The sequence below is a fragment of the Osmerus mordax genome, chromosome 19 (assembly GCF_038355195.1).
Source record: "Osmerus mordax isolate fOsmMor3 chromosome 19, fOsmMor3.pri, whole genome shotgun sequence".
Taxonomy (NCBI): domain Eukaryota; kingdom Metazoa; phylum Chordata; class Actinopteri; order Osmeriformes; family Osmeridae; genus Osmerus; species Osmerus mordax.
In genome coordinates this window covers 13,686,517-13,758,605 of record NC_090068.1, presented here as the reverse complement: position 1 = coordinate 13,758,605, position 72,089 = coordinate 13,686,517, and the positions used below count along the sequence as shown (strand labels likewise).

The 72,089-nt window shown below is 44.1% G+C and overlaps 1 protein-coding gene across 1 annotated transcript; it reads left to right on the top strand.

Moving 5' to 3' along the window:
- Window positions 1-29,902: 29,902 nt before the first annotated feature.
- On the top strand, window positions 29,903-71,029 carry efnb1 (ephrin-B1). The gene is made up of 5 exons (XM_067257473.1): window positions 29,903-30,899; window positions 49,841-50,118; window positions 64,746-64,838; window positions 67,941-68,069; window positions 70,432-71,029. Exons 1-5 carry the CDS (start codon window positions 30,781-30,783, stop codon window positions 70,806-70,808), a joined length of 996 nt encoding a protein of 331 aa, XP_067113574.1. The 5' UTR covers window positions 29,903-30,780; the 3' UTR covers window positions 70,809-71,029.
- Window positions 71,030-72,089: the final 1,060 nt, after the last annotated feature.

The window sequence follows — 72,089 nt, the reverse complement described above, 5'->3', positions numbered from 1 at the left end:
ACATCTCAGCGCCTGACTTGTGGTCCTCTTTGTTCTGCGCCTCCTAAGTCTTTATTAATGAGAGCTTTTATCACACACTCCATGTTGTCTGGTGGTGGGTGGAAGTAGCATAATGATTTGATAATGACAGTGGTCTTCCTGCCAACCACAGCGTTGGCAAGCATTGTGAGGTCGTATTTGCAGTGCTGCCCCTCCCAGTACCACATTGTTAGAGGGAAATTACACTGAGACAACACAGCCACTCTCTTTCATGGCTGTGGTAGAAGACCAGGAAAAATACACACATATGCCCTTACAACAATATATATATACAGTATATATATATGCACACACACATATACACACACATTATATAAATATTTGTCATCATGTTTTGGAAAATTGAAACGCCCTTTGGAACTTTTAAAGTACTTACTGCATCATCTCCTCTGCTTTCCATGTACACCATGAATACACTGTTTGTCCTGACTGGTGGTAACATGTTGACCTGTCCTGGTCTCTGGACACAGGCCACAACTCAACACATTCCCTGCGACAGGACCCAGGATAAGAAAGGTGAAGGGTGAAGGGGTAACAATGACTAATGCGTTTCAGCTTCGGGGAGTTTTGGTGAATTACATCACAGGAGAAACCACTCCTCTGGCCCTGACTGTAATTCATGACCCCCTTCTCCTAAGTGCTATCAGCCCCCAGTGTCTGGGAAGGACTGGCGACTTCAGACAGAAGAACGCACAATTCCTCTGCCTTCAAACGCCCTCAGATAACCCCTCCTAAATACACCCCCCCCTCACTCCTATCTCTCTAAACCTCTTCAGCGGTGGAATTCCAGGATCTGCACCCTGATAGAGACTCTTCCACATGTGCAACCGACAGCACTAGCACAGAGAGAGGTTTTGTTTTATTTTCAAGAACGTGTGGATCTCTTTACTGTGATCAATTCTAATTTTTAGACCTCAGTAACTGAAAACCAAATCTTCTTCCTCCTGATTCAAAAAGAGATTAGAAGAGAATTTGCCGATGTTAAATACCCACGTACCAGATTGGTACACCCAAACACTGAATATACTTTTTTTCACAACTGCCACAGAGCGAATTGTGGTGTTTTTTGTGCCATTAGATGGCAGTAACAATCTTCCCTAGCTGACCCTCTCCTTCTCTCTCTGACAGGGCAGTTTCCACGTCACGGTGGTTTGTGGGTTCTGGACAGGATGTCGGCATAAATCAATCTTTTTCTGAGCTCTGCTTCACTCTGTGAAAAAGCACGAACATGTGACACGTCAACAGAATGAGCAACTGCATTTCCTGTCTCGTATGACCAATGTGCCAGCACAAAATGCAGTGTCTCACCACTGCTCTGCCAGCACGGAATAATGACACAGTGCTTGTTTGGATGAAAGAATACTGTGTTTAGCGGCATAAGGCCGGGGTAAATGGCCAAAGCAACCTAGAAAACAATGCGAACAAAAGTTTGAAAATACCCTTTTGCCTCTGTCACACAACAGTTACAGTACCGGAACATGAATTTGATAATAGTAGGGAAGGTTTGGTTCACCTGTTCACATACAAACACATAAAACAAACAAAAACTAGTAGTTATCTTCTCTATAGGGTCAGAGTACAGCGTCTCTTTTAGCTGTCAGGTCCGTCTACATCCCACTGCTCTGATCCACAGCTTCATGGCGGAGGGGCTGAACATGAAAACCTTCTGTCTCTGAGCTCGTTATAACTGATGGCTGTTAGACTGGGGCCTTTTCTCTGGGTCTTCATCAGCTGCACGCGCTCACACCCTCTCCAAGCTGAGGGCCAGGAAGCAGAGGGGAAATGCTAACGAGGTACATACACACAAGCCCGGCCAGCCAGACGCCACACACACACACACAGGCGTGTACTTTGCCAGATCCTCTCTGGCATTGCTTCCTCTCATTGTGTTTAAGGAGGCTTGCTCAGAAGCACACTTTCCTATTCAAGTATTCATCCACATACGGCGTTTATGTGAGATGTAAAATATGATTTCACCCCTGTGACAAACTAGTTTCAGTCGTTTAAGGTCATGTAGTTAAAAGTGTGATTGCCAAGGGACATGAGCATTTCATTAAATTAAAGTTGGCCCTTAAACACGAAATATGTTGAAGGGCGAATTGTGTTGCTTTTCAATAAAAATTTAAGTGAACTGTCTTAACTGTTATTTTCTGCTGGAGGGCCAAGCTAAGCTCCTCATTTTAAAAGCTGAGATTCAAGATATGCCTAGAGGAAACTTGTGCATTATTCATTAACACTGTTTCCCAGGTGTTTCCATGTATAAGCACGTAAATGTCAGAGGAAGATTAAAGGCTAAATGATAAGACCAAACACCACCTTTCTTACAAATTGGCAATTCAGCCATCGTCCAAGAGAAGGTAATGGAAATTTACAACCAAGGGTTTAGGTGCAAATGTGGAAAAAAAACACCACATGTTTAACTACTCTGAAAAGGATACAGTGGAGCTAGAAAACTGCTGCAGCCCGGCAGATTTCCCTCAGGACATTTTCCAAATGGCTGATTTTTTTCAGGTTGATATTATCCCTGATCTCAGAGCAACCACAAGGCCAACGAGGAACGCTCTCTGGTGACCGTTCTGATCTCAGACCTGCTTGCCTTCAGGAGGGCAGGTCTTTGCAAATGGCCGGGTCGGTGGCTGATTCCTTGGGATTTGGAGGCAGCGGTCTGTACTACAGCCCTGTCTTTGTAATTACAGCAGCTCATGCAGAACTGGCTTGGTTGGACTCTACATCAGCCATTATGAGTCATTATGCTGCCACCCTACATTTCATTAAGGCCTCATTATTGCTCAGGGTGCATGTTAGACATCACTGCATCTTGTTGATTTCAGCTTCCTCTCAAGGTACAATATAGTCTGGAAGGAATGTGTTCAGCTGGTGGAACATGACGCCATTGTCCATGTTAGTTTACATCAATTGCCCACTGTGGACAAACTAACAGAACAAAAAAATATAGCTGTAATTCTAGTGAATACCGTTAAAAAATAAATAAAAGATTAAGTCAGTTAAAAAAACCAGTTGGTGATTTAGTTTGGAGGGCACGAGTGGCCCCTAATTCTTGGCAGAGTATTTGAAACACTGTTTCAACGTTTTCACACATTTCCACGGCCGTAGAGAGAACACCCCCCCCTCAGGCTCTGACACCAACTCTGACAAAGTTCCTTTTCATCCCCCTTCTGTTTTCTGACATCCACGTCCGTGAATAGATTTGTCTTTAGACATCTTGTCAGCAGCCACGTCAGGCGATCCCTGTGAGCAGTGAGAGCTGCAGCCATCCCTCATCTCCATCCCTGCTGGCTGGGACGGCCTGTGTTCTGTGTTCAGGACCTCCAGGACTCGTCCCTTACCCCGGGTGCTGGTCTGGCTCCAGATGGAGACATGCGGGGGTCAGGTTGTCGGGTCAGGGTTGTTCTGGCCCGCTCGCTGCTGCAGATGTTGCCGTGGGAGACAGCTCCCCCTCTCGCCCCCCTCCCCGACCATCCACAGCCAAGGACACACCTGCAGCATCATCACAGTCACCACCTTTCTCAGCCAATGGGGGGCTGGCTGAGGACAGTATGATGTTGCTCCGCCCCTAAACGTCATAATGTCCTTCCTGTCACCTTCATGCTGGAACACAGTCAAATGCACGCACACACACACACACACGCACACACACACAGACACGTATGCTTTCACACAAACACACACACACAGGCACATGCGCGCACACACACACACCCACACACAGACAAGTATGCTTTCACACAAGCACACACACACATCTCTTACCTCTGGTGCTGGAGTTGGATGACTTCAGCTGACCTCGGTTGCACGGCTGGGAGGACTCTGGGACTGTCAGACTTCTCCTCAACTTCAGCCTCTTTGTCTGAAGACGATTGTAATCCCCTCTGGGCCTTCAAAGCGTGTGTGGTCGTGGCAGGTTTCAAGAGCTCTCAACAGTTACAGACAATTTGTTCCTGTTTGCCAGGTTCGATCTGTCCCAGTGGCAGCTTTGTGAACTCGACTCCCCTCATACTCTCAGTTAAAAAAACCAGCACTCGGAAAAATCAGGAGCTTTCAGTCTTGCCAAGACCGAACCCTGAACACGACCATGCTGCCACAGCTAGCCTCACTGTGAAACCGCGGCACCTTGGAGACCTGTAACCCAACCCAACATGTTCAGTATGAGTGCATTTCACTTCAACAGGGCCTGTTAGCTGTGTAAAAGAGAAGTCTGGGGGAATAGGTAATCTTCTGAAAGCCAGTCGAATATTTCATTTGAACCGATTCTGATGAGTGATTCATAGCAAGTGCTTCCTCCCCGAAATCTTTTAACACCTTTTGTTTTTACAGATGTGGACTGTGAAAACACAGGCAATTGATTGTCTATTTATAATTCTCTCGTATGCGCCATATTGATAGTAAAGTCAAAAAGAGGGTCGGAATTTTATGAAACAACGGTCCAAAAATGAAACTTTCACGGTTCGTTTTCAGAGTTATGTGTGCACGTTGGCTCCAACGTCAAACCTCGTGACATATTGCCGGGACCGTTAAATTCAGTGGAGCAGAGTCGGTATGGAGCCACCAGCTGGAATAGCGGCATCACCAAGGCCAATAAACACATATTGGCTTTCAGAGCGGGTACTCTTGATTTGCTTTGATTGTTGAGGCCAAACTAATAACTCTGTGTAATGTAAGCAGCGAAAAACCTGAGGATGTTTTCAAAGTGTCTGCTTCTGCCGTTCAATTTCCAGCACCTTGCTTGAAGCGCTTTCTTAGTCTTAACGGTTACCTTCTACGTAGGCTATATGTCCATAGAAGGATAGAATCGGCACTGCAGTTCAGTCTGAATCTCCGAACTAACTTGATTTTATCATGAATGTTTGTTTAATTGCCTGAGGGGTGGTAACGTTGTTTATTTAAACTCAGGCTACAATTCTTGCCGTACTCTTGCACAATGAAACTCTCATCCGGCCAGGGGAGATGTGTGCATAGAAATCCTTGCTGAGTGTTGGACGGAAAGCCAAAGGCACTGTGATACAAAGGCATCATTATGGTTAGGATTGCTACATGGCCACCCAGTGCTAAGCACCTCGGTGTTTCTACTCAGCAACAGGCTTTGTGCAGGAAGTTGTTTTTAAATCTGCAGAGGTCTCAACGCCAACGTTCATAAATGATTCACAAAACAACTTGTTGTCATTAACATAAGTTGCTTTATCACATTGTTGGTTAAAAATACAACCTTTACTTATGGAGTATATCATCTAACCTTTCCAAGCATATTACCTTGAAAACCTGGATACTTCAACACTTCAATTTAAAAAAAATGAGAATGGAGATTGAAAAACCATGGTATGTTTGTCTTTTAATGTTGATCAGGAGAGTCATCCACAAAACGGTTAGACAATGGTCTAATAAAATATTTTACTTTGATTATGATTGTGGGACAACTGGGAGATTGAGGATGGAGCTCAACTGAAGATGTATGCTTCCTTTTAATAGTCTTTAAAAGGTAATTTACTGATAAAATAAAAAGCAATTTTCCTTCTGGGAAGTACATTGAGAGAGATATGAGGGTGGTAAGGAGCTGCCTGATGCAGCCTCTCTGACAAAACCTTGATAAGATGAAGACCGATTTTAAGCAGACACTGTCTAGCGAAAGTGACACATTCTCCCGATTCCTGAAATAAAAATCATATTTAATGCAAGACACTCTCAAACACTCTTTCTTCCAGCCAAGCCCTGGTGTATTATTGCAGTTAAACTTGAAAACACATTTAATGACTTTTTTGACAGGCTTTCTTTTGCCTCATCTTAAAATAATGATTTTAGCAGCTCTGCATGGCTAAACCCCAGGCTCTCTGGTGGACCTGGGGTTGAGAGCAGTTCAGCTGGATACGAGCTGACAGGACAGAGAGAGACTGGTGTTGGGAGCCTTCCACTCCTGTTGCCCATCCCAAACATAAACATCCTCTAGTGTGAGACGGAAAACAGGAAAACATTTTTCCCCACCAGGATCTTGTATTTATTTCAATCCTGAGGTCACAGCTAGACTGTTAAAATGTACAGGCCTCACTGACATCTGCATGTACCTATAACGGGATCCATTTTTTTCCACACAAACGTGCCAGTAGCTAAGGCACTGTAGCACTTCTAAAACATGTTGACGATGCTTCTTTAAATCAACAGGGTTTATTGATATAGAACACAGATATAAGAAGTTAAAAAAAAGGCGTCGAGCAGAACAGTTAAAGTTACAATAAAACTGGTCATCACATTCAGGTTCCTCGTTCCTCAGTAAAGCTGTTTATAGGAGGCATTTACTCTTATGATCGTCAAAGTGGCCAATTATTTAAAAGGCTCATTTTAACAAGACATAAGGCACCAGCCAGTTGTTGTTGAAACGAGCACTTACTGTCGAATTTAAGCAATTACTTTGTTGTTAAAACTTGTTCAAATATTCCTCACAAATACACTATTAGAAGTTGGTGTTTACTGATGAAAGACAAGTGAAATACTCACCAAGTTAATAAAATATATATTTTTTATAGTTTCTGAAAAGAAGTTTGCATCATTGATGAGTACTGAGAAGGAGTCTAATATACTGTACTGTACTCTGTTGTGCTCTGCTTTGACATACTCTGTTTTAGGCTTCTCTGTTCTCCTCTCCTTTAACTATGTGAAAAAAGTATTGAAAACATTTTCGAAAAAAAGTTTCTGAAATATCTGTTTCTGAAAAAACGTTTCGAAAGGTTTTAAAAACATTTTGTGAAAAAAACTTTCAAATGGTTGAAAAAAAGAAGTTTCCCAAAAAAGTGTCGAAGATGTATTTATTTAATTTGATTGTGGTGGTTTTTCTCCTTTCTGTAATTTGCTGTCTCAAGAATTTATGAGAGACTGATGGCAACTTTCACAACAAAGATCGAGTGTGTTTTTCCCTCAGTGTGGACAAGCCACACAGTGTAAAATAGTCCTATTGTATCTCTAAACCCCTCGTATTACCTCATCCAGGACATTATTTCCTCCTCCATGTATTCTTTGGCAATAAAAAGCAACTCTACATGATAACTTCAGTCTTGCATCCGCCTGCAAGAGGTGTGGTTGTTAGCACAGCTGACGTGTAATATCTTAAGCACCCCAGGTTTAGATCAAGCCAGGGTGCAGCTGGCTGGAGTTTAACAGGAGATAGTGAGTGGACTGTATATTTTTCTGGAGAGATCTTCAGCCACACTGCATCCATCACAGGCCGTCGTACTGTAGGGCCAGCATGTGGAGTGAGAGACCCTGTCCCACAGGTTAACTCTTGTTTACTCTGGAGAGAGTTTCAAAAGCATTCTCAGGAGAGGGGTAGAGAAGGGCCTCTTCTCTCCTTCTGATGCCCCCCTCACCCCGCCCCCCTCACCCCGCCCCCCCACCCCCTCAAAACACAAGAGGAGGGCCTGTGGCTCTGACGCAGCCACTGTTAGTGTCATGAGGAACCGCAGGAAACTGAGGTTTATCTGTGTGGACGATGAAATGTTAGTCTCCAGATATAGACACACATGCCTGTATTTACACCCATGTCCACTACAGGTCAAAACAAAGAGCTGTTTATACGAACGACCTCGGTCTCGCTGCTGGAGATACACCAGCACGACTATGGCAGCGATGTTGGACAAGACATCGCTCAGTATAAAGTCAACAAGCAGTGTTTGGCTCAGAAAAACAGATGATAAAATCAGGAGGTATGTCTACCGATGACAGACAGACGGTGAGAATTGAAGACGTTGATTGATTGAATTAGGGGTAGGTTGTTACTGTACCTACAGATCGGTTCAGAGCAGGATATGGTCGAAGAGGAACTTCAGCCTCCTTTAGTCTCTTAGACTAATCCCACTCCCAGGAGAGCTTGAGGAAACAGCCCACATGGAGAGCCTTTGGGGTAAGGCCTTTGGGAACACATGGAGGTACAGGTATTTGGTAACACATACTTGAAACATGTGTTTTCCTACCACATAGAGTGGCTGTGTTTTTTTCCGTAAGACATACACAGAAGCAATACACGACCCTAAGACGATTAAAACCATTCCTATTTATTTTGTTTTGTTCCAATTCTCTACGGAAAAAAGAAGAGACGATCTTAGATTTCTTCGGTTGTAAGTACCGAATGCTTACAGTCCAAACAGTCACATGTGAACACTGCTGTAACAATGTTGTGGAGCCACTGCAAAAAGATGAAACTAGGTTCTCTCAACTAAGATTTAATGAAGAATCAATGAATTTTGAATATTTTCTAGCAATAAAAACTGCAGAAGGCTCAAATTCCAAAGGTGTTTATTTGCAGAACATCGAAGGCGTAGAAGTCCAGAGTTGTGGAGTGTAACTGAACATGCAGGTTCAGATGACCATCACAATGTTTACGCTGAGATTATGCTTGGGTTCTCTCTCACGATCCATAAAGATTAGAGCGAAATACCTTAATGACAAGCTCTCTGCTCTGTAGGCATGTGGAAATACCCCAAAAACCTTTACATCAGTTACATGTGTCACGGACGGAGAGTGAATGTTGGAGCCCTTAATGATGAAAGTAATACTAGCCATAAAGAAACCTCGAAATTAAGAAAACATTCACAGGCTGTTTTCTTTCTAAATGAGCTATTTCAGCTCCATCCGTACGAACATTTGAGAGCAACAGGACAAAAAGTAATTCCTCCCTTTGGTCATTTAAAACATGTACAGTAATTACAAATTGATTTATGTAAGAGGCAACTTAATACCAAGAGTCAGGTAATGTCAATGCTTAATTAACTGCAGTCTGAGCTGTAAACAAAACAAAATATCTTGATTAATATTCTTCATGTTCTTGAAAGTGAATATTCAACAGATTAATCTAAAAATAACAATATTTCCTTTGTAAAAATCCTCCACATCTCACCATATTTACCAAATGAAGTGTGAAAACTCCCTTCTAGCTCAGAAAACCAAACTTTGATTAATTAATTCCTGAAGGGTTGCTCGGTTCAAAGCAATGGCCTCGCAATGCATCAATCTCAATACACCAAAGACATAATCTACGTCCAAAATGTCTTGTTTTCTTTTTAAGGGACTAGTTTGAGGTCAGGGGAGTATTTAGACTCAATCACTGGGCCTTGATTATGAGTGTAAAGGGGTGCTGATGACCCTGTGACCTGCAGCATTCCTGGGCCTAGCCTGGTCCTTCTGCCCTGGGACATCCGCCTCAGTGGACAGAGCTGAAGTGGACCACTCCTGGCCTCAGCCTGGCTGGAGAGTGGCAGGGCTAATCCCTTCCCCCGGCCCTGCAGTGTAAATCTGCTCAAGGCTTCACCCTGGGTCCTTATTTATATCCTCGACAAGACTTTGTTCTCCTTTTAGAGGCTGTGACTTAATATAAAGCAGATATTTAGAGAAATCCTGCTGTTTCAGGGTTCAGATAAGCAGAGATTGATGTCTGAGTGGAGCACAGGAGAGTGGATCTCCGAGTCTTTGATGACCTGGAGAGGTGGGTGCGGGCTGTGTTCCTTAGTCCGCTGTACACTAAAGTGTACTTACTACTTGTTGACAAGTCATTTACTGTAGGTCGTACGATAGATCACATGGCTGTCTGCCCGCGGAGGCTGTTTCTAAACAATTCACTTCATAAAAGTCAGAGGACAGTCAACTTAACATTCAATACAACCATGAAAACTTCAACACAACTTTCATGTACTCCAAACATATATTTCATGTGTCCAATTACTCTAATACAAACTTGCATACTGACATGTAAACCTTGATAAGGGGTTATTAAAGAAATTGTTTAGATTACTGAAATAGTTTGATGTAATCAGTTTCCACAAAAGTTACAAGTATTCAAAATGTATTGGCTTTACGGTGTGTATACAAAGACCCTCACAAAGACTTTGGCAAAGGCATGCAATGTCTTTATGATGCACAATACACAGACAAAAGACAAACAGCGTGCTAGTTAAAGGTTGTAGATGTTGAATCATTAACCACAGGAAATCCCAATGTGCACGCATGCGAAATGGCACAGTCAACACTAGGACACAGCATGGGGTCGTTTCCTATTAAAATCATCCATTGTTCCAAGAACAGCGGTTGAAGTTGTCGTAGCGACGCCATCCTTGAGTTGTTGCCGGCCTCCTTCCTTGAGCTCAGGTAAGATTGTAAATAAAACTGCTGACGTATCACAGCCTGATCCTGTCCTTGTTGCCGTTAAACGGCTGTAACTTCGCCACTTATAATTACCAGTGATATAGTGTTTTTCTAACCCTGTTTGCTCTCCAATTACACGCTCAGGGATTTTTGAAATGCTTACAGAAACGCTTACGTAAAACAGCTATAGATCATGCTTGTTTGTCTTTATGTTTAGGTTGCGTATCCTGTTTGGAGAGAAGTTTTGTGGGAAAATTCTGTGTCTACATATTTATGAACAACATGCTCCTTTAATTATTCTCAGATAGAGAGCAGGGTTTAATCATTGAATAAATGGTCTGAGAGCCTGTCTGTTTGTCTAAGGGATGGCCTGCAGCAGCCAGGGGATCCGTGTTTTATGGAGTGTTGAGGGAAGTTGTATTTCCAGCGGCGTGGTAATTCTGTGGTATCCTTCATACTTTAACAACGGGATTTCTATAGGTGTCTTGGGATAACAAAAGCTATTACGTTGTAGAAACTGCAGACATTTAACTGTTTGACGCTACTCATACGATGCAATAATAACAACCCCGAAAAACTGATGTCAGTGTTGTTCATTATATTTATTAGATTTGCTTCCATAACAGACTTTTAAGTGAACCCCTGATGGTCCCAAAGGTTGAGAAGGCTAGTTTCCAGTCAACACAGACATAATCACTGTTAAGTCTCAGCTGAGAGAGTCCGTCAATAAATCCATCGTCAGCATTCCAGGCAAAACGGGTCGGTTCCCCTTGCTCAGTCACAGTACAGAACTCTCTGATGGTGGGTCCCGTCTCAGGAAACTAAACAGTTGGTGCCTAGATTCAATACGAAATTAAATAAGGCGAAGATTAGTTAATTGTTCGCAAAGTTAGACTTGAATTTCTGACACACAAAATGTCCTAAAACTCCCTCGAGCCAAAGAAATCTGACTGCTACTGTAAGCTTGTTCCAGAGACTTGATCATTGAAAGCAGGGATGAACATTTATTACACATGAGTATTATCATCTGTTGCTTATGGGTTAGGGTTCATGAACTAAGGTTAAAGGATTATAAAGTCAAATTATGGGTCCAAGTCCAAGAAACACAACAACAATCATTCTCATCTAGTAAGTTTTTAAAAGGCCTCAAGTCACATGTTGTTCTGACAGAAGTAATGTGCAATAACCACCGTTTCCACAACACAAAAGTGCACCCCTTTAGTGTCACCTCACACAACTAACCTATTCACAATCAAAGTAATCCGATTTGGGAGTCCAAAACGGCACTAGATCACAACCCAGTCACTGCTTTATTAAATACAATTAAGTACAAATAGCAGTGTGACCAGAGCTATCAGATGTAACAACCATCTTCTTTAAGAAGGAAAAAGTACATAAACGTCATGTAACGTTAGGTTCTGATTTAATTACAAGTCCAGCTTCAGTGTCCTGTGCTGAAAGGTCTCCGTGTTTTAGCTAGCTAAATGTGTGTAGTTTGTTCTAGCCACACCGAAAGGCTGCGTCTATTATTAGCGCGTGCTCTTGACGTACCGCTGCACAGCCAAGATGAGCTCTGGGTGAAACCGCCCAACGGCACAGTCTGGGTAATACGATAGTACACGTTTACATTACAGCATGCTTTGTTTGTGCCACAGGGCACGCAAAGGCTTCCTGTCTTTCACAGGGAATCACTCGTCAGCTGACCTGTAAACAACAACAGTTTTTAAAGATTTCTCCCGGAGTAAGAAGACACTTTTGTAAAGATCCATCATGTTTTTTACGCAGGACTAAACACTGTAAAGAGATGTGATGAACTCGAAATACCTTGGCCAGCTTCTGCTTTCCCCTTTGAAAATCCTTGGACATAAATGATGTGAAACACTGTGAGACGTCGATCCAACAAAAGTATTGAGCACAAGCAACATTTATTTCAAGACGAGTCCACAAGAGAACATCATATCTGGTTCTGGTTTTGAATGATGACATCATGCACTGAGCCATTCAGATATGAAATATATAGGTTTTTATCATCAATCATATTTACTGCAGGTGAGAAGGAGGAGCAGGAATACTGACACGTCTGTTTTTACAGTGTTCACGAAGAAGAGATATGCGGCCTTGCCTAGCCATAAATACTCACTGTTTTTTTCTCCGGACAGACATTCTTAGCTGTAAATCTGTGGTGGGTTAAAGAGATGATGTTACAAACGGAAGTTAATTAACAACAGTTGAGTATTTTAGTCATTTGTGTAATTCCAAAAGTTTAATGAGTTACATGGATTTAGTTTTTACATTGATCTTTTTCAAATTTATTTTAATTGTTTCCCTCATCAGGTGTAGAAAGTGGATTAGTCCTTGACTTGAGAGGTCTGGCATTCTAGAAAACAGACATTTGGTCATGTGGTTTCTGTCATTCCAACAATGTACCAGGCTATAGGCCCAGGAATAGATACACAAACCTCTCAATGTTAGCGATGTTTAAAAGCACGGTTCCCCGAGAACTGTCTGAAATACAGTCATTGTATTTTTAGAGGGGGTCATTTGTTGAGGCATCTTCACAACTCACTGTGTGTAGTTTATATCCTTGATCCTTGACTTGGCAAACAGCTCTAGTCAAATTAACTTCTTAAGAAACAGACAGTTGAAAGCGCTAGCAGTCCCTGACTTTTAAGTCTGAATTTAATTTGATGTCAAGCAACCTTTTCTGGCCTCTCAGATAACCACTTAAACAAGAAAATAAGTTGTGTAAGCAGCCGGTCTACTTCAATACATATGAACATCAATTAATCTACCAGCACATCCCAGGTGGAGTCTAATGATGTTATTCATTCACATTTTCTCATTGAGTACGATACATTTTCTAATTAAAATCTACAGATTTTAATTATGATGACACTTACGGATCTACATTATTTGACGAGTGCTGTCGTCTCAGTGAGCCAAGTGAGGCTTGAGTGACTGAATCTTTTATTCAATACAACACCATGTATCGTACCCTAATTATGCTACTGCAACAGGGCCTTGTGTAAACATACAGTCACATAGAATATAACCAAATAATGTTTCAAATTACTCCAACAGTCACAAAATCCATCCATCACAATATGTTGGCATTACAGAAAAAGACAACAGTGTTTGGATTTAGACGTGTATGAAGTCGTCTCCTAGGTGATAGCGATTCTATACGGCCTTGTCTGGGCCTCCGGGGCCTCGTTTCAGGGGGGATTTTCCTGCTTTCAAGAGTCATGGTGCTATTCTGGCTGGCACAGGAATATTGAGTCTTACAGCTTTTGACAGCCGGTCTCAGTTTAAAGATTTAAGGATCAGTCACATGTCCACCAAGGGAGAGGGTGGCGGGAGGGAGGAATCTCATCGGGGAAAAGCACATCTCTTTTGGCATTCCTGTCAGGAAGAGCAAAGACTTGGTTACCCTACCAAGGGTTTCGTTTAGCTTGAAATAATGAGAGAGGGATTCTCGCTAGCGGGAAACATGTGTGCCCAAGGGGGGGTGGGGGTTCAGGCGGGATTCAAGGAGGAATTGGCTGCAGCTTTTACAGAATATTTTTTTCCGGAGCTGTGGCTTGGTGGGGGATGGCTTCTGATTGATTGCATCTCTGTCCGGCTCTGTGAAATATGGTCTGGCACCAGGTGGTAGGGAGAGGAGACGGCACAGCAGCCAGGTATGGCAGAGGACACAGCGTGAGCCGTAACATCTCGGTAAACAACCCTGGCGGGGGAGGAGGATGAGAGCTCTCACCAGAGATCTAGGAAGGAACGAGACTTCCTAAAATTGATTCAACATAAACAAAACGCTTATTGGATCTATTTATATTCTCAAAGTTTAACCACAGATATATGGGTGGGTAGCGGGTCGCCTACGTTACTATACAGCACTGATTGGGCCTCCATGTGACCTCCACTATGACCACTATTTTGTTTAGGAGAATGCTGCATTAAGGAACTAGAATAGTGAAGCTTCAGCAAGGGGGGGGGGGGGGGGGGGGGGTACTCATTCTGCAGATTATCAGTTTTAACCAAGCCCAATGTTTATGCTAAACAAACACTGTTTAGGTAGCACTCAGCCCACACCTACATGCCTGTAAGGATAGCTAGTGTTTCTACACCCTTATCAGTTTCACACTCACCAGGAAGATGTCAGTAAACACGTTTAAACAAAGGTAGGTAGGTAGTCCACCTTTTAAAAACGTTTGCCAGACAAGAAGTTGGGATTCCATGATGCGAGCATGTGCAGACCTATTTAATGAATAAGCAGGAGTATGAGACTTAAAAACACAAAAATTGTCTGCAAATCATTCCTGCAAAGCCATTTCTTTTAGTTTGGACACACTGTTTGAATTTCGCCTCCACAAAGACATATTATAACCCACATTCACATTCAGGGACTCCTTTCATCAGCATCCAAGTTTTCATTATGATTTTTATAACCTTATATAAATCAATACTGCTTCTCAGGAAGTTAATGAGGCATGACCTCCATTGAAGCAGGAACTAGCCAGCGGTAGAATCAGAGAGGTGGGGTAAGGTAAGCCCATTGAGGATTGGATGACAGTTGAGAGATGGGACACAGATGCAGACATAAGTAACCTGCACAGTAAAGAAGAGAAGGTGTGCGTTCCCAGTTCTTCCCAGAGTTGGAAGAAGTAACTAGCTATCTACTGAGATGTGGCCTGGCCAGGCCAGAGGAATTTCGGCGGCCAGATGGAGATAGTCTTGGGTGGCAGGAGCCTGGCACAATTAGCTTGCCTGACTAATGCACTGAGGCTGTGTCAAGTGCCCATTCCTCTCTCTGCCCATTTGTTAACTGGTGAGCACCCTGCACACCCCTACCCCCCCCCCCCCACACACACCCACAGCAGAGATGAGTCATAAATCTGCTTGGCTGAGAGGCCTGTTTGGTTCTGCAGAGGAGAGCTGAGTGGAGATAGCCTGCTGATATATGAAAACTCCCAACTCTGTTCTGCCGAGAGGCTCTCTCCACAGGAAGGTGATAAGCCCCAGATGTTTGTCCGCTCACAGATCCCACTAAAGGAGGCAGTCTATTGACAACCCTCTACTTTATTAAAACGGTTGTGGCTTAAAAGGCTTTGGGGAGTGGGTCTTGGTTGGAGGTGGGGTGGAGAGAGCTGTTAGCGGTAGAGGGGAGTGTGTGGTGACTGATAAAGGGGAAAGTGAGGCCGGAAGGTTGGGTGTCTGAGGGTTCACAACGTGGAATGCCAGTCAGGGAGTTTAATGATGGCGGGGCACATGCTCTCTCTCCTTCCCTGCCTCTCCTGCCCTCTCTCCAGATACCGCTATACGACGGGGTTTCCTGCTGAAACGGTGTCAGATTAGTTTCCCTCGGCTCTCTGTTCTCTCTCTAAACATTTTACAGAAAGAATTTGAAAATAGCTTGATAATCTGGATCCATTTAGAGAGCTGTTACTGAAAAAACAGACTTATTCTTTTCACCTTTTAGGGATAGCCATTAACTTCACATCCACTGCATGCTTTACAGCTCATTATCACGTATCGTACTGTGATGGTGAAACAAAAGCTGACAGAGACTCCGGCAGGACTGTGGATTAAAGAATATCACATTTGGATTACAGGGTATAAAGGCTATGGACCTTGGCCGTCTTAAACCAAGTCGAAAATACTTTCCAACGAAATGCCAACCGTAATCAGTTGACTGGCTTTTTGTGGATGAATAAAAACCTGTGTCCTCGACATCGTGTGACGTTCTAGAATCAGAATATAGAACCATAGAACCCTGAACAACATCAAGTGTTCTGTGGATAATCCCGGATTTCTTTTACTTTGTGTGTTCCAGCGGTGTCGCTGAACCCCATTAAGCAGAGCTCTGATATTTTTCCACTGACCTCATGCCTTCGGGAGGCATGTCTGAGAGTTCATTAAAGCCAGTCTCTCTTTGTTACCCCTCAAGTAAAGATCAGTCAGCCACTCGGAACCCAGTCAGAGGAAGCGACCTCTGGTCAAGGCAGCTGACGACAGCCACTCAGTCAGAGAAGGCCCACCATTCACACGCCCAGCGCCAGCTCCTCCCCAGCTCTACGGGGTGTGAAAAACGAGCAGGGGATGAAACCAGCCTGATGTACTACATGGGGGGAGAGGAGGAAGTCCAACTCAAGCCCTCAGACAGTGATGGATGTGGGGGTAGGCACCCAGGGACAGGTCTGTCCTCTACCCCTCCTCCACCCTGCTCTCTCTCTTCCCCTCCTCCTCCTCTCTCTACCCCTCCTCCTCTCTCCACCCCTCCTCTGCTCTCCACCCCTCCTCTGCTCTCCACCCCTCCTCTGCTCTCCACCCCTCCTCTGCCCTCCACCCCTCCTCTCCTTCCACCCCTCCTCTGCCCTCCACCCCTCCTCTGCCCTCCATCCCTCCTCTCCTTCCACCCCTCCTCTACCCTCCACCCCATCTCCTCTCCTTCCACCCCTCCTCTCCCTCCTCCTCTCCTCACGGGGGGCCCTGGGAACAGGAGCTGGCAGGTGCTCCTCCAGAACAACAGGTCATCCGAGTCTTCCTCCAAACAGACGTGATAAAGACCATCCCAGCTCACGCGAGTTCAGGACGCAACAACAACAAGAGCACAAACCTGCAGCTCTCCCCAGTATGCTGCTAGGAGTCCAGCCCCCCACCAGGGGACGAGGGTGACAGGAGGAGGTGACAGAGGCACTGATCTCTGTGGTGACGGATGGTTTGTCACTGGAGTGGAGCTGCTGACTGTCTTGAGCAGCAGCCTTAACCCTGCAGCACGTGAACCAGCGCTGACCTCCACAGCAGGACAATGCATGGATCAGGTCAGGAATTGTACTTGACCTCTGTACAGTATGTCTGAGGGTTCGTCGTATTGCTTCCGTGAAGGAATCGCAGAGGTCGGGTTCATGTCGACAGGTGCGTCGACGAACATGGTGGTACCTGTTTCCCAACATCACTGAGAGTGTGTCTTTGACAATACGCATTTGTGTTTGGTTGGTACTCGGTGGTGTGATTGATTTACATTCATGTGGGAATGGGACATACAGGGTATCAGGTTGTGGTACAAGGGGATGCAGGGAGTAAGGGAGACCATACCCTAGAATGACATGGGCCCCTGTGTGGACAGCTGCTTGGTAAATAGAGTTCAGTCTTGTCACACACAGTGTCCCCGGATCCAGCAGGGACTGTCAGTCACGGTGACATCAATGACCACCGCCACGCTATAAGGTGCTAAAGATGTCATAGCGGGATTAAGAAACCTACTTTCTGACACCTACCCTCTGGTTGTGAAAAGTCATCCACCTCTGCTGAATGTGCAGCTCAGCTCCTCAAGTGAACTTTGTGTCGTAGAACTTTACACCTGCTGTTTCTGTGACCCACCTGAAAACCTCTGTCAGGAGGGTTAGGAAACCAGGCAGTACGAGCATGTCAGCCAATAATCTATCGTTGGACAAAGGCCCTGGGAAGCTCTTTTTCCAAGTAGCAATAACTGAGACCAAAGGTTAGATTTTCTTATAGAAATATACAGGATTTTCCAAACTATTTCTGTGTTTTCAGTTGTATTTCTTGTCCGGAGCCAAAATATAAATCCCCGGCTGATCATGGAGATAACCTCTGTGTATCCTGTAATTCTCACTGTCTGAGAAGCCTCAGTCTTCGCAGACGCAGGAAACTGGACGAGCCTTAAGAAGGGTGCTCCGAGGATTGTTTTTTCCTGCGGGTTTGCTTTGAACTGCATTGTTTGGAGATAAAACTTCCAAGATAAATGGGAAGGGTTCTAAGCTAAGCCGGTTTCAGCTGTGTTTCTGAGAGGGCTCCCTCAGTCATAAATCAGCTCTGAACCAGGTGGAAGACACAACTGAGAGGCCGAACCAGAATCCCACTAATGAGGTCTTAAAAATAACACTGGGAGTCTGGTCTGTCACACCACATACAGGTCTATTGTTGAAGGGAAAAGAGCACAGCTGTTTTTTGGTGCTAAACGACCTTCATAACTGTCATCTGCACTTGACTGTCACGAACACACAAGATTGCTGACATTGTTCTGAGGAAACAAATGATTTAAAGCTTTTGTTAGGACATCAACTATTTTTTATTGTGTTATTGTCAGTAAAGCTGGTCGACCAGAATAACATTTATATTTCTCACTAACGGCTAAAGTTGTGGTTCCCTTCCTCTACCATTACTTATCTGTTATTACTGGAGCTGAACTTTTCATGTTGCTTTACAAAAACAAAACAATGAATGCTCCCCACCTTGGCGTGGCAGTCAAGACAAACAGTTTAGTGTGAGGTTATACCACATAAATTATACCAGTCTGATCTGTACACAGAAAAATGTCAAGCCTGTACAATATTTAGTCTATTCTATCATCAGCTATATAAATAAATATTAGAACAAATGAAGGATCTGCCATTGCAGATGGTAGACGTGATTAGACTGCCAACCCAAGCCAGCATAAACAGCCTGGACACAGTCATCACAGTTTGGATCAGGCATTAGCATGATGACGCAATATATGCTTCAGACTCTGAGAGAAGCTAAGATTTTATCTTGCATTATATACAGTCTGCATCATCTGCTAACTTTCCGGAGATGCTGCACAGCCATGGTGACTAAGGGGAGCTAACATTAGCATCGTCACTGATGGCTTTTCCAGAAGCAGGAAATGGGATGCTGAGAATCTAGAGTCATCACTTCCACCTTTTCATAGCTGGCCTTTTCATTGTTTTTGTGACAAAGGTGGAGCTCTTAACAAGGAGCTCTTGTTATTTTTCTAAACAAATCCACTTGCACTCTTTTTAAGGAAAAGACTCTCAAATTATTATTAAAAATGTAAAATAAGAGAGTATATTGTAAAAATATATATATATCACAGATACAGACTACAGGTGTATTTTATGTTTTCATAGCCAAACATAGTAAACACCGTCCCATTCCTTCCCATTTGGAACTGAACGGTCCAACAAATTTTCACCTGGACCTGATTAATTTTTTAACCGGCTCATTAGTGACACAGCTAGTGAGTTTAGTCGTGGCCCCCCCTGCGGTGTTGGGGGAGGGAGGGGCGGGGTGGGAATGCTCTCAGTGGCTATTGAAGGCCATCATTCACAACCCTCACCCCCCCCCCCCCCCCTACACTTCACCCTGCCCCCTCCCTTCCCCTGTCTCTCTCTCTCTCACCCACCCACACACTCTGGGACTGTACCTCGCCTCTCAAGAAGTGTGAAGACATTCTTTTCCTCTTCACCCTGGCGTTTTTGTGCTTTCAGCAGACACAGGAGGGCTTTTGCTCTTAAATGCAGCTCTAGTTAGCATTCACACAAAGGTCTGTCGAGTAAGCAGGAGAGCCTGTATTTGCACGGACCCTGTCAATCACCCATTAAACAAATGGACCTGTAATTAAACAGGATTAAGGGTTGAACTCCTGTTTGGTTTTAATCCCTCTTTTCAGATGGTCCTTGTCCGTGTTTGAAAGGCGAGGAGACCTGTTGCTTGTGGAGAGAGAGGACGGTCGAACTGCACGTTTCACAGACAAGCTGACCGCGTGTTTGATCGAGGAGTCGACCACACTTTTCATAGACATGGTTGTGTGTTCTGCAAAACGTGAACAGCAGAACAGCAGGTCATAGGAGTTGATGGGGCAGAACCTTTAGTAAGCTCAACAACAGACCTCCACACTCCTCACCCTACAATCATCACTGCTCCCTCTGGTAGCTTTACGTGCACTGTTACACTGTTATCCCACAGACACCCTCCCAAGTGTTGCAGGCGAAAGACAAATCTGCCTGAAGAAGTCAGACAAACAACTGAATACTGAGGTCCAGTTCGCCTAGCTCTCTCAGCACAGAGCCCTCCATAATAACACACCAGTGTGAGGCGAGCTGGCAGCTGCGATGTGGGCTGGTAACAGAAGTTCTTAGCAGCTGCATCAGATCACAGCTTAACAAAGTTTATTTGGTTATAAATGTTTCCCCTTAAGTGATTCAGGACCTGTAGTCACAAGGGTGTACCCAAAGCAGGGTCAGTGTACCCTGGGCAATTCCAGCCATGCAGATCTGATTAAGTGAATTCACAGTGACTAGAAAGGAACATAGTGTCACTGTGCAGGAAGCTTCACCTCTGCACAGTGTCTCTTATTCATGTCCGACAGATGAAGTTCCCCTTCCACACCTCAGCTGTCAGCTGTCAGCTCGGACCGTCCCTTACCTGCATGTCAGACACTTATTACCACAGAAACTCATTTCAACAGGACGCTAGTGTTGGATTTCTCAAAAGTACAAGCAACGTTTTCTGTTTACTTATCAGTGTACTAATCTTGCACACTCATAACTCACATATCTAGGGAGATGTACCATGGAACCAGCTGCTCATGGAGATTATTGCATACTATGACTTATTGTAAATAAGTTGTTAGTCAAAAGTTAATAAATTTCATGCAGCAAAATCAATGTAATATATATGTCTACTCCCTTAAAATTGAAAAAATAACAAGTTTCACAGTGTAAATTAATTGTAAATCCATCGCACACACAGTAAAGTGTTCTTTCAGCTCAGATTCTTTCAGCAGTGATGCTTGAAAATAAATATCATGTTATCAGTCATGGGACATACCAGAGAAACAAGTTTACCTCCAAACTGCAGGGGGACAATTTGAGATAGAGGAACAACAAATGCGAAGATAATTATAAAAATTCCTTAATTTACTGAACTATTCCTAACTTTCCAACACTGATTACATAAACTGCCAGAGTGGCTGTACATCACCGACAGTTATTATACTTCATGCTTTACTTACATACTTTTAGTACTACCACAGTTACATTGAACCTGTTTCACAGTTGAGTTGGTGATCATCCTTAAACGATTTTATCTAAATTACAGGAACATTAAGTACTTTACAAGACAGTGTTGAAAGTGTACTATATCACTTACAAAGAACCAGGCATTGAAAGCTTTGATTTCGAAGGTCACAAAATGTTCATTGCATGAAATTACTTTTGCTATCCTGAAGGCAATAATTTCTGCATGAGCACCCTGTCCTCCCCTCTCCTCGCCCCAGACCCGCAGCACCAACACAAACCCGTCCTTGGTGTGTTCTGAAGCATACCAATGTCACAGCCCTGCTGAGAAACACTATCTCCATTTCAAAAGTCAAGGACCGTTCACTCCCAAACATTCTCCAGCGTTTCCCCCTCCAAGACGGAACTGTTGTTGGACAATATTTTTGTGTTTGGAGAATTATGAGGTCAACGCTTTAAGTTGTAAAAGCTGATACACCCCAGCACTGTGCAGCCTCACAGAAGGGCTGTTTGGCTCGTGGGGCTGGTGTCAGAGATACAAGAGGGAGAGAGTGAAGTGGACTTGGTTCTCACTGAAGAGCTGGGACTCTTCTACCCAGAAGGGTGTAATACTAATTGAACAGAGCAGCAGATCACTTATGCTGTCGTTGGCCATATGCTGTTGCACTCCAGTGCACTCAAGTGTAGGGGAGGCCTGGGAAAGCAGTCCCTGCGTTGATGATAAAGGCAGGGTAATTACACCGTCCTCAAAGAGGCCGAAGCGTCCATCCCCTGGAGCAGGAACACTCCTCCGCTGGGCTTTGTCCATTTGTCAGTATAATGTCTCATCCATTTAATATTTACAGAAAACAACATGGGTGTCGTTTTGTCTGAGTATTCTGTCGTGTCATTATGTCTGAACATGCTGCTGTTAATGTGTAGACAATGCTTCAGTTGTCTTTTTCAGAGACTCATGTTTGTGAAGGCGGTGCGGTGTAAATGTGAGGTGCGTCTCTTGAAAACGCTTGTGAGCCGATGAAGATAACAGACCCAGGACATTAACCTGGAATGCAGGCCGAGGAACCCTGAAACAAATGTGTAGTCGTCTTATAAATTATGCAAAGGGGCCAGGGGAGAATGAACAGAACAGATATAGAAATGTTGAAAACGTAGTGTAATGGCTCTGATAAAAACTTTGCAGGGTCTGAATAATTGATGCCCTCCCCTCCCCCTCCCCTGGACGTGCTAGGCTAGATAAGAGTGTCTTTATCCGTACAATGGTCTAACTATGTCTAGGCAGTGATATTACAAGCACAGACAATGGAGGCTCCGCCTTCTCGTGTCACTTCCCCCTCTCCCGGGTGATTGATGGGCGCTCAGACGCTCCCTGGTCATTGATAACGGAGGCTGGCGGGGGGGGGGGGGGGGGGGGGGAGGGGGGTTCGCTCCAGTCTGCATATATACCCTGCAGTAACTCTGAAGCAAGAGCAACGCGTCATCATTAGTGTTCATTCTATGGATTTCACTTAACATACCAGGCCAGGTTGAATTTTAGGGCACCCCCCCTCCAACAACTCCCAGACGATGATTCACTGGGAATCTAGTGGGAGAATCTAGAATCCTCGTGGGAGGATTGTGTTACTCTGGTTATTCCAAACCATCACTATCTGCCAAGCACTATCAATTAACTGCAATCTATGATGCACTCTTGCTATAAAAAATTGCACTAACATGTGGGTATGCAATTATGAAACCAGTAAAGTGCTCACTTTACTGAGTACCTCACCCGTCTGCTACACACATTCATAATGTGATGTACAAAGAAACAAGAATAGTTCAAACATAAATGTACATTTTCTTTCTTCACTGTTTAAAAACTCTTATTTGGATACCTTCTAATAGTATCATCTTTTATTTTGGTGTTAGGGTCTGTGCAACGTCGATGGTCACAACTAATCAGATCTTGTTCTTGATCTTATGAGGCCTTCAGCTTGGCCCAGGTGTCTGCTGGGACAGTGTGGTCGATGTGTGTGTGGGGGTCAGAAGGCGGCTGTCAATGGCAGACCTGACCTAACAGAGGAACACACTTTCACCCAGGGGGCGCTGTGAGAGGATGGGGGAAGGAGGGGACGTTTTGGGGCATCTGATCACATCAACATCAATGGGAACTAGGTCAGCTCCTGGCAAATGCTCTGCTTATAACAGAGCCCACACTTTTACCAGAGTCTTTTTAAACATGAGTATCTGTACTTCTACTTGAAGGAAGGATGTGTGGACTTTTTCCATCTCTAGCTGTATATGTGAAAAAAATCTATGCCTGGATATTTCTCCATATATAACAGCCACCAAATTCAAAGAAGAAATAATTACTTGACAAATACTTTTTGTTCTGCTCTATTCACCCCTTAAAACCAAATAAAGAGTTGCTGAAATACAACTGTGTGTCTTGCAAAGGTGATGATGGAGAGCTGGGCGAGGAATGCGACCATGCTTTTACAGGCTACGGTGACATTTATGCTGTCTTGTAAGTCACCAGTGTTTGGACAGTTGAAATAAGGGCTGGGAGGCCTGACAGCCTCACGTTACTCACCGAGGGCTGGTGTGTTTGAATGACAGCTGCAGAAGAAGAGGGACTGTTGGTCAGTTCAGGTTTCAGGCCAGGGCCATTTCAGAGGCCCATGCTCTGTATAAGTGATGATTCAGAGGTATGACTGAGTCGAGGGAGGCAGGCTAAACACATGGGGAAATGCTGCAGGTACAGTCTCTTTTTTAATGGTTTTTCACAAAGCTGCATAGTGTTACATCATCAGCATGATAATAACTCAAGCTTTCATAATGTCAGTGAAATGCATGTCTAGGACATGGACAGTAAACGCACTGCAGACAAGACTTAGATTACGTGACTGAGATCATACGACAGAGAGAGAGACCACGTGACTGAGATCATACGACAGAGAGAGAGACCACGGGGAAAACACCAACTCACACGTAAAGCAAAATGTCACCATGTCATCTCTATGAACTGTCTTGTTTGTGATAAACATCATCAACCCAGACTGATCTTCTCTCATCTTTTCTTCCGAGAGAGAAGAGGTGTCTAGAGAGTTGCAGCCTCAGCCCAGAAACAGCCTCGCTGGAGGCTTTTGACTTCTCTGATTGGCTGCTATTCAGACAGGAGACAGTCAGTTGGGATTGTCTGGCCAGACTCTACCTGATGGCTTTGTCCCAGCACTTTCACTGACATCACAGCCCAGAGAGGATCATGTGACCTGGACACTCTCTGTGGACAGGTTGTATCTCACAGAACTGAAAGAGCTTGTTTCAGGGAAACCTACAGTATATCCTCACATAGGGAATCTTCAGCTACTTTGCCTTTAAAGCTGCAGTTTATTCTAAAATTAGTTCAGCATTTCCATAATGGAAAGAAGGCAATTTAAAAAACAGTCAGAGTATGTTTCCGCTAACTATCGTTAAGGTGATGCTTTTCCTAAGTCTCTGCAACTGGGTCAGTATGACAAAGAGCAGAGCTGAACAACTTGCGATTCATAGAAATGTGTTGAACTTCTCTGTTAGCGCATTTTTCATCCAGTCATTTTTTTCCTGTTCTCAGCACAGGGAGAAACCAGTTTCCACACACTGAAATTATCACATTCCTTTCATTTTCTATGTTGTTTGTTTTGGTTTTGGCCCTATATTCATCAGACAATACAGTCTGTTAATGTTTTTATTCAAAATATTCCTTAACTGCTTCAAACAAATCTCTCGACTGCTGCTGAGACATAATGATGAACCCTTAAAATGTTTGTATCCAAAGTAAATTAAAAGTTATTAATAGCCCTAAGCTGTAATTCAAATAAAGCACAAAAGGCATGTCTGCACTTCAAAAAAAGTTAGTTGGTCCAAAAAATACACCGAAAGTCCAGTGATTGTAATTACAGCACACATGCTTTGTGTCAGTGCTAATGAACATTTTAAACTTTTGCCCTGAATACAACTCTGATACTGATCATGAACATGCAGTCCCTCTATTGTAGCTTCACAGCAATAAATATAGAGGAATATTGAGATATTTAGAAGAAGCTGAAGTATACCTGGACATTTACTGTACCAGTGAGGCCTAATCTTTCAGCATATGGGCTGGGCTCTGTCACGGTCTCTCCCTGCTAACTCCCTCCCTCCCTCTCTCCCTCCCCTCCATCCTCCTCCAGCTTCCACCCCTTGGGGTGAGAACAAAGATCCTAATCTCATCGCATTCCTTCGTGCCCCCCTCCCCTCTCTTCCATTAGTGTCCCCAGTGGAAATGATGGATCTGTCACAGTCCTCTACAATTTCATGGCTTGTTTACCGAATCTCCAGGGTCCCCTTTTTCTCGCTGGAAAAGCACGATTATCTTGTGCGGCCCTGCTGCCGTTGGTGACGGAGAAAGATGCGTGCGTCTCTTCAGAGAGGAGAGAAGATCCTGGGACACCAGAGGACGAACAGTTTGTCTGAGGAAGGAGACTTGTGGAGTGGAAAAGGGAGTCCCTCTGGTGTGAGTTGACGTGATTGATGCTTGAGCTGAACAAATTCTTTACATCAGAGTCTAGCTCAGATCTTCATAGTGTGACAGAGATCCATGGGCCTATTAGTGGACATGGTTTCGTTTATATTCAACGCTTTTTCATACTTGCTCTCTCACACAGTTTCAACTGTGGAAAACCCCCAGGAGGAGTGGAAGCCTCCTCCGTAGAAGACACCGACGATGTGTCTATGTGTCTTCATGTGAAACAGGAGGGGGCTGAGAGAAGCAGAGGTGGAGGGAGGCAGAGTCCTTACTGTGGAGTGGAGCTAAGGAGCTCAGCACTTTGCTCTCAATGAGGCGTTTCCAGGCTTTCACTGCTGGGGCTTTGGGGATTCATATTCATGTTCCCGACAACAATAAAAAAAAAACTCTCAGAGGAAAGAGGTTAAGCTCTAAATGGGTCTTCGAGGTGGAGGTGTGAAATTAGTCCATTAACCATGAATACCCCTGTGTCAGCCGCCATCCAAATGCTGTCCTCCTTGCGTCTTTAAAAGAACTTTTTTTATTAACTTCCTGTTAATACTAGAAAGACTAGTTGTACTTTAAGCACAGTTTTCTGAAAGGAGGCTTTGAATCATTAATTCAACAATGTTCAAGTACTCAAATAGACGCTTTCAAGTCAATTAACCTTTTTTATTTTTTAAGAGGACTGTTTAATCAGATGAAATAGTTTAAGATAACCTGGATATTCTGTAAAACCAGTTTGCTCCAGAAAACACACAAAGGCTTGGGTGCTTTGAAGTTTTTTTCCACTTCACAAACTATGAATAAGTCATTCTTCATCAGCTCCATTTCCCTGACAATGCTCTGAATGAACTGCAAACTCCCAAGGATAATCACTGGGTAGCAAATCAAATAAACAACATCACAGAAGATAAACATGTCAATTCTACCATCTCTTAGATGTTAAGAATCTTTTTGTTTTGTTTTTTTTGCTCAAGGTTTTTAGCCTCACTAAGAGTTCCCTGTTACACCACTTCCTCCATTAGTTTCCCACAATCTGCTATTTCAGGTTGGGATTGTTGGATAGCTTTGTGCCGATGTTGGAATGTACCCAACCTCCACAAGAACAGGGCAGCGAGTGATCATGAAGGAAGTCTTCACAGCAGCAAAGGGTCGTGGTCTCACAATTACAGTGAAGGAAGGCAAAGTGACATGAGGGCCTGCAAGGTGAAGATAAATCAAAAAAGGCTTCCTTGTATTCTTATTTTTAAACTGGGAGCCAAAGAGAGTTATGACCTCACCCTCATTGACTTCTCATATGCTCTCAGAGGCTGTCATCTGTTGCACCCTTATCTGATTTGACAAAAGGTTATGAATATTTGTAAAGAGTGGATAAAGGTATCAGCCACATTTTTTATTTTGAGTTTATGTGCAACACGGACATGCTCATGTCAACAGCTTATCCTCTGGAAGTGTTCATGATGTTATTTGTAAAATTATCTTGTTTTTCATTGTAAAATAATAATTTTAGAAGTGGAAGTTCTGTGTATAGGATCGTATTTACAACGTCGGAGCTAGACTATACAAATCCATTTATCTGACGTTGTGGTGTGGAATATGCTCATGACAGATAAATATATGGGTTTATTGTGTTCCGTCATGGGACAGAAGAACAACTGTGCCATAATGGCTGAGATTTCCATGCCCTGAATCAGAATCAGAATGGGATTTATTCGCCATGAAAGTTTGCACAGACAAGGAATTTGCTTTGGCAGGAAGGTGCATACAACCAATCTGTCAAACCCAATCTGTGAATGGCCTACACTGGAATATTTTGGAATATTCTCATAGCGGCAGACTGTGACATAAAAACGTAGATAAAAAAAAAAAACTTTCTGAACTGTTTCTTGATGTGAAATCTCCCCTCTTCAGATGGATACTACAGGAGTGTTACTTCAATGTGTTGTGCTACAATGCTCATGGGACTAGTTGACACTGAGTAATGATCTGTATCGCAGCTTAGCTTTGGAAATCACACTGTAAATACGACCTGTAGTCCTGTCCTGTGAGTGGGACAAGCAGCAGCTGTACGGAGAGCAGCTGGATTTTATAGGACTTTTACAGCTCTGCTGCCTCTCCACTGTCTGTTTGGAACTTCATGACATGAGAGGTGCTAATCGGAGATTACATTTAGATCACACCGGAGAGGCAAAAAAATTATAATAATACCCCAATTAAATGACATTCCTTCTGAAGCATTAATAACGAAGACACACACACACAAACCCTTTTTTATATATGAATATATGTGTAATATACATTATACGGTGTATGCACAATAATGCACACTTTTTTAATATATATAAAATAGCTAACGTTTAGTATACAGAAAGTGACTGTATTTCAGTTACCACAATGAACAGAAAAATAAAAAAATTATGAGCAATGGCTTTATTCTCTCTAGAGCGGTGTCTTGTGAGAAGCTGGTATTGGCCTCATATGACTAAAGCTGATTTATAATCCTCCAAGGCATGTTTCCTACTAATTTAAATGAAGCTTTTTAAAGTTAGAATTCCTTTACCCTCTGAAAGGAGAGAGAACTTCGCTCTTGCTGTGCACATTCAGCCATAAGCTCTTTCCTTGTGAAAAGTCCTCATCCCAGCTGGCAGAGCAGCAGAATACAAAAGCTTCCGTAATCGTGTCTTCCGTTCTACAAAAACAATCCCATTAAACACACGATCATTGATTCCATAATGCTGTTATCGTGGTACTGATAAATATGTTCTGGAAGCCACTATGTAGGCACACAATGACTCACTTTAAAGCAACTTTCTAAATATTGGACGACAAGCAAATTGCTCATTCTTACATTTTTATAAATAATTGATGACACATTTTAGACCCTATAATTACCCAGGCCCCAGGCTTGGGTCTGTGCTGCAGTAAAGCCGTTCAGTTTCGCCCTCTTCAACTCCCAGCAAAGGGGATAAAACACTGCAGTGTTGTGATCTCCAGTTGTTCTTTGGAATCCGGCGTTTTCTTCGCACAAGACCCCTTGAGACAGACAAAACAATCACATTTTAGTCGTTCTCAAACCCTCTTTGAGGTGTGTGTGCGTGTGAGTGTGTGTGTTCGCGCGTGTGCGTTTATGCGTGAGTTTCGTGACTTAGGAACAGCACATATATTTTATAGATTTGTGTTCTGACCATGCTCTTGTTCAGACAAGAACAAATCGAGCGTCTCCCTAGTTAGTAACTCCTCCTGTGTTCCCTGGAACAGTTCATGTGTCTCTCAAGGACGTGGTAGCTGTGGCACAGCACCTGGGAGAGCACCCCCCACCCCGCAGGCTTCATGTTCTGTGTCCATTACCCCCACATTACTCCACCTCTCACGGGACACTTTAGAATCTACCTAAATGCTTTTTCCAATGACCATCACATCCAAAGGAAGATTCTTGGGGGTTTGAAGTACACATGGCAGTGTTTGAAATGTTACGGAAAATTACAACACGTAAGATGAAATGTCAGGATGTAATATGCAATATAAATGTATGTGTTTGACGTGGGTTACAAATCAAACATCAAATTTAGAGCAATGAGCTATTTTTAGTGAGTCTTCTTGGATGAAGCTACAGCAGTTTCAAAAGGTCACATATAACCGACTGTCATTCTTGAGTTATGCCCTGTGATTACTTACATAGTTCTGCTTCAGAGTGATACAGGTATGAGGTCACCAAATTTTCTTTTTACAATTTAGATGACAAATAATGGCATTCATGTACCACAATGTTGATGTTCATTCCAACAAGAAAATATAAGTGTGTTGATGCAGTGTTAATCTAATTGCAGGTTTGAAAAGGACTATGTCCATTATCAATATTGGTTCAAGTTATATTGTTAGTTGACGGGCAATGAGTCCCCAACACACTTACATCACTGATATTCTTCACACAATTACAATCCATTCCAATAGAGGGCAACATTGTCAAAAGATACATTTGAATTGTTCTCTTCCCGGACAAAACACTCAAACTTTTTCTTCTGAAACAGACCTATTTTTTAAATATTATTTTGACGTTTGAGTAGGGATATAAAGCCACATTATGAATTACAGTCTGTAAAACGGACATCATGTAAAGTCTGACTACCTGACCTGTTTAAAACGTCTTCCATTCCGCGGACATTTAGACCTAAATGTAGATCTACTGCAGTTCCTGCAACTGTAAGCACCACAATTATCTTTTAATGACCATTTACACAGGCTACTGTACACAATCCTCGTCTCTACCGTCAAGGGAAGGATGAACAACTGTGTAATGAGGACTGTCTAACTGTTGATTGGTTGGGTGGCCTGAGCTTTTCTAAGCGTTGCATTACGTATGCAGCAGAGAGAGCGCGAGGATCGACTCCCACAGTAGGCTATGCATTGCATGTTGGAACTATTGTAGCCTGCCCGTGGAACTGAACGCGCGTGAGTTGAGTTCAGTACAGACTCCCGGTCGAAGTTTTTAAAGAAAGTGTCTTTATATGGAAATTAATAGGCTATTAAAGCCTAACCGAATGCCTAAATGCCGTGAATAATTCTGAGCTTTCTTTGGACGGATCAGATCACGACGGACTTCGAACATGAGTTGGTATCTAGAATAGCTCTACTGTTTTGAGATATTTCAACGGGCTGATATGTAAAAAGACTGGAGACATAATTCAAAGTTGAAACGAAGCAAGGATTTTGTGTGTATTTTTTGTTGTTGCTGCAGCCGGTGGTATTGCACGGATGGAGTAGGCTTCTCTCAAGATCCTCAAAATGTTTTATGCGTGTTCTTGATCAATGAAATGAACTGGATGTATATTTTTAGACGAAACAGAGCAAGATCACAAATGTGCCAAATGGACATACCAGATTTCTCTCAGATTCAAGGACAAAAGGGTCACATTTAGGCAACTGCATTAAATGTGACAGAAGAACGGAAAAACGCACGCCAGTTCACGGACTTGTTACCTGACTTGACACATTTTGACCAGTGGATAACAGTGACAATTTATAAAGTAGCTTTATCAGTGAGCTACGGTGTGTGGTGACCTAAACAATTTTTACAAGTCTGAAGGTTCTGTGTAATAATTTCCACCTGCTATTGTTAGCGCGGCCAGATCGGAACACAGCGCCTTAGTGACAGTTATCAATAACCACCATCAACGTACTGGATTTCAAGAATCTACATGCTATGCTGGCGAATGGGATGTGAAATTGTGCCCGATTCACACTGTAACCACGTTTCGAACAATTTAGTTGCTGCTTGATTTACCTCACTCATTCAGCGTGGAGATGGCTGGCTCAGGTTGCAGTTGGAAGTACTACCTATGGATTTTGACAGTGTTTTCCAGGTCGCTGTTGCCCATGGCCAAGTCTTTGGAGTCGGTGATATGGAACTCTCAAAATCCCAAGTAAGTGCCCTTTAAGGATGCAACCAAACGTAAAATAATCCCGCACGAGAGGGCCGCCTTCTATAAACCAATGTATATTGGTAATGGTCTTAAAAAAAGTCATAGACATTTTTTGTCTTCATTTAGATCGGGAGATAGTTATGGAATGAATAATTTACTAGCAAGGTATCACTTAGGACCCATCATGTCCTGGTAGCCTACATTCTTTAGGGGGACAAAGTGGCAGCAGGCGTCTGTGTGTGTGTGTGTGTGTGTTTTCTTGTATTTGTGTTTTCAGGTGTTCTCTGGATAGATTGCCACACACACACACACACACACACAAGTTTATCCATGTGAGTTTGACTTTGAATGGGCCATCCCGTCTAATATAATAACTATACTCTAAACTGTCAATCATCCTCTTCTATAATCATAGCTTCTGTGAGAAGGATTACTTTGTCAATTTAAAGAGGTTTATACCATTGAGTATACCACATATTTCACATTTCTGTTGTATTTTGCAAATATTATATTTAGAACATCTATAATACTACTTTTTTAGTTTTAAAAGTTGTGCTTAGGGGAAAATAAAAAAGTAGTACCAACAGTTGTGTGTATCAGACCAGCCAACCTCATAAAAGGTTATGACACTAAACTGTGATCAGTTTGTTTTTATGTTAAAAACTCTCTTCAATATGGGCACATTTTGTTAGTTTACCTAATCGTTTGGAATTTGAAAACTAATAAAATATCCTTGATATTAACGGCACTTTACATATTCCAGAATTAGACCCAAGTTGGTCAGTGATAGAGTCGAGTGAAGTTGTTTTGATAGACCTTGTCCTCATCAGTCAGTGTTAAACGCTAAAGTATTGGACACTGAGCAGATGTTAAAATAAGAGCTTTGTGTTGTTGTACAACAGTTGCTGTCTGTTTTCTTAAGTGACTAGATGTTTGTTTACTCATCCCACTGGTACTGTTTTACCCACTCAGGCCCCAACAACGCTTGTAGTTGGGTCATCCTGAGTGCAAGGAATGAAACACTGATAACGGATGCATTAGGACATCATGTTAATATGGGAAGCTGCATGACAATCAAAAGTACATCTGAAAGTTTAATTATAAAGTATGAAGTTGTGGATTACAATTAACTAAAGATGGGTTGCATGGAATTATCCGAAAGGACTACATAAAAGCATCGCACAAACGAAAAAAAAAAAGTAAAAAAAAATAAAATGAAGTTGTAGTTTCAAGTTTTGAACTGTGTGTCATATAAAACTGTTGTTAATAAACAGACAGCAGTAGCAGTCATTTTGTATCAATCTTGTGTAAAACAAAGATACAATTTATGTTTGGTATTATTTTGAATGTTTTACATAAAACATTGCAACTCAGTTAACACGTTACGCCCCCACAAAAAGTAATATTACCTAAACGCACGTTGAGAAAAACAGTATTTCTAATTGATAACATAGCAAAACAGACCCCAAGCAAGCACTCTCAAGAAGCCTAAATAAACATTGTCTGGGTTCTGGTTGGCTGTAACAATTTTATGACTTGAGGTGATGGCCCAGCAAGGAGCTTATAGATGTCTAACTCGGAAACAGACATATGGAATAACACGACCCCCACAGTAGAACTGTTAAATCACTCTGCAAAGCTGCTTACAGGCTTTCCACAGTCATTCCAGGCAAATCAGCTCTCCAATTTTTTAAAGACACGTTTTTGCAGACGTCCCTGGGTAGCATGGCCTTGGCCGGTATCTACGCGTGTTTGTCGTCCTCCTGAACCTCGGATGGGAATTGTGATGTTCTGTGACATGAATCTGCACATCTTGTTAGGTTCTGCTCTCAGTAGAAGGCCAACGGGGAAATTATTTGAGCTCAGTAATTTAAATTTATTTATTCACGTCTATCCTACTGTAAGCAAATAAAGATAAAGATATGGAAACTGGGAAGAGCAACAAACTACAGCTCAGAAAAATAGACGGTGTTTGTGTTAAAAGATCAAGTCTGTGGTTGAGAAGAGACTTGGCCAGGATTTATAGTTTTTCTTGTGAACTAATTAAACAGGTTGGCAGTTAAATGTCTTTTTGTATTGGTTTGCATGTCTAGAGAAAATCCGCGATGACATTGGGCAACAATTTTGCTAATAGCTTAGAAGACCTTACATGGTTCTGTTTCAACTCTGATGACATTATTCAACTGTAACCTCAGAGAGCCAGAACATTTCCAAAGGGGAAATAGATTATAATTGGATTTATTGATATTGAACAAACCTGTTTTCTCTAATTTCTCAAGAGGGAATAAAATAAGAGGGTTAATTTAAAATCTGTCTTTAATTAGTAAAAGTGGTTTGAGAGGGCCATTCAGAAGAAACCTAAGAAATACCTGAATAAACATTTTACATGTAACTTTTATGCAAAAACAATAACATAATATTTTTCAGCATATGAACTTGGATTTAATAGATTCCCCAAATATACTTCAATTAAACGTGATAGAAAGTTATGTTTTTGATCAATTGTTTTAACTCACAGGGTGCTAATTTATATGTTTTGACAGTGATATTGTTATAGTTTTCCCCTATGTCATCCCTGATCGTTTTCAGAATGCTGGTACTGTAATTTTTATCTTTTTACAATAACACGTAAAAGTCTTAAACGGGACCAAGCAGGTGGTGCAAGTTACTGTGTCTACAAGAGTTTGCATGTTCCTCCACTTTGACTGGAGTCAACCTGCCTTTGCTTGAGAACAGAAATAGCTTTGTTATTTTTCCATTAAGTTCCTAAGGGCTGGTCACAAAGGTTATGGACCTAGACTTTCTTTTCAAAATATTTTTTATAATATTCAATTATTTCATATTATATTCGGCAAGTATCCAACATGCATGTCAATATATAACATCATGTAGTCAGTTATCAGAAATGACTTTTGTGCCACTAACTGGTTTCTGATTAGTTATCCAACAGACAAGCAGTAAAATAGATAATGAATTCCCCAGACAAGACAGATTAATGTTTTAACCAGTAAGTTAATGAATTATCAGGGTTATCAAGTGAATAGAGCAAGCTTTAAGATACAATTGTGTGAAGAGGAACTATTAAATAACTGCTCGCCCATTGTTTAGTTAAAAACCTATGGTTTAACCCCCAAGACAATGCTTTCAGATATGTAGTACAATACACACAAGCGCAGTAAATAATTAATTCAAATGAAAACGACACTGTGTTTGAAATAACTGTGCAGTCGTATGGCTTCCACGTCCGATTGTTAAGTCATAGCTTGGAGATTGTGCTTCAGATGATCAGCTAGCAGACGGAGAGAGGCCCATGTGTTGGAGCCACGCAGAGGAGAAGCTTTTCCTCGCTGTGGCATCATGATCAATGCTCCTGTGATTAGAAGTGACAGTCCAGAGATTAACTCTGTCACTGTTTAAATAGACTGTGCCAACCCCTCCGGTCTGTAATGAACCCAGCCATGCCCCTGCTCCCTGGGTTTTAGACTGAGTTTACACAAGAAAGGGAATCCTTTGAGGGGTGTCACAGGAGTGTTTTGCCCCCCCTCCTCCGCACGCCGTTTCTGATAACGTTTCACAGGAACCCAGACTCCCATCACAAAGAGCTGGGACTTAAAGCCACCTCAGTACGGCTTAGTTCCGGGAATGAAAGGAGGGTAAAAGCAGTCATTGTGTCATTAGGGACTCTGATATTCCACCTCTAGAAAGCGTTAGTGCTTGAGGCCAGACAGTCATCTAGATTCCGCCATTTTTTGGTCTGCATGGTGTTCAGTAGCTCAGGCTAACACGCCAGGACTGGATTCATGAGTCGTGGTGTTTGCTGTTGTATGCTGATGATTCAGAGCTGCCTGCAACATGGAAATAGGCAGCTAATGGAGTCTGTACTTCCTCTTATGTGGATCGTGTTTCCTCTGTATTTAACAACATAAATGTTTTAGGAACCTTGGTTTAATTTTTGGGTCGCCGTTCTTGGCACAGTTGCTGCCCTAACAAGTTTACGAAGCCTCTTCCCCAATTACTCACTTAATATTCTGGGTTGTGTTGTTGAGAGTCACTGGGGAGAAACATTTACTGTCAAACCAACTGTTAATGGACTGTCTAAATCTCTAGCAGTCAAATATAGAATGGTTGATGTTATTTTTGTGGCTTTTTTCCCCCTTGTGCCTATGCAAAAACATTTCAATAAATTATTTTGACAGTTTATGCAGAGAGCGCCTATGCACTGACTCATGCAGAAATGCTCCTTAAAAGTATAGCTCTCTAATGGTTGAACAAAGGCATCTACATACTCATACAGTTTCAGCCAAATTATGCTATTGTGAAACATTCATGTTGTCTACATGCTGATTTGTTTTCTTGTATGTTATTCTATAGATGGGATAGTAAAGATGAACTCACAGGCCTAAATGTGTATGCATGAGCGCCCATAAACATAGACCACTGTACTTGAGGCTGAAAAATACTGTAGATGCATAATAGAAAGAAAAAAAATAACTATCCGCCAGAGTGCTTCAGTCCTGATGGCCGTGGTTTCATAACTGACATTTATCTGAATTTGCATGCGAGAACGGATTCATGTGTTTTTCCATCTCTTCACCCAGTTCCATACAGTTCACTGCAACTCTTTGAGTCCCTATTAACTGCCAGAGCCGTTTCAGTTCGTTGTTGAACAGCACAAGAACACCATTGTTTGGCACTTTCGATCCATGACTGTTCCCTAAGTCAACTTCAACGGTCATCGGACTCTACCAAACAATCAAGGGATTGGGGATCGGGGGGGGGGGAGGGTGTGAGCGCTACATGCCTGCTAGCTCGCACTTGCTCCAACATGGTGGCTGGGGTCTAGTGTTCATGGAGATTGACTAGCACAAGGATAACAGATGTTCCATATCTGAGGGAGAGGTCACACAAATGTGTCGTCAGACAGACTGTTCTGCTTTGTAGTTGTAGGGGACACACATCACCCAGCTGTGATATCTGGAAACAGATACGCCCTTCAACAAGTGCCACAAATTGACAAAGCACCCTCTGTTTCGCTGTAACTGTAATTGTTTTTCATTCGCACGGTTTGCAACGCAAACCCTTCTGGTCGATGTGGGAAAGACAGCAAGAGAACGTGGAATTGTATTGTTTTTCGGCACGTGCTATTTCGTGCAGGTTCATCCAGGCTGGGACTGTGTGGACGGTACAAGTGACTCAGGATCCTTGTGGTGGTCGTCCAGGCTGTTCTGCTCCATCAGCTTCACAGAGAGAGGCAGACCTGGTGGATACATGCACCGCCAAGGCCAAGGCCTTAACTCGGGCCTGGGTGCCTTTTCCTCCATTTCCCTTTTCTGTCTCCCTGCTTTCCTGTCTCTCTTTTTTTCCCTCTTCCCCCCCCCTTTTCTCTCTCTCCTCCTGTCTCTATACATAAATACGAAAAAGTAAAAAGATATATATATACACATATAAAAAATAGAGTTTTAAGATCTTGAAAACTCAAGTCTTGACCTGTATGAACAGGCAGAGCTGGTGTGATGATGGTTGAGAGCAGGACAACAGCAGGGAACCTCTCGTGTCTGTCTGGATTCTGGATCAGGGGCCCGGCTCTGGAACGGAAGGCTCTGACAGCCAACCCAAAGCCCGTTAGAGCTGCCGTCTCAAAGCAGATTGAACTAAATGGTCGATGCCATGAGCCTGCTGGGTCCGTAAGTGTGTCACAGTGCCAGATGGACTCTTTGCTGGAATTAATATTAATTGTGAAACAGACCCTTTTAATTTTCACAGTTGGTAATGAGAGAAATTACACAGCAGAAATATCTTAACACAGGCAAGGATGAGAACAGTCATGCTGCCCTTAAGAGTACGTTTATTTATTTTTTCATCCCGGCGAATCATTTACATTTCATGAACACGATCGTTATTCTGATCCTCCACAGAGGGTGCCTGTGTGACGGGACCCGTCCTCAAGTTTTCCACCCTGCATTGTCTGTCTGTCTTGTCTGTCTGTCCAGCTCCACAAAGACCAGCCATCCCGTGGGCCTGTAAGCCAGCGCTCTCTCCCTGCCCCCTTTAACCCCTTCCTCCGGGCTCCTCCACGACCCTCTACGGGCGTTGCTGTGTGAATGACCAGCATGAAAGGATTCCCCCGACCACTGCTCAGAGCTGGGGGGGTGGGGTGCTGGGGGAGTGCTTGGGGGGGTAGGTGGATTAAAAGTCACGCTGGTAACGGTGCTGCTCCCTAGAGCTGGCGGGCCCCCAAACAGCCGAGTGCCCTGGCAGCTGGAGAGAGCGGCTCAATAGGCTCACGCCGGGAAGCATTCTCTCCCCGCTCTATACAGGAGGCTGCAAAGGAATCTGCCCAAATGCAGAAGAAGAAGCAGGGGGGGGGGGGATTGTGGGGGGACTAAGAACGAACAGGATCCTAGTTTTTAAAAATTCTGATGAAGTTTAGACAAACTTCAGTTAGCTGCAGTTATAGTTTGTATTCTTCTTTGAAACTTAGCAGAGAAAATTAAAGCCTCGCTCAGTTTTTGCGATTCTGCAGTAGTGGCTTGAGGCTGTGTGCCCCAGGGAGGGAACAGAGAAATCCTAAGGGGCTTAAAGCAAGTGGGATTTGAAGTCCATTAATGAATTATTTTGATTTCCTGGTTATTCTGATAGTGTGAAATAGTCAACGTTTTAGAATTATTTCCTCACCTACTTATTTAGAACTTTTCTTAAAAAAATTATTTAAGTTTTTTATTTTATATATATATTTTTATTACTAAAAAGGACATTTGAGGCTGCTGAGGACAATGCAAACATACCAAAAGGATTTAAATCCTACAAACGAATGAATTTGCTTTTGAGAGGTGGTGGGTGTCCTGTCAGTCTGAGGGAGGAAACGAGCAAACAATGAAGTTCCTAACAAAGCCAGATTGAAATTCTTCTCCTGTTTGGTCTTTCACGTTAAAATAAATGACATTGTCTGGAGAACAGGTACTTCTCCGAGAGAGAAGGGCATTGTCTGACTGCAGTGAGGTCAAAGAGCACACTGTGCAGGCACTGACCGATGAGATTGTGACACCCAAGCCATACTCTCCAATGGAATGTTTCCTGTTTTTAAATTGGCCGTTGAAAACTACTGAAGGCACTAAAGTACCCCAAACTAGTAATTTTTATAACGCATCTCTTCTCATGATTTACTTTCTTGCTTGTTCCGCAGATGACACACGATATTTACATGCTATTATATTCTGGATCAAGGTTATCCTTGGAAACGTAAAATATTTGTATTGGTGGGAAGTTTTGGTGGATGAGTTTTTCTATTTAACCTCAACTGAAAAGCTGGGTTGAACCTCCTCTAAAGTGAGGATTAAAACTTGTTTGAGTCAGAAGTTTCGCCACACTACAACTGCCTTTTAGCGATTAGTCTTGGTGCATCTGTCATGAGAATTTTGGTGAACAAGCTGTGTTTAAAGGAAGCTTGAGATTATGTAAACCAACAGATGTATTTTAAATCGAAGGCCATTTCAAAAACTAGACTCTTAACACAAGAAACAATATTTTCATGGTTGACTACTGTGTTTTTGAAGTGAGAAGCGAGTTAGAGCAGTTGACACTTCAAACAACCCTGTCAGACCAACATCTGCCATACCAAAGCACCCAGCATGCAACGCCCAAATCGTAATAGTTATTTGATACCGGGGGATAATATGCAGGCATTCTTTGCTATCAGGCTAGCTGTTCTAAAACCCCTGATTCCAGTGTTCCCAAATCTAGTCCGACTGAATAATCGGACTATAAAAGAGGGAGGAATCTCTAAAACCAGCAGTCCACTGATACAATGTTCTGGCACGAAGAGAGTCCACTGTGTGACAAGTGCTATTATAGTGCGTCAGCATTTATCCCTTCAGAGTGAGGTTTGAAAAATAGCCTGGCTTAGCACCCCAAAAGTCTATTCAGATTTTCTTTAATACAGCTCTAATTCTCTGCGTGGAAAAAAATATAAAGAAAATAAAATATTCTAATCTTTACTAAGAATCTAAAACAGAATACTAACGGACATGTTTATGAGATACATTTTAATTCTTAAAACCCCCAATAATGAAGGATAATTCTCTTGGGGTTTTATTCAGACTCATTCTTGGAAGAAAAAAAAGTGTCTGGGTTGGGGCCTTGCTGGGCCTGTAAACGTCAAGTGATGGTGCTCTAGCTTTGCCATTGTGTCTGCTCAAACACAGTTATGCCTGTGTGTGCCTGTGCTGCTGGGTGGCTGTGTGTGTCTGTGCTGCTGGGTGGCTGTGTGTGTCTGTGCTGCTGGGTGGCTGTGTGTGTCTGTGCTGCTGGGTAGCTGTGTGTGTCTGTGCTGCTGGGTGGCTGTGTGTGTCTGTGCTGCTGGGTGGCTGTGTGTGCATGGAGCTGCTGGGTGGCTGTGTGTGTCTGTGCTGCTGGGTGGCTGTGTGTGTCTGTGCTGCTGGGTGGCTGTGTGTGTCTGTGCTGCTGGGTGGCTGTGTGTGTCTGTGCTGCTGGGTGGCTGTGTGTGTCTGTGCTGCTGGGTGGCTGTGTGTGTCTGTGCTGCTGGGTAGCTGTGTGTGCATGGAGCTGCAGTCACATTGCGAGCTTGCAGCTGTCCCCACAGAAGGGAAGACTTGTCGTCTGAGGCCTTCTCCGGTGTCAGTGTGGCCGATCTCCGCGAGATTAAGGGCAAGTATCGGTTGCAGATGGTCCTAATGGTGATAATATAGCTTCCCTAATAGCATGTCTTTCCCCCTGCTGTCTTAAGCTATTAGCCGGCTGTTCCACAAAAACAAAAACAAACTGTGAGGGCTACAATTAAGAAGGAACAAGCCTCTGAGAGAACTGGACTGTCAACTTTGTCAGAGTAGCGCGGTAGTACACACCCCAGGCAGTGAAGCAGACGAGTTCACAGCAGCCTCGTGCGGACCGATTCAATCTCCTGTTTTTTTCTGTTTTTGTGGTTCCACGAGAGGGGGATATTTTTAGTTGTTGTGTTAGCTTCACTTTTACAAATGAAAGCGTGTTGGCCTGCTCTGTCCGTTTGTGCTAGCTGTGGTGGAGCCCATGTTTCGGGGGGTGCCTCTTTTGTAGTCGATGAAAGAATTAAAATTTATGTTTTTTTTTTTAATGGGATCACAGAGACGTTTTGTTCACAACAAGCGTAACAAGCACTCCCTCACCATGCCCAAAAGGTCAAAGTTCAATGAGTTGTTTCATCTTAGTTTCCTCTTGACAGTAAACAGTGTGTTTCTGCCTGCTGGGTGGAGATTTCATTTGCATTTATATAGATGGCTTCATCTCTCTAGTTAAGCATTGTCTTTGCTGTCATCAAGTTTTACATGACATGCATGTGTTTCCAAGAGGGTGATTTTACACTTGATATGTCCTCTCAAACAAAATGGAGCATCAGAGCAAAGCCCTCTCATGAGAAATACATATGTTAGCTGGTTGACTGTGATCCCAATCAGTGGAAATTGTCACATTGTGCTGCTCAGCTAACCCGTGTGAGATTGAGTTGTCACTCTTAATGGCAGGCCATCATTGAGTTCTCTTTGTTGCCTTCTTCGCTGTGAGGCAGTGCTCCTTTCTCATCTGTGCTTGACTCTGAAAGGATTGTCTCAGGGTTGTACGAAGAGACGAGGCAGACAACATGTAAATGTGGGCAGGCGGAGACCTGCAATTATTTAGAATTGTCTGTGAATGCTGAGGGGGTTTTGATTAATTATTTATTCAAGATCAACTTTCAGACATCAGCTGTCGTGCTTCATGGATGAAGTGTTCTTAATTCCAGATGAGGTTTTTTATTTGATGAAAAAACATATTTGCTGTTAATGCTGTATTCCTTCAACCTCCAGACAAGCCTTGACAATCAAATAGTTGTTGTGCCAAAGATGTTTGAACTTGCTGTGCCAGGTGTTTTGTAAGCCTCCAAGGGTTTTTTTCATGATGGTTTAAACAGACACTGTAATGACTATAATCTTTGTAAGTGTTGATAGATAAGTAGCCTTGGACAGCGACCTAATATTGCATCCTTTTGTCCCATTAATTAGCTCTGTCCTCAGTGACAGTCAGGATTTGTGATGTCTTCATATATAGGAGAGGCCACAACTTCCAGGCCAGCTCAACACTAATTATATGACCTGTGTGTCAGACAGAATGACTTAATGAACTGACAGACTTTGCAGATGCAGTAAAGACATTTGTGAGTCTTTGGTCTTTGTCTCTCAGGAGGCTCGGGCAATGCTTTTTTCCAGTTTGCCAAGTCAGACCTGTTAATTTACTCATTGTTGGTTTCTGAGCTAATGAGCTGCATGTCTGTAACCTGATCAGTGACTCCGATGGGGAGACAGATCCTCATTAAGTCCTTTCTGGAACCGATTCCGTGTAAGGAACTCAATTCAGATCAGTTCCAATCACGTCAAATGCTGCTTGAGAATGTCAGCGCGCAATATTTTAGATCACTGAAAGGTTTCCAGTTCCCTCAAGCAAGGCCACAGACTTCCAGATAGGAACAGTCAGTGTAGCATTTGGAAATCCAATTCCCCACGACGGTTTGTCCTTACTTGTGTATTTCTCCCTTTTTCCTTCTCTCCCCTCTATAAATATCTAGCGAATTGTCTCAAGGTTACATGTTTAAAGTAGACCGACTCCTAGCCACTGGACAGGTCCCAGTCACAATGCATTATTGAGAGATGTCCTTTTCCCCAGTCGGCTGCATAAAGAAAGCTGCCAATCACGTGTTCCCTGTCAGAGCTGAAGAGAGAGTAAGCCAAGCTCATCGTCTCAATACTCTCCACGATGACCTGTGGCATTTTCTCTTCCAATCCGATGGGAACGCATTCAGGCGTCGACAAGGGAGGGGGGGAGGTGGGGGGCGTATCCGGGGGAACCTGCCTCAGGAATGCGATGCTCGTCCAAGCAAGAGCAAGAGGACTGTGATGGTTCATTTCTTAACAAAGAAAGATAAATACAGAACACTGTTACAGGAGGTGTAGAATCAACACAACCTTTTATTCCCTTCATAGTTTGTACAGTTAGATCATAAATCTCTTCATGTCTGGTTTTGTCCTGTTCCCTGGTTGCCATGCGTTGTCATGTGGGACCCGTCCGAGGGTCATGCGTGGTGTTCAGAGTAATCACCAGCGAGGACCTGCCTCTGGGCTTCTGGGCGTGAGCTGGATGAATGAGGCTGGCTTTCTGGATGTGGAACAGCTCATTACACGTCTAAGACGAAAAACATCAGAGCAGCAAGTTTACTGTGACATCAGAGCAGCACGTTTACTGTGACATCAGAGCAGCACGTTTACTGTGACATCAGAGCAGCACGTTAACTGTGACATCAGATCAGCACGTTTACTGTGACATCAGAGCAGCACGTTTACTGTGACATCAGAGCAGCACGTTTACTGTGACATCAGAGCAGCACGTTTACTGTGACATCAGATCAGCACGTTTACTGTGACATCAGAGCAGCACGTTTACTGTGACATCAGAGCAGCACGTTTACTGTGACATCAGAGCATAGAAGGGAGGACAGCGGGGGTGTCTTCAGTTTAACACCCACCGACCACTGCCACTTAACCATGTGGGTTTCTTTTTGATCTCTTCATCTATCACAGATGCATTAAACACTTCTCAAAGTATGCACATTATATAAATATGTAGCGTGTATATTATGTGTATTAGAAAATACATGTGTGTGTGAGTGTGTGTGTGTGTGTAAATACTGAATATGCATTGGGTGTAAGTATTTTACTGTTTTCACATATATATACACTGCACATCTTAATCTGCATCTAGTTCACAAATGTTTTCAACAAAGACTTAAATTAACTCAGTTCTTTCTTATTGTCCCATAAGCATGAAGAGATTCCAGTGGAATGTCGTCAGGTTTCGGGTTGTCCCTAACCCTAGATTCATTTTTCACACCTTTCTCCAATCTGTGTAATCACCTGCTTCTGTAATCACCTGCCCCTAAAAACCAAGCATTGCTGTTCTCCCCCCTCTTGTGAAGTCATGTTGGTGCTAGGAGAGGAGGGGGAGGTAACCGTGCTTCTGGGGAAGGCCTTCAGCCTTTGTTGTCTCATTGTTCAGCATTCCTTCGTGGTTGGTATTTACTGTGTCATGCTAAAGAAGCAAATAACAGTTTTGCAAATATATTTTGGCCAAGTCATGACGTTTTACCGCTGTGGTAAGTTTATGTTGGCTAGTGTTCTCAGTTACCAAATTATTTTGGGTGTCTGAAACTGCGTTTCTTTAGTTTGTACATTGTAGACAAAGCAATCTTGTTTGTTCTTTTCAGGTGTCGACTTTTAGTCATCGTGCGAGGAAGTTGTGTGCAAGAGTTTCAGTTTGGGAGTGTCTAAGTTAGTCATACCTGGGGCGCTCGTCAATTTCTTTGGGCTGAGACGGCATGGTGTCTGTTCATGTGTGTTTGCGTTGGGAATGCTCACATGCTCGAACAGGTTTCCAAATATTCAAGAACTGTGTGGTATCATTTTTCTACAAGTCAACGAGTAGTCACTAATCTCAAATGTAAACAGAACTTGCAGATGCAACCGTAAAACCTCTCTGCCTGGTTTCGTCAGCTAGAAGTATCCATCAGAAGCAACGTGACAGCTTAGTACACCTGATCTCTCTTTTGATAGTGGGTGTAGATGAAATGAAGAAGTTGAGAAATCAAGGCAACACACAGATGATGTTGACACACGTTTTGACTGTCTGACTAGCTTTTCAAAAAGTGTCAGGATAATTGACATGAGAAGTTGATTCACACCGCTAGCCCAGGGCTCTTCTCCAGAATACAGACTCAACTGAAGCTTCTAACAAGGGCCTTGATCTGGAAGACACACAGTCATGTCGCAATTACTGAACCCCTGGAGATTGAATCTCCATGGACGCGAGATCTGGATGTACAGTAATGATCGGTAACACAGGGCCTCTTAAAGACGGCCTGGCTTGTCCTACTGTAACTATCCACCCACCCAAACTTGATCTCATCCTTGTGTACCATATCCGTGTCAGTTGTTGAGGTTAATCGTTTTGTTGATTGGATTTAGTTGTTGGAAATCTGTAGTCCCTTAATTTATGGGTGACTAACAGTTGTATGAGGAAAGGTAGGCTGATTATCTGCCTCCTGTCACGAGATGTAATTGGCTGTAGTTGCAGTGTAATCAGGTTGGCAGGAGGGATATATGTTATTGGCTGTAAATCTCTTCTTACAGCATAGCACTGTGCTGCAAGTGTCTGTAAACTAGACTGCAGCCCATTCACACAAACGCCATTCTACTGGACTGAACAATGCCAAGCTTGTATTTAGCAACCGTAACCAAAGAACTGCTTTAGGGGTGAAATGGCTGTTTGTACTGTACCCCTATAAGGTATTATACTATAAACGAGCAAAGACATTAACCGTATGTTAACCGAAGCTGAGGCATGGTGTGGGACGCCCTGGTGAGGCACCTCATGGTGAGGTGTCAGATCCACAGGTCACATGGTTAGTGCCTACTGTTGCTTACATGGTGAGGAGTCGTAGAAAAGGATTTTGTTTATCAGATGCACGGGGAACAGCTTTTTTGAAACGTTTGTTTTTGACGATGTTCTCTCAGCAAAACAGCTTGTTTGACTTGTGGTTCTCTTACCCTTAAATTACTGTCAGAGCCAGAAGATGTTTTTCTGTTAGTTAATGATTTGCAGGCTTGAAGGAAAACGATACCTGCCAATCTGCATTTTTATACAACACCAGAAATAGGCCTGGGGACATGCTGGTTCTGGGAGGACCGTCTGGATGCAACAGACATGTTTAAAACAGCTCCTCATAAAATAAAGCATTATTCAATTATGACTTAGACACAAGCCATCGTAGATGAAGCTTAACTTTCGAATAACGAATGCAAAGTCCTCAGGACTGAAGGCTGCGAGCGTACCCAGCCTACGAGCTCGCCCCAGGCCCATTGAAGGAGCCCTGAATGGCGCTGGCTTTAGAACCCTGACTAGTCGTACCCTTCTTTGCTTTTCCATCGGATAACTCCTCCTGCAGAGGGGCATTGTGGGATAGACGGGGTATGCCAAGTCATGTGCTTGAATTCTCCCTTGGAATGTGTGAGGGGGGGGGGGAGGCGATGCCACTCATCCGAGCTCTTTTCTCCCAGTGTGAAGATCTCAGTAGCTTTGTGAGAGCATGTGAATGATTAAACTTCATTTGCATGGACCACATATTTCAGCTCTTTAATTGGTTGCATTCAAGTTGCTCTAAATCCGTGTTTAGTTGTTTGAAATTGAGTGCGCTTGAGAGTTTTGGCCGAGCGGACTTGTCGTTCGTCCCTGGGCTCTGAGAGGGAGTTTTGGAGGGAGGAGCTACGTTAAACCCCTGTGGGTTGGGGGGGTAGTGGGGGTAGGGGTAGGGGGTAGGGGGTAACAGCAACGATGGCTTGGTGGGTTCATAGATGTAATTAACTAAAGAAACTTTCAAACAAGCCGACTTGCAACATCCCTTCGTTTAACTATAATGACCAACATGATTAAAACAATGGTTTGTAAGATTTATTTTTAAATTCAAGATTGCTTTTTTATCCCTAGGGAAATGTGTCTTGGACATGAAAGCAGCCACATAAAAATACAAACAACTATAGCGCAGAAACGAACATGAAGTTCACAGCACAAACAAGTGTAGCTATATCTGTTAGTGACTCCCATTGGCCTTCTTAACCAGTTTTATAAAGGCTTTCGGAAATTAGTGTATTTTTTTTCGTCCAGGCCAACAGCTATAGAATATTCAATCATGTCCAATCAGAGATGATGGGATAGAGGAGGGCGAGAGAGGGAGAGAGCGAGAGAGAGACAGAGACAGAAGGGAGAATAATTGTGGTAAAAAAAATCATAACGTTTCCATAGCAACTTGTATATGCCAAACGGGTGCATCTTGAAAATGGGATTGGAGAGAGAATGAGGCCTTGTTTCATCTGAAGCCTCAATAGAACTGCCGAGGCTTTAAGTGTGTAGGAAGCACAAATGAGTCAAGAACAAAAGATTACTTCTTTTTTCTTCTTCTTGTCTTTCAGAGTTTGATAACGAGCGCCACAGACAATAAAGATGAGTTTGATCCTTCAAATGTCCCCATAAGGCAGGAGTTTGTCCCTGCACCTGCTATATTTAACCCAATTTGATTAAGCAGCTCCCTGCAGTGACAAAGATACTGCCATAAGCGTTGGATTTAATTTGATTTCAACATGGTTTGTTTAAGGAGCAGGAGAGGGTTGACAGAAGTTGACGTCTTCATTGATGGGTTTGAAAAGAGTGACTGCAATTCAGGTCTTTGTGGTCAGCTTCTGAGCATAATGGAGCCAAATGTCTACCAGGGGTTGCGACCTTGCCAAGTTTATTATAATGCAAATACCCTCACTGCTAAGAAAACATACGTAGAGGTTCCAAATATTGACTTGGTTATTGCAACGCCTTTAGTTTCATGTCACAAAATCTGCCGTTTTTAATTGGTCATTTTTCCTCATTGTTGTCATAACGATGAAACATCAAGATTACAAAATGCTGTGAAATGACAACAGAAGCAAGGTTAATCTCCAGACCCTACTCCCATCAGTAATCGTACCCTTATGGCTTAAATTGGTGTTTTTGTAATGTTTACCAGATTATTGACTTTGAGGGCCCTGCGCCTAGAGATTGAGCCTGGAGCTCGCCGTGACTGTGTCTCCGCTGAAGGCCGTTCTCTAGCGTGTGCGGCAGAGATAAGGTCCTTGTCCCTCCGTATGCTAAACAGATTCCCAGGGGCCCACTACGTCCAGTCTGGAGTAAGAAAGGAAGAGAGAGAGAGAGAGAGGCTACCTGCTTCTGACGGATTAGCTGTATATGAAAATCAAATCCACCTCTTTGGTACATTTTAGAAATGCACTCAGTAAAGAAAGAAACATAAATCTTGTCCCCTTAGATTTTTCTTTATTTTTATATTTAGTTGCAAGCGTTGTGTTTTTTGCTTTAAGAATAATCCATTGGGGAAACTAAGCACTTAGTTTTACTCTAAAATATTCTCTCAGGATGGTAAGTATATTAAATCTTTGGAAATGTTTTACGAAGACATCTTTATACATTTTTCTTACAGAGGGAAAAAAAACTGCTACAAAACAACATGCAGACCTGTGTGCATCATAACTCCTGTGATTTCCAGACCTCCCAGCTCTTGCGTCTTACAGGCAGTATTTGTTTCTCAAAGTCTCCCAGAGTGCCTCCGCATTGGAAGATGAAACTCCTGACAAACCCTGCCGACCGTGGAGAAAGCTGAAATAAAACCATTCTTCCTCAGATGAAAAATCAGCATTGAAAGGACATGAAAGGATTTGTAAGATGGCAAAGTGAATGAAATGGCAATCATTGAGCACCCCCGATGAATATGCTAATCAATCTCATTAATATTCATTACGCTTTAAAACACATATAATACCCTACTGTGTCTGCTGATTTCTGTCCTGGAAATAATAGTAATGAAGCAGAGAGATCCCTTCCCTGCCACGTCAAATTGTCACTCTCTAAACTCTCTAAACCGCATTTCCTATGGAAAGTGGTAGGAGGATATTCAGGGCTCAGAGCCCTAATCGTGAAGATGACCTGTAATTTCCACCGTTCGCCGTGGAATCTAAATAGCCTCGGCGATGCCTGTGCTCGGCCTCTTAGCTCCTCTCAGCAGAAGTCCTGTTTTGTCAGCACAAACCCAACGCAGGGTCTGTTTGGACGTTTCTAGTACTCAGAATGGGCTCTCTGCACTCCTCCAAACCTCAGACGTCCTAATCGACACAGGACAGCACCGCGGCGAGCGGAGCGTTGGGGAACGCGAGCTGTTCCGGCTCACCAGGCTCCATTGTTTCACTTTTTAGTTGTTGTTTTTTGACTTGTCTTCCATTTTGTTTTGCTCATGCGAGACCAAATCCATGAACAGAAGAGGGGGAGCAGACAGAGAGAGAGAGAGAGAGAGACAGCTCTTCCGCTGTGTCGTGTGTGTGTGTGTGTGTTCTGTCACAAAGCTGTTTTTATTCGAGGAGTCGGACAAGTTGTAACAAAGCTGGTTTAGGTTTCTCCTCTTTATACAGTCGGCTTCCTCAAATGCAGTGAACCTTTGTGAGACGCATGACTTTGTGTTGGCCTCTGGCCGTCCACCTTGTCCTCCTCCGGTCCCATGACCATAAATACAGAGGATTATAACAGAGAGAGACATTGCTGCTTTGTGGGACGCTGAGTGTGAGATTGAGAAAGTTTGCTAACAGAGATACATTATGTACACACGATGAAGAATGCTTTTCCATTGGCCCAGAAACACTTGGGAGACAATCGTGAAACTAAACCCAGACACCTGATCAGTCCCTGAGAAAGCCGGAGAAGAAGGGCAAATCAAACAGGTTTGGGAGGGCCGAACAGAGGAGCCAGTGTTTGAGGAGTAAAAGACACACAACAAACCTAACCGCAGGGCTGTGCGCGGTGTGCTGCTCGCTCCAGGCTGCCCACAACTGTTGACTGTGTGTGTGTGCGTGTGCGTGTGCACACGGCAGTACAGTACGTTTCTATTACAGCACATGAAACATGTATTTTCAATAATATGTTGCTGGACTCGAGAGCTGTTAATGTTTCACGTAGGTTACATTTTAAGACCTACGGTACATTGGCCTCTGCTTTGTATATCTGGTAGTTAAATCTCAGTAATGCAAAACGAGAGAGGGAATTGAGAATACAACATGGAGAGAAATGGTGTACTGTATGACAGGCTGGTGTACTGTATGACAGTGCACTGTATCACAGGCTGAAGGAAGCCTACAAGATTGACAGTACTTTTTATTATGATATAATTTTATCATGGAGATCTTTTTGTGTAAGCAAAGCATGGCATGGGTTTCACACAGATATGGGAGTTTTAGTGAGTCAGTCTCAATCTTTCTGCCAAGACATGAAAGGAATGAATCCTGGATGGGTTTTCTCATCACCATGTTGAAACTGGTTGGGTACCGTGTGTGAGCATGTAAAACGAAGAGGAAAAAAATAATAATTAAATTATAAAAGTTACTCGTACTGAAACACATAGTGAGACTCTCTCTCTAGCAACCTAGATGAGGATGTTTGCACGCAAAGAAGCCACGCCAAAACAGAAACAAATGAAACAGATTTAGTTCCCCTTCCCATCAGATCAAAACCTCAGCCAGTATCAGCCGTGCTCTCTGGATTACGCTCCTCAGCACAGCGGAGAGAAAGGGAGATAAAGTGTGATGAATCAAAGCCAATCGGTGAAGCTAAATCCAGGAATAGAACTCGGCAAAGCCTGTTGCTTTGAATTGTAGAGGGAGATGTCAAAATACATTTGCTGGGAGAGAGAGAAGGCGTGGGGAGTCTCGATAAGGCATGCGGTCCATCTGTCCATCAGCGCTGTGTTCTTATCTGTGCTGTCTGTCTCTCCGCAAGGCTGCCGAGATTAAACTCAGAGCACGGACAAGTCTGTCATACCGATGCACTGTTGACATCAGGCCTGCGTCTAATGCAGTATCCTCTTCTGTGTGAAATGATTGTTTGTTGTGGGTAGATAAAACATCATGTCAGTAAGCATGTGACTGGACAGTTAGTCACACTGTCCATCCAAATGTAGTCTAATGTCCAACCCCGTCATGACTATCTATTTGGAACATTCTGTATGGACGGTTCCATTTCAACATGTGTTTAAACTCATCTGCGTGTTAACTGGTCATGAGGGTCATGTGTGTGGATGCACTCGGCCAACACCAGTCCATTACGTGGTAATCTAACACTCTGTCTTAGATCTCTCCATATTTCAAATCAGAATGTTTGTCTAAAGTATGTAAGCGCAAAAACAGCAACCAACCGCAAAGCAAAGATCCCTCTTACAAGCGGTTGATTTGTGACAAAATATTTTTTCATGTTTTAAAAAAAACTGACCTTGTGTCCCCCGTGTCTTGCAGGTTCCAGATTGGGAAAGGCCTGGTGATGTACCCCCAGATCGGAGACAAGCTGGACATCATCTGCCCCAAGGGGGATATGGGGCGTCCCTACGAGTTCTACAAACTCTACCTGGTGAAGCGGGAGCAGGCTGAGACGTGCAGCACCGTGATGGACCCTAACGTGCTGGTGAACTGTAACAAGCCCGAGAAGGACATCAAGTTCACCATCAAGTTCCAGGAGTTCAGCCCCAACTACATGGGCCTCGAGTTCAAGAAGAACATCAACTACTTCATCACCTGTAAGTGTTTTGCGTTTCAGGATACTTTTACAACAAGTTGTATGTGGTTGTGTCTGAATACTAACGATAGCAGGTTATATTATGATTTCCACCATAACATGATGATTGATATGACCATTAAAATAATTATTTACTTCTTCTCCATGTAAGCCCCGTAAACTCACACAACTAGTATCATCCTCTAATGCCCTCTGAAGGCTGGTTTTAGTTCTGGCGAGTGCATAGGGACTGAACGTGTTCAGGTTGTCCACGGTTCACAAAGCCACAGAGGCCTTGACTACCTACCGGCCTGTTTTGTTTAAGTGCTGCTGGCTCTCACGTCGCAGTGTGACTCTGAACGTAGAGGCGTCCCTGAGTCTCTCTGAGGAGAAATCGTTTCTGTCAGATCCGGTCAGTTGCGGTAACACTGAGACTCAGAGGCAGCGAGGTCATCTCCAGTCAAGCACGGCTGATTTGTTCTGTTACACATCGCTGGGCCAAGCCTATTGGCCTTGACACCCTAACACCGGCACATAATCGACTTCACCCTACTCCACAGGTCTGCTGCCCAAGGCTACGTGGCTTTAACCCTATAATCCAGACGGTCTTTAGATCATCTCTACCAGGGAAGAATCTCCTGCCCTCCTCCACCTCCTCTGAACAGACAAGTCTCTGTTCGTAGAACCATCCCAAATATGCATCTGTAACGCCCCCAGCAACTCTGGTTAATGCTTTTATAATGTTTAATATTAGAGGTATGTTTTTGTCACGCTCTTTCAAGTGCAGAGTAGTCGTAGAGGAAAAGGAGACCTGGCCTCATAAAAAAAGAAAACATTGAGTGAATTATTTTTTTTTTTAATACATTATTTCTCGTTGTATAGTTTGGTGCTTTGTAGATACAAAATCTTTGAGTGAACTGTTTGGAACGCTGTTGATACGTTGAGAATAAGCGAGGGAGCCTGTCACATTGAGCTGTGCGGACCTGTGATAGATTAGCGATGAGCTTCAGAGTTCACAGCTGATTCTCTGGTTTCCATGAGAATGACAGCGAGAAGCTGGAGAGCAGGGCCTTCATCGCCCAAACGCTTGTTCTCTCACAGAAAAGTGTGTTTCTTTGATGTTCTGATCAATGGAGTTCATGGCCCTCTCAGAACGTGCTTCTGGAAGCACTGACGATGTTGTCAAGAAAAATAGTTTGGACAGCAGCGATTTCTTGGTATGCCTGCAGGTAAGATAAATAAACGTGCGTTTACAGGACAGAGAATGCCGTATGAACTGTTTGTCCTGAGGACACAACAAATCATGCTGCAAGTGTTTTGTGTTGACTGATACTGTATTTAACATACTGTGGAGGAATCACAGAGGTTACATTTAGTCTGTACCCAGGGCATATAAAGCTATTTTATAGGCCCACGCAGTTCTTATGACATTGGGGAAAATAAAGTACCTTGAAGAGTTTCCTTATTGAGGTCATATCTTAGTTTCCTTTTGACTCAAAACAGCTGACCATGAAAATTCGTGAGACAGCATCGATTCATCATACTGTATTCAATTGCTGTGCCAAAACGTCTCAATACAACTCTCGGGTAAAGATTTTTCTATTAGGCATCACTCTGCTGATAAGATTCAAGTCCCAGGTTTTTATATAAATGTCTGGAGGCAATTGAACTAGTCTGCTCCAGCTTTGAGCACTTAGCTCTCTCTCTCTGAGTCGCTCTATGACATCGTTTTTTAACTGCTCACTATCAGGGGACTCGTGATCCTTTACGACATTTATACTGCTCTGTAAACATCGTCAGAGCAGAGATAATACTGAGAATGACTCCAGCGACCGGCCAGGAATTCAGCATGTACACGTAGCATTGCGTTGTATTATATCCTGTGACTTTGGAATCAGAGATATCCTCTCTGTCATGATTCCCTCCACCGTTGTTTACTGGGGAGGATTATCTCAGTGGGAGCAGGCGTGGGCCGACTCACGATGGGTGGGTCTGCGCCGCACAGTTAGCCTAGTCGAGTCCCTGGGTAAACATGGGGATCAGTAGGGGTGGTGGTCAACTCTCCCCCTTCCCTCATGAGCCGTGTCTGCCCCCCTGTCAGACCTTCTAGTCTCAACAGGAGGGGTGTCATTGATTACCCCCTGATGTCAACTCCAGACCCTGAGCCGTTTGGCAGAGCGAGACCGCAAAGCTGTAACGAGAGAAACAGACTTATCCAAAGAACAGAAATCCCTCAAACTAAACACTTGAGGGTCGGTCTGTGCCTATCGTGTGTTGCTGTTTTAAAGAGGACAGCCTCCCGGTGTTCTGGGGAAGGGAGAGGATGAGAGGCAGGCCTCTCGTCCAGGCAGGGGGCTCGTCCAGGCAGGGGGCTCGACAGCCTCCGCTGGCTGGGTCTTCAGAGGCACAGACTCGCTGTGACCTGAGGGCCTGATGGGGATTCAGAGAGACAGCTGCCACTCCAGGTGGGAGGGAGGTTCTGCTCAAGGACGCCCTTCTAAAAGACAGGGGAGGGAGAGTGTGTGTGTGTGTGAGGGGGGGGGGGGATTTCGTCATGAAATACTTTAATCCAGTGATTTGTCTTCGTCGTGTCACCACAACCAGTAATATTCAGTATTTTTTTGTACAAACTTGGGAGCAGGTGATAGCACATAGAATATGAGGGGATATCTAACAGCACTGTTCTACTGCAGTATTCAGTGTAATGGAAATTAACACTAAAAATAACCTGAAACAGGCCCAATGTTTTTGTTTGAAAGTATTGATTCCATGATGTCACTCTGTGTGTTTGTAAACGGCGTTTCCTTGCCGATACGGTAGAAAGACAGCCTCACAGCAAGTTCATCTGAGCTCAAACTAGTCAAGAGCTTGTGTAGAGCATTTCCCCATATCTCTATCTCTGTTTATAAATCAGTCTTTCAGTGATACCCAGCGCAGCTTTGAAGATCTTCAGTCCAACGCCATCACAATCCCAGTCTTTCATCTCATTTCATCAAGTTTGTTTCATCATTCAACAGTGGGAGCCTTGATTCAGAGACTTTTCACATTTGAGTGCATCACACACAAAACCGAGAAAAAAACACACTGTTTGACAGAATATCCTGAAAGATGTGTATCTAGTTTGTCAGCAGTAAGAGCCAGTTATTACTTCAACAAGCTGTTTACTCTCACCACGACTGGATCACTTGTTTGTCCAGTTAGCTGGCTTCTGTTACAGGTCCAGCTGGCTAACTGGACTTGACTCTGGAGTAGTTTGCTGCTAATTCAGACGGATGTCAAACACAAATGGAGCCAGAAAGCTGCAGACATGACTGTGTTCTCATGACGCGGTGCAGCAGGATTCTCCCCCGGCGTCTCTCAGCTCCATCCTGGGTCCTCTCAGTCCGGCTGTCCTGCCGCGGCCGGACACAGTTAACCCCTCCAGAGCTCTCTTTCATATCGGGTTCATCAGAGAGTGGCCAGGAGAGCTGTCACGGAAGAAGAGGGAGCTGCTCTGTAATTGGGCCAGATATAGCGCCGCTGGCTCCCTCAGAGCGGAGGAGAGGGAGGGATGGAGGGGAGGCGGGGGGGGGTGGAAGGGAGGGAGGGAGAGCAGGGAGGGAGGGGAAGGGATGAGATAGGTAGGGAGGAAGAAGAAGAAGAGGGAGGGAGGGAGGAGAACAGAGGGACGTGGAGGGCAAAGAGGGAGGAAAGGAGGAGATTTGTCATGAAGGCTCCTGGGGCAGCTGGCTCTAATCTCTGACCAAGCCCCGGGAATGATGTCATCCGCAGCGCTCCATCTTACGCCATGACACGTCCAACTGTCTGCGCGTCACTTCCAGACCCCCCAATTCCAGGCTCTCTGCACCCGGGCCAGACCTGGTGAGGTGTTCATGCTGCTGGATAGGTGGACAGGCTTTATACTGCAGGAGATCATGCATGCATGTTTGTCAAACATGGTACTTTATTATTTATTCTACATTATTTTCACCTACGTTTTTTTCACCCCAGTGGAAAAGTAATGTAGTTGTGTACTGCTAAGTGGGAATGTGGAAAAGTCATGCAGGAGCATTAGGTTCATGACTGAGAGGAAAGGGACTGGTACAGTTGAAGAGAATAGCTAATGTAGAAAGCATGATCGCTGATGGAAACATTTGTTCCATGCTCTCTGGAGGAGCATTAAAAAGCTGGAAGAGCTGAAAAATGAAGACCGCAAAATGTTCAGTTGAAAGGCTTCTTTTTATCTCTGAGTTCAAGTGGTCCTCCGAAGTCCTGTTTCTAATGGTTTGTTTCATCAGGAATAATCTGGTCTTAACCAAGGAGCCGTGATGCACAAGTGGTGTGCGGGTCACGAGTGTTCACTGAGGTCAGGAGACTTTAATCATCCAGGGGCAGCTTGACTCTCCAGGAGTAAATGATTATTTATTGGTTACCATTGCAGGTTTAGACCGCACCTTCGTGGTGCGATTGGAATCTTTCCTGAACTGACTGGGATGGAAGTTGAATAACCGGTCAGTTTGGAATAAATAACATATGATTCCCATTGTGAGGACACAACCCTGGCTTTGATGTTCAGTTGTGCAAGCCTCAGCTCTCATAACGGGCTGCAGCCAACATTGTTCATGTGCCACAGATGAGGAATGAGAATCACCAGGTTCGTTTTATTCTCTCAGTGGCCGCAGTGTCGGGGGTCGTATTTCCCTGAACTGAGAACCAGGGGGTTTCCACGGTGCCCGGTGTGGTTGTGAATATCTCTGAGAGCTCAGGATAAGTACACTTCTAAAGCAAATGAATCTGATGGGCGTGGTCGTAGATTTGTGTGGAGATCAGAGTCAGTCTTACTGAGAGTGTGGAGAAGCTAGTCTCAATGTTATCATCCTCTTTACATCTGTCTGCGTTTCCGTTCCTTCCCTGCTAGTTTTTTGTAATTTATGTATTCTCACTTTGGTTGCAAAATAATGTTAATTGTTTGCTGTCCAGACTGTTAATCTTTAGATTTGGTGTTCTGGCGAAGAAGATAAAACCAAAGTTTAACAAATTAGTTTAGAATTGCAAATGTGGATGGCTTGACGACTGTAAGCTCATTATTTGTTTACAGTTTCCAAAACAGTTTGTGGAGAACTTCTGAGTGGCAATAAAGACAGTTTCAAGAGGGACTATGCAGGTTCTTTTGTCACCTGTGGAAGACTAAGACTATTGACATATCCTTCTGATATTAACCGAGATGTACTTGATATGCCGCATCAACTCATCTTTCAGCATACACCCTGTTTCCATAGCAATTTCCCCAGGTAACTACCCTGGCCTTTAGGGCCTCCAGGGTGACGCGTTCAGGGACATTGTTATCATTGAATGTCTTGCAGGGTAATGATTCTGCCCCCAGTTCCCCGTGGGTGCAGCTGAAGACTAATTTAACTCCAATTACCTCTTTGTGAGCTCCCTCTCATATTCATGACTGGAGGCGAGTGGTCTCTTCTTAGGAAGGCAGACGATAATGTTCCAACAAACTGCTCAGCAACAACTGGAAATAACTTAATTTTATTCGTATTTCGGACCTCTTGGACTTGCCCCAGAGCACGGCAAGCTGTTGGACAAGGAATACTCCATTGTTCTGAACGCGGTAATTGTAAATAATGTCGTAGATTATGATCAGAAAAGTGGAAAAATAACTTGCTCTCATAGTGTTCACTTATATGTCATTAAGATAAATGGGAGCAGTCCTAATGAAATCTTGGCGGGTGAAAAAAAAACTAACCAAGTTTTTGCTGTATGTGAAATTCCTCTTTGCAAACAGTTCGTCTCACTCCTGGCAGAGGAATGGCTGTTGAGCCCGCCTGTGTCGTAGGCCAGGGTTTCATAAGTCACTGTTGACTTAAACCTGCTCAATCGATGACATCAGAAGGGCACCATGAATAGGTCAGTCGGGGTTCTGTCAGATCCAGCAGACAGCCGGCGCAGCGAGGAGAGACGAGGCTCTTCCCCTCTTTCATTCGTCTTAGCTGAGACACCAGAGAAGCTACATGCTGCGATGGGAGGGATGTTTTTTTCTAAATACAAAGTTCACTGTTTATTGTGGCTCTAAATCAAATAGATGTGCTAACACGGAGCTCACGAGTCGCTCTCATTTAGAAGACGTCCTCTGCTGCTACAGGGAACGTTGGAAGTGTTTTCTTTTGCTGACTTAATCACCCCTAAGGGTTATCAGCAGACAGACTCTCAAGGGAACCCTTGGCCTTTCATCCTAACAAATCACTGTCTGATCCAAAAAAATGACAAAATAACAATGACGTGAAGAGCCCTAAAAATGTCTTGCAACATTGTCGTTTCTGTTGAGTTTCATCCTAAAAGACGGACTTGTTCTTGTGACTCGGCTGAAAGTGGCTACGTCCCAGTAGACCAAACGCACGTCAGGAAGATGAAGTCAGTTGAATATTGTTTACACAGTCACTGAGTCGAGGTTAACAGAGATAATTGCTGAAGTACACTTCATCTCACTTGTGTTTTGTTAGCAGAAAAAGCTATCGTGTCAGGTTTGCAGTCAGTGTTGTGTGATTGGTTCGTAGCTGTGGCACTACTGGCCTATCAGTAGGTGTGCTGTATCATCGGTAACTATGGCAACGCAGGACGAATAAAGAGTTATGTGTTGAAGTAATGACCAGAATGGAATTCATGGCTCGGCCTGATTGCTGGAGGCACTGGATGGATAACTCGAACCCAAACAGAGCAAGTGAGTCTTCAAACTCACCAAATAAATCTGTAATGAGCTTTCTGTATATCAGACCTTTTATTTCCTTTTGCCGCAAATCTACTTTTTCCTCTGGAGTTCAGAGACGTGATAAGAGTTCCAGTCCCAGGCTGGGTCCACCGCTATCTCACCCCTCCGTTTGCTCCCGGACATAAATTCTCGTGGCATCTATTGGATTTTAGGAGGCTGTTTAGTCCCAGTGCTGTCAGTCCTGGACGGACTGAGAGGCTTCACAGGGAGCAAGCTAAGACGGCCTTTTTTCTCATTTAAACATCCATCACTTAAACATAAATAAAAGATAAGCATAGACTCGGTGCTAGTGCCGGGAGGCTGTGATTTGTCTTTGGAAATTAGTGAAGTCTGTTGGTTCAATGAACCCCCTGCTTGGCCGGGGAATCGCATGACACTTTTAATGTGTTTCCCATCAGAGACAATTTGCTCGAGTTCAAATATTAAATTACGTACTGTATATTCAGCACTCAGGATGTTTAAGATGGGCAGATACACAGGTTCGAAGGTGTTGTGTTGATCTCTTTAGCCGAACTGTAGGAATGCCCTCAGGTGTTGACTGCACCAATCCCTCCTGGTGTGGACTGCACCACTGTGACAGGCAGTGACACTGCAGGCGTGATGATATCCTGACTGATTCATGACCAAATGAAACTCTCTCTCTACCTTATTCCTCCATTATCCTCTGCAGCTTGGCTTGCTGTTTGAACTACTTTATCATTATTAATGTTGAATGATCACGATAAGCAAGATGAATAGTTATGCTGGCATTATTCATGTTGCACATCTGCCCTTGCAAATATTTGCAGTACTCAACGGCATGATGTGTAACCATAATTATGCAGTTTAATGATGTCAGCTTCTATGTTTTTAGTCTAACTGAAGATGGAGGCACGGCTCGATGTGGCGGAATACGGCGCTACCATAAGGCCGTTTTTAGTTTTAAGATGTTCGTTTTTGAGTTGTCCCCATGGAAAATGGAGAAAGTGTAAAACCCAGATGTGGTAGTATAGTGAATATCCCATGTGCCCTTGGGAGGGAGGGCGGGTTCAGCCCAGACACCGGGGGGCTGGAGGCCTCTGCTCTGGAAGGACAAGGATCTATGAGGCTACTCCATTCTCGTAACATGCAATTTCCATCCAAACTCTTCTGCCAAGATTTCTGCAGAAAAGATGAGAAAGAGAATGCAGTTCCTCAGGGGAGGTTCTGGTGGAAACCTCTGTCCAAGAGAATAGTTTGTTCTTTGGTTAGGATCTTTTTATTTGATGGAGAAAATAGATTACTTTTGTTGTTGTTCTGTGCAGTGTTAAATTAGCTGTTGCGTGAACTGGTTAGGTTAGATTATCGTCAATACTTTAACCTCCTCGGATTATTTTAACGTATTTCTCAAAAGCCATTTTTTATGTAGCAGTTCGACCAAAACTGAAACGGCATGCTTCTCATCCGTGATATTTTCCAGTTAATCCTCCTCTCGGCATGACCTTCAGGATAAAGGATCTTTGAAAGCAGTATCAAGTGTTTGCTTCCTCAGTGGAGGTCTCCAAAGAAGCGCCTCTGGTGTGCCTGGAAGACTTGGGTATTATCTGTAGTTTCCTTAGAGTGAAACGAAATACTCCCAGCTGGCAGGAAGATCCAGGCGCTGTCTTGAAGGTAGCGTCACACTCTATGTTGGTCGGCTGCACCAGAGTTAGGGTTTCAGTCACCAGTGCTGCGGAGATGATGGACCTCTCCTCCAGACTCTCTCCAGCTCACTATTTCTGTCAGAAATGCTGCCTCCCCAAAGGCAAACAATTACCAAGCCTGTGCATCATCTTTAAACATGGCTGCAGCTTTGATCTAGCCTGGCTGTGTGTGTGTAATTACAGATATGCCTGTTAAACTTAGGATTTGGGAAAAACTACTTATTCTCCAGTCCCTGTTGAGCACTGACAAACAAACCTATTCATGAATGAAGTCAAATGGAACTTAAATAAATGTTGAGGTTGCAATTTACGCTTGACTTCTGTCCAAATATAAATGTAAAAAAGATCTGAGAGACTTGAAAGCTGTAGTGTTTGGCATAACACAAAACCCTGTTGTGGAAATATTAAACTCGTCTCACAGACGTGCTTGAGAGACAACATTCATAAACATCCTGCCTCCTCACACACCTCCTAGCCTCCTCACACACCTCCTACCTCCTCACACACCTCCTAGCCTCCTCACACACCTCCTACCTCCTCACACACCTCCTAGCCTCCTCACACACCTCTTACCTCCTCACACACCTCCTAGCCTCCTCACACACCTCCTGCCTCCTCACACACCTCCTAGCCTCTTCACACACATCCTACCTCCTCACACCTCCTAGCCTCCTCACACACCTCCTACCTCCTCACACACCTCCTACCTCCTCACACACCTCCTAGCCTCCTCACCCACATCCTAGTCTCCTCCCACAGGAACCTTCACAAAGCCCGCTGACAGGTTCAGCGGGGGAAATTAAAAAACGTCTCCCCTCATTTCCGTCAAAGCCCCCCCTGCTTGTGGAGATGTGGAGTTGCGAGCCTGTGGTCTCATTGTGATGTGAGCTGGCGGAGCGACGCCCCCCCCTCCCCCTCCAGGTCTCGGGCTCCCAGGGTGCAGCTGGTCCTGGGGATTTAAAGGTCGTCCTTAATATCATTGCCAAGCCTGAGTGTGCTGTAATCTGGTGGCAGCGCTGAAATCTCCGCTCCAGCCCCTCAGCTTAATTTGGCAGCAGGCTGGTCAGCTGTGGCTGATCTGATGGGGCAGGCTGTGGTCGAGGCTGCTCCCCCTGCCCCGCTCTGATGGGGCAGGCTGTGGTCGAGGCTGCTCCCCCGCCCCACTCTGATGGGGCAGACTGTGGTCGAGGCTGCTCCCCCGCCCCACTCTGATGGGGCAGACTGTGGTCGAGGCTGCTCCCCCTGCCCCACTCTGATGGGGCAGGCTGTGGTCGAGGCTGCTTCCCCCGCCTCACTCTGATGGGGCAGGCTGTGGTCGAGGCTGCTCTCCCGCCCCGATCTGCAACCACTGGGCCTTCCCTCCCAACACCAGAATGTCGACATTAGGAAGCAGAAAACAAATCACTTCCCTCTCCAGAATCTCCACAGTAGCTGATACCATCAGTCTAAAAAGAACTGGATGATTATGGATCTATTTTAACTGTTATTTTATTTATTAGGATATCTGATTGTATAATGTACACTATAGCAATACTTTGGTGAATACGACATGTATGATTAACAACCGTCTTTGTTTTTGATGGAAGTGAAATGTAGGTTGAGCAGCCAAGCTTTGCGTGTCCCCTGAGTGGTTATTCTGTGAGGGTCAGTTAGGAGCAGGACCCTCATCTCAGCAGAGTGAATCCCTCTGGGTCCTGTCAGGGTGTCTGCCCCACTCCTCCCTGCGCTCATCTGGGAGTTGAGTTCACAACGACCCATTTTATCCCTTAAGCCGATCGAGCCGATCGCTCATCGAGGCCTTTTAAAGACGCTCCTCTGTTTGTTTTGGCCTGTTTGCTCCACGGCTTCACCCTGCTGCTCGTCTCTGGGTTTAGAGAGGCAGGGGAGGGTCCTGTCAGACGCAGGGGAGGGTCCTCTCAGCGCTGACGCAGATTACCTGCTCGCCTGTCAGAGGGGGCGTGGCTCAGACATGTCACTGTGGATTTGGGGCAAAGATGCCGCTCCTATTTAAGCTGTGAGGAGAATCATGCTACTGTCATGACTTGGCCTTTGCGATCCATTTTGCATGGGCTGTATTTGGTTAAGTACGAGCCTCTGGCAAACATGTCAGTGTGTGTGATTTATATGAATATGTTGTATGTATGTGTGGATTCATGCATACATGATTATCTCCTCTGTACAGCCTGTTATTGCTCAATGAACAGATGTAACCCTACTGGGTCGTGTACATTATACTCTATGTCCCCATTCCTTATTGACATGTTAAAGAAAACATGAGGAAAATCAGCCGTGTGTGTTTAATCTAGTTCTGGATTGTGAAGCCAAACTGAGGACGGAGTCTGAGTTCAGGACTGTTTCCGCCTCATTTAGCCAGTTTGTGTATACGTGTTCTGTTTATGTTCAGAAATGTACCCAGAGACGCCCGATGTTTTCCTCACAGTACATACTTCCAGTTAGCGTTGTGTTTTCTTCACACAAAGGAAAATTGCAACAACTTCAAATGACAGTTACTGTGTTTATGTAGAGAAGAAACACTCTGCATTTCAGTGGATACTTGTGGGGACAAGCCAGTCCTAGAAAATCTCATGAAAACAAATAACTTAAGAACCGTACTCACAATAAAAGAAAAAAAAAAAAAATTCTGCAACAAAATACTTTATTGCAAAATGGAAGATTATCTCTAGGCGTTTGCGCGGGTATAACTCGCTAGACAGTGTGTGTCTGGACTCCTGTCCACCTGAGGGGATAAGAGGAAGGTAGAGGAGTAAACATGCTCGAGTTAATTTGAGGTGCTAAAGGAGAAACCAACAAGCATCCGTACGTTTTGTTTTACGGTCGTGGCAGACCCCTCCCCCCAACCCACACACGGCAGGACAGAGGGCCTGGTCTTGGCAAATTAATGATGTGATAATGCCAGTTCTCCTCCCGGTGGTAGAGCCCCACACAGCCATGCCATGATTCAAGCAGAAAGGCTCAAGCTTTCTCAAGGGGATTTTTATAATTGGTGTGTTTTTCTCAGGGTAGATTTAAGTCATTTTTATTTCAACTTCAGAAAATTAACAAGAATTCCCGTTTCTCCCATTTGATGTATGCGTTTACCTTTTCAGATTTGTTAAATTCATCTTCAATGAAAGTAAACTATACTCCGCATACTGTTTTCATTTTTATATAATTATTTATTTAGTCTTGGAAAAAAAATATCTTACGGCCTGTGGAAAAGTAGTGAAAAGGCAGGAATAAAGATTTCCAGAGTCCACTGAAACAGATATACATTTTTCTTAACTTCTACTTGTTCAAATAAGTAATTTACTTCTGAAGAAAATCGTTTTCCCACAGTTTCAAGGTTTGTATAGTGACTGGGATTTTCGAATACGGATGATAAATACTTGTGTGTTATTGCTTCACAAGGAACCAAGCTAATATCTCACTGTGAACCCCTCTACGTTGTGAAATATGAACCCAAGTTCCCCTGAAAACAGAAGTTCATTTCAGCAGCTGTGTGTGAGATGGAAGTGATGATGACCTGGTCCTCACACCCTGTTTCATATCCTGTGCTGAAGGATGTTTTCACAGTTCAAAGGTTGATCTTGGTATGCTGAGGCCAACTAAGTCTGCCGGCCAGGGGCTCCTCAGCTCTTCCCCAGAGAGCTGCTAGTCCAAACAAACGCATCTCTACTGTGCACATCAGTAACGACCAGTGGGTCTCAGGCAGCTACACAGACCCATAAAGAGCTTAATTTCCTTATCTCATCATAAAAGTGTGTGTCATACAGCACCCTTTTCCAGAGCACAATAAAACCCTGCGATAGGGTGAGGAGTGGCCCATGTTAGGAGGTCTCGGTTGGATAGAGTTGTCTGTCTGCCTCGCGGGCACGGGGGCATGCCCACGTTGTGCATGGTGACTCGCTTGGCGCCTGGCACGTCTCCCAGGCGAAGGCATCTTAATAGTCGTGACATCATTGGGGGCAGCACTCCTTCTCACTGCCCGCCCTCCGTCTGAGAGGGCGTTAAGGATCCATACAGAAAACTAAAACACAATTTGTTCCCTGGGTTAAGTGTGGCTATTGATCGCTCCAGGGTTGTCCTGGGTTTTTTCTTCACATCCATTCTCCATTCGTCAAGCGCTTTAAACTAACAAGACAAGCCCCTGTCTGATGAGTCTCCCTCTTGCCAAAATGAGTTATAAAGTGTTACGATAATCTGAACAGATTCTATCTGAGGAATTCAGAGCTTTTGATACAAACCCCCGACTCCCAGAAAACATGGACAGTCTGCTACATAATTAACGCAATCAGAGAAGACTAATGAAGTGTATCTTGGGTTTTCCTTCTGGAGTTGATCTGAACCCTTGACGGTCAGGTTGTCACTTTTATTCAAATCCAACAGCAGTTTGTCTCGAGTTTCTCCCAGACAAAGCTGTAGTCTCTCTTTGAGATAGTGGCTAAATAGAGTAGCTGAATACGTGATTGGGTGTGAGACATGAGGGAGACTAGCAGGTAATGTAATCAGCTGAGGTCAGCAGGTAGAGGAGGAGAGCCTGACTCTTTCTCCTCTCCCTCGGTGCGATAGTGTCACTGCTTTCCAAGCCTGTTACCTGATGAATAATGTTCTATTCAAGTGTCTTAAACAGGAATGCCGTAGCTGCCTGTGAATTATTAATAAACTGAATGTAAAGCCTTTTCAAGCCTTGTTTTTTGTGTGTTTAATTCACTCTCTTTTAATTGTAGACTCTTTCAGACAAACATCCCAGTCTCTCACTCTCTTCTCCATGGGACCAGCTATATAATCACAAACTCATCCCTAAAGATATTCATGAACCCGCTTTTGTGTGCGTCTTGTCTACTAATGGCATCCTTGACAAATGCAAAACAAAACGAGGATAAAGAGAGTAATTATGCCCCCCTCCTGGCCTCTGGGGTGCTGGGGTACCTATGCTGGAGAGGAGCCATGGCCCTATTCTCAGCAGCCCCCTGACGCTGGGCAGAGCTCCTCTGAGAAGCCCCTTGGTTCTCCTGGAGAGGGACCTTATTAGTCAAACACTCTCCTACATGGAAACTCATTCATGACTCTTAATGAGGATCTGGAAGGGAGGTGCTGTTCCTTCAGGAGGTGGTGAGGGGGGAGGATGGAGCAGGGCAAGCAGCGGAGGTGACCCACCCAGGGATCAGCTCTCAAAGGACTCAGATGGGCCTGGGCGGGGCACGGTCTCTCCTCAGCATGGACACGCCCCTCTCGCCTGTGGGCTGAAAGCCTCTTCAAGACCCTGATCCACATTCACACTCCTGGCCTTTCTCTCCGGGTCAGCCCTGTTTCTGTGACTTGAGTCCTTGGGAAGCAGGGAGGAGGGAGCCATCACAGGGGTACAGAGACCCTGTTGGCCTGGCCTCACCCTCCCTCTCCCTCTCCCCTCCTCACCCTCCTCTGGCCCCCACGATGGATGCTGATGGGAAGGACAGCCCCTCCGATAAGGGCTTTAGGCCACTGTGCCACCCAGTCTCTAATTACAAGGCATGCCCAAAGAGAAAGCTAAGCCCTTGGCATTTGCAGCTTGCCATAATTGCTTTTGGCATAACTTGCCTTGCCAAATGTTTGGTACGTTTCTTCAGCAAAAAAAGAAAAACGAAAGAACAAAAACCTCTTTAAGCTTTGGGGAGGGAGGGTGAGAGGTGGGTTAGAAATGTGATTACCACATAAAAATGTTGGACTGTGCAGCTACCTCTCCACGTGTATGATTACAGGAGTGTTTTGAAAGCCACCATATTCCCGTGGGATCAGATTACTATCACAGCCTTGTCTTAGTAAGCAGAGAGCCCTCTCAAAGTTTTTTTTATTCCTCCATTTCCTTCTCTGTATACAGATGTGAGAAACACAGAGCCTCGTATTCATACATTGTTGGTGTCTAAGATACAGCTCAAACTGCTGTTTCCATGGACTCAAAACCTGCTGTAGGAATCAACCAGAACATTTACATTACAATCCCTTACCTGGTGCTTGTGATAAGATTGCTTGTAACCGTGCATGCGATGCGCTGCCCAGTTTTAGACTTTATGCAGGAAGCTCTGTTAACCAAGCCCTCTATTTAATTCTCCAGTGTCTGTGTGTGTGTGTGTGTGTGTGTGTGTGGATATCAATTTTTTTTTTCTCTACCCATGAACAAACAAATCAAAAGCATACATTAATTCTGAGGGGTTGTAATTATAATTAACGTTCCATTTCCTGTCTCTCCCATCACAGCGACATCGAACGGGACCCTGGAGGGACTGGAGAACCGAGAAGGAGGCGTCTGCGACACCCTATCCATGAAGATCGTCATGAAAGTGGGCCAGGGTGAGTCTGCTTCTGCACACAGCTTGGCTGGAATGTAGGAAAAGCAGTAAAATGGCGTCACAAAAGAGCCAGGCAGGATGTGTGTATGGATGAGCGATAATGAAAGCTTTGTTTGAGTACTGTCAAGACTGCAGCGCTAGAAAAACGTTTCATGAGCTATTGTTCACGAAGCCAGACGCCCGGGCGTGGGTTTTTACTGTGGACGCACCACTCCAGAGCTCAGTCTGTGGAAAGTCTCCCAGTGACTTCATCTCTCGTAAAGTAAAGGCTTCAGACATCACAAAATACTGTGTTCTCCACTGTTGGGTAGAGTGAAAAGGGAGGAAGGCGTTTCTGTAAACACAGAGAGAGACACTTTCTCTCACATACCAGCGTTCTCAGTATAAGAGGCTGTGGAAAGATCTTAAACATTCCAGAACCGTTCACAGTTTAGCTCTTTTTCTGGGTGACTCGGGGTGAACGGAACTGCATCACTGACAACTAGTCGCTCACTGAAACGCGTTTAAACCCTGTCTCTCACACACCGCCGCAAACTCAAAACAAGCGTTGACAGTATTAGCCGAATTAACTAGCAGCTCCAAGTGCTCCTTAGCTGAATGTCAGAGTGCTGAGATAAATAGGTCAGGAGTTCCAAGGCGTTCTCAGTCATGTCATCTGTCTAATCTGCCATGGCGTGCCCTGTATAGCTTTATAAATAACACTGTGCAGCATGTATATACATTTGTCTCAATAAATTACCAAGCTGACAGTGGATTACGAGGCAGACGCAAAAGCATTCCAGCAGAAATCGATGTGATGAAGGCATAGAGACATACATGGCATGCACAATCATCCTGCTGGAACTAATGAGACCAGCGGAAAAATCTGTTGATCTCCATGTAGATACCATCATTCATCATGGTCTCTCCTCCTCTGCTTAACCTCTGGTTAATATACTAACCGTCTCGCCGGGGCTGTGAGAAGGCGTTTGCTTGGCCCACAGACCTCATGCGAGGAGTGTCAGGGCCACTCCCAATCCCTCCCTAGTCCTGGTCCACACATACAAAACAAACAAATGACAAAAAGGACTGCCGATAAGACTCTCACAGCAGAGATAGCGTTGTTAGGGGATTATTTATATAGCTGTCTTGAGTTAATACATAGCGTAGCAGGCCTAACATTCCTTTTGTCTGTCCCAAGATTAGTTTGCGCAGAGTTCTGTGACACAGAGTGTCGTTATGTGGAGAACCAGGAGACGATGTGTAGATGATCTGGGTTGTTACCGTATCTGTCACGTGCAAGTAGATTCAGTTGGAACGGTTTATTACTTTAGGGTTTAGGACTATGATGTGATCGTGTCTGAGGTCAGGGTACATTGTGTTTGCCAAAGGATCGGGGCATATTCCCCGGCAGTGACTCATGGTGTTCTTTATCCTCGGAGAAACCACATGTTGCTTGAGGAAACAAGGAAACGTTGCATTCACGTCGAAACATCCGGAGCAAATTCCATCCTAACAAGCGAACAGTAGGAGAGGGGGATTGTTGGACAAAGGAGAGTCGTCTTTCACATTTCAGAGCTTTGTACTTAGTTGCATTTTTTAAATATATATTTTAGGGTCTTTTTCATGCTTTGTTGGACAGTACTTGGGTGGGGTGGTGGGACGGAACACACAGACACGGCCGTGCATTTCTCAAAGCTGCCGATGTAGATCAGATGATACAGCCGCCAGACACCACTGCAAACCGCCAACCTCATATATCAACCTGTGTGTGAACATCAGATAATATGCAATTATCAGCCACTCGTCCATGAAATGGGATGGTGAGGTGGTGAATGCTGGGTAGTCTACAAAGTCTGATGGGGAGGTGGTGAATGCTGGGTAGTCTACAAAGTCTGATGGGGAGGTGGTGAATGCTGGGTAGTCTACAAAGTCTGGTGGTGAGGTAGTGAATGCTGGGTAGTCTACAAAGTCTGGTGGTGAGGTAGTGAATGCTGGCTCGTCTTCAGGGTTCTGGTGGTGAGGTGGTGAATGCTGGCTAGTCTTCAGGGTTCTGGTGGTGAGGTGGTGAATGCTGGCTAGTCTTCAGGGTTCTGGTGGTGAGGTGGTGAATGCTGTGGCACTTCGCTGAGCAGTAAACACATCCCAATGATCAAACCAGCCTTTCAAATCAAATTTTTATTTGTATACCCCTTTTTACAAGCAGTGTCAAAGTGGGCACATACGCCCACAGAACTGCACCTAAACCAACCTAAACCCTCAAAGACAAGGCAAAACTCCCAGGAAAACTCAGAGAGAAGTGGAAGAAACCTTGTGAGGAGCAGTTGAGTGAGTGCTCCTCTCCTCCAGAGACGGTCTGTGACAGAGAGGTGCTGACCAGAGACAATCACACATCAAGAGTAGAGATTAAAAAATAAAACAAATGTGCGAATGGATGGTGAAACACAGATATCCAGAGTTCTGAATCAGCAGAGTTTGAATTTGAGCGGTCATGTTACTCCCTCAGGGGGAATGCTCCTCTTTAGAGGTAGGAGACACCCTGCTGTGCTGAGGCCGACATCCACACAGCGTGGAAAACATCAGGCAGATCCTCAAGATTAAAAGCCCATGTTAGAAATAAAAGAATTTCACAGTTAAAACTGTGTACCTGCACCAGTAAGTTATGCAATCTTTTACAGGGGGGAAAAAGTAACACCCTTTTTTTCAAAGTGAATTTAAGTCAAACACACACTGGATAGGCTTCCATCGATTTCCAGTTAAATGTAATTACCTTTAATATAGTTTCCTTATCGTCCATCTCAGACATGGCACAGGAGAAAATGAGTAATAGCTCTCTTGGCAGGGACATGTTTTTTCAAACTGGGTCTTAATTTGGCAAAGCGAAGACTGTTATAGTTGCTAAAACATTATACTTATTGGATTTAATAATCACATTGTCAGTTTTTAATTGAAATGAATTATAACAGCTAAGAAGAAAAAAAGTGAAGTTGACAGGAATCAATTTCTATTGCCCCTATTCCGCACCCCATTTGGAAGCTTTAGTGGAAAAAGATACTCGGGGTCATGAGCATTTGCAGATATCCACACTGGACTCCTAACCATGTTCACTTGTGTGATATTGCAGACCCTAACACGGTTCTACCAGACCCGGTGATCACAGAGCAGCCGAGACGAGAGGACAGCGGTGTGAAGGATACGCCCACCAGCCCGCCCAAGAAGAGGGACGGGGGGTTCGTGCAGCCTGGTAATAAAGGTGAGGATGCCCCCGGCTGGTCTGGAGGGGCCCCCGGCCCCCGTGCCCCCCCACGACCTGCTGCCTCTGTGCTCCACAGATCAGTATTAATGAAACCTACCACATCACAAGGTCACGCAGAGGCAACCTGAACCCTTTATGGCTGCCGCCTATAAACACGTATATTTAGACATGTACACAAACACACACACACTCGCGTATCATACACACAAACCATACACACACACACAAGAATGCTCCTTTTTTGGTTTGTGAAAGTTCCACTTTTTATCATGTTGAATAGTAATGTGAGTAGACATGGTACTCAAGTGCGGTAATGAAAAATTAAAACCATATCTGTTCGGCTGAGATCTGTTTGGAGATAAGATGAACTAGTCTGCTAAAGCCGTCGGTGTGGTTTTAAGCACATTTTAAATATACACAGTGTTCTTTTGCGTTTGTTTAGCTAGGTTTTCAGTCACCCGAGAAGTATGTTTTCTCAGAAGGCAGAGACTGCCGGAGTTTATATAGTTTTAAAAAGATGTTTGGACCCTTCGGTTCTAGATCTCCTTCAGGACAAAAATAAAAATCAGATGTACTGAAAAAGAAATCCCCTTCTCTCCGATCCTGGAGAACTGCCAAGTCTCTCAGTGTGAGGTATGCCTTCAATGCGAAGCCATTTTTTCTTGATGTGCGACGCTTTTTCTCGAGTTGCTGTCCTGCTCCTTACACTGCACCAGAAGGAAGGAGGTCTCCACCTTCACAGAAGGAAGGAGGTCTCCACCATCACAGCCTGTCGTCCTGGACAGCGGCGATCTTGTGTACCTGTTGTGACGAGGACTGTAAAAACTGGAGCTTGGTTTATCTCGCTGGTCTGCTCGACCCTACAGCTGAACGCTGGACAAACACAGAACTGATTCCAAGCCAATCAGGACAGCAGACAGAATATGCATGGAATTATGGTCCAAGCAGCCAGCGGGACTGAAATGATACGTTTCAGCTGACAAATATTTCAGCATGGAAACGTTTCGGGACACTTCGGGGAGGGCTTATTCTCCTGCTGAAGTGGAAGGCTTTAGCTACCTCATGCTTTGGCGAGGACCTTTTGTTGTGTTACAGCTTTACTTTTGACAGGAGCATAGATGCAATCTGCATTCGCTCAATATAGCAGAAATGCTTTCCCTGTGCCAATGAGTGGATCGATAGAAAGATGAAATGGTGTTTATCCTCAGTAGGAGGTAATACCGTTTTATAAAATGTGAATGCAAATCTTTTTACCGGCCCATTAAGCCCTTTGGAATCCAAGAGTGAGAAAAACACATTATAAATAACAGATATACTTATGACCAGAATCCAGATTAACCTGGGGGGAAAGATGGCCAGAATAGATTTCTATAAATTATTCAGGACATTCAAAAGTGTTGGCATGGCTCTACAGTTTGGTGCGAAGCTGAACATTAGAGCAGATATTATGGTATGAATAGTTTCACTGTTTCAAAATCAGTCAGAGGATCTGGAACAATACTAATGTTCCATGGTATGATAACGTGTCCTCGCTTATCAAACAGCAGGTGGTCTTAATTTTATTAACGTGTGGAAAACAAAAAGGTATTTTCTTGTCTCGACACACCTTGCACAAACGGTAAACCTAGACCAGAGACCAATAAACCTTTATTGACCTCGACACGTTCAGTATTTTTCCACAATTTTGTTTCTTCACTCACACTGCTAGATGTGTGGGGGAAATGAGCTTTGAATATATCCAGTTGATTGAGTGATCTTTAGGAACACTTTGGAGTCCATCTCTCTTTCCGGGTGAAAACCTGGCCTCTGATTTGACAGTGAAGTGTTGGGCCGGGAGCACAGCGACCAGCGATGTAGGGAACTATAAATAGTGGGGGACCACACAGGAAACAGGCATGCCACTCTAATTGGACTCAGTCCTCGTCCTCCGTCTCTAATGAGAGACTGGTGTTTTCTTTTCCCTCAGTGCCGGTAATATACATTTAAACAGTTTCTCTTCCTTACACCCCCCCTCCCATCCTTGTGGAGTTTGAACATATGGCTAAACATACACAGTTTAATCCTTCCCTCCTTCTCAGGATGAAGAGGTAAGCTATCATCTGTGGAAAACTGACACCCCCACATGTTCGCTGAGGCCACAGAGTCAGGACGCCTCTGGCTCGACCCACAGTAATATCTGGAGAAGCATGTTTTGTTTTCCTTTACAGTGAGCCAGTTTGCGTACTCGCAGGATTTAACCTCCTAACATGACAACATTAGAGTTCTGTGCCTGATCAGCAGTAGTGCCTCCATCTTAGAGGCTGCCTAGCAACCCCCCCCCCCCCCCCTCCACTAACAGATCCCCCTCCTCCCCCCACAGACACCATCAACCAGGAGAACAACTCCGCGGAGGGGATCTTCAGCTCCAAGCCGGCGCTGTTCGCAGCCATCGGAGCCGGATGCGTCATCTTCCTCCTCATCATCATCATCCTCATCGTCCTGCTGATCAAGCTGAGGAAGAGGAACAGGAAGCACACCCAGCAGAGGAACACGGCGCTGTCGCTCAGCACGCTCGCCAGCCCCAAGTGCTCCGGGAACGCCGGCTCGGAACCCAGCGACATTATCATCCCCTTAAGGACTACAGAAAACAACTACTGCCCTCACTACGAGAAGGTGAGCGGGGACTATGGACACCCGGTGTACATCGTCCAGGAGATGCCCCCTCAGAGCCCGGCCAACATCTACTACAAGGTCTGAGGCCAGCAGTGCTGTCAGCAGGACGCGTACTTGCAGGGGAAGATCATGGCCGACCTTTTAACTACCTTGTTCGTCTGATGTTGAGAGACACTTTTGATGTTCCAAACAGTGACACTAAAAACCGAAATGAGAAAAGGTTGTCATGGACGTAGTAGTTGAAACATTTTTGATGTTTCTCGATAGGCCAAAGGCAAGTTTCGGCGGGGTGGGGTGGGGGAGGGTGGGGGGGGGGCTGTCATCTTCTCTTCCTGCTCCTTGCTAGAATTACACACTTCCCCCCCAGTTTGCTATTCTATGTGTAGGATTGTAAGATGGTCAAGCCCATAGAGCGTCCTCTGCTCTGGCAGGACGAGTGGCAAACAGGGTTTGGATGAAAAGGACCTGGAAGAACAGCTGTCGCTTCTTCTAACGATGGAAGCGTCCGCTGCTCAGAGACATGAAAAGGCACAGTGCGGTGCTGTAGCATATCCTTCCCTTTCATAACAATGTGTTCTACCTGCACTATTGTTTTATTTTTGTTTGTTTTTTTCAGCTCCCCGTTCACCCCAATCTGCTCCTTCAACATTGTATTTCTTTTCTACTGAATATCTAGTTAATACATACTATAATATGGTAAATATTAATATTTTTACGTGTCCTTTAATGATTGATTTTGCCATCTGTAGGGGTTTTGATGGTTCATAAAGAGCCTGTTCTGTTAATAAAGTGAACACACATATGTCAACCTAGATCAAATAGTTTTGTTAAATACATGTCTTTCATTCTTCCCCCCCCTAGCTTGTCTGAACAGGCTAAGTCAGGTATGCAACTGTGAGTCAGCAATGTGCCTCACCCTGGATAAGAGTTAATGAAAGGTAAATAGCTCAATCGGAACGCCGGTGAGAGGTCATCATGAGTGAAATCAATTTAAAGAAAACATATAGGTTATGTTTCAAAATGACAGGTCACTTCTGTGTCTGAATCGCCTTGGGGATTTTTCATCGTAACTCCCTCCTCGTAAATCAGGCCCGCAGTTTTCCCTTCGGTGGAAAAGAAAAACAAGATCAAATTTGTATAAACCCGAAAAAAGTGTGGAAGCAATTAAGATGCTATCAGAAGGGCAGAACCTCTCACTCCCTGCTTGAGTTTTTTTTTACTCCCCAAAGAATCGGATGTTTTTTGCGGGAAAGATGTGTGCCCAACCGTTCGGTACAACGTTTTACCGACGGGAACTTCTTCCAGAGACAGTGAGACGTCTGGGTAGGGAGGTGTGCGAGTGTTAACCACAGTATCGTCCTGAAT

What these genes read in the sequence shown, in the direction of transcription:
- efnb1 (XM_067257473.1), top strand. Translation starts at nt 30,781, where the DNA reads ATGGCTGGCTCAGGTTGCAGTTGGAAGTACTACCTATGGATTTTGACA. An exon ending in TGGAACTCTCAAAATCCCAA is followed by an intron (nt 30,900 to 49,840) that starts GTAAGTGCCCTT and finishes CGTGTCTTGCAG; the next exon opens with GTTCCAGATTGGGAAAGGCC. An exon ending in CGTGCAGCCTGGTAATAAAG is followed by an intron (nt 68,070 to 70,431) that starts GTGAGGATGCCC and finishes CTCCCCCCACAG; the next exon opens with ACACCATCAACCAGGAGAAC.